The sequence below is a fragment of the Populus trichocarpa genome, chromosome 9 (assembly GCF_000002775.5).
Source record: "Populus trichocarpa isolate Nisqually-1 chromosome 9, P.trichocarpa_v4.1, whole genome shotgun sequence".
In the NCBI taxonomy this organism is placed as follows: Eukaryota; Viridiplantae; Streptophyta; class Magnoliopsida; order Malpighiales; family Salicaceae; genus Populus; species Populus trichocarpa.
Window position 1 is genome coordinate 1,566,450 of NC_037293.2, and position 72,089 is coordinate 1,638,538.

Consider the following 72,089-nt stretch of genomic DNA (forward strand, 5'->3'; position numbering starts at 1 on the left):
TGCGAGATCAAATATCTTGATCCACATCCACCTCTCGATTTTTCCAGATATATATTTAGTTATTATTAATGACTTTTTTTTCATTTATTGACTTAAATAATTATCAATTTATTTAATTAAATACATATATTTATACCTTTCAATTTACACTTGATTTTTTTTTTTTGTAAAAAAAGTGTCAAAGAAGCCTCCATGTTCATTTTTTTTTGTTGGAAAAAAATACCCCCGTGGTGGAGTGAGGATAAATAGGATGATACTGTAGAGTGTAGAAAGAGAAGTATATGTCCAAGTTTTTAAATGTATATCAAGACCCTCGACAATAAATCTCATTAAAAAAAAAAAAAAAAACAGAGAGAGAGATAGAGGTCACAGACTCACAGTCATAGCATGTTGTGACAATCCATAGGTGGAAGAAACAACTGAAGCCGAAAGCATGAGCCTCAATCAGTGGGCATGCATGCAGAGGAACACCTTATGAATAGCATGGAAAGGTGCCAATACGCCGCAGTGAATCTATCAAATCCAATTGACATCTAGAACCATTTAGAAATCATTTCAGCTAAAATTCAGAGAAGAAGAATTGAGATAAGCATTTGACTAGATCTGTTTTATGAAGTAATGTGACATAACCTACACAGTGCATGTCATGGCTCTCATAGGATGTTAATTACGTGTTCAAAATGCTAAGAAGTAAGAAGCATGTGAGAAGAATGACTTCTTCATGGAATTTTTCTTGACAAGCAGCCAGGCAAGTTAGCCATGGAAAAAAACAGTACACGACAGAAGGAGCAGGGGAGAGTGCTCCCAGCTGATAACAGCAATTTCCAGTGTTGCTTAAGCTAGAATACAGTCAGATAAAGATTGAGACCCCTGAACTTAAAGCAATGCTGCTGTTCTTGAGCAAGTTGCAGAACCGCTAGATCACAACAGAGTCAAGAAAAACTGGCCAGCATATCCAGAGGATCAGGGGCAAAAACAAGATAGAAAGAACCAACCCCCAATCCCAAAGGACCTAGAGCATTAGACGGTATATACCTGTTATGGGCTTATTTGGATTCAATGTACCCTAAGGTTGCATCAGTACAAGGGATATAAATGTTAATGGTGAAAACTTTTGCGAGAACGAACACAGAGGGTTTTTAGTGATATTTATAAATAACGGGAAAACTCTTAACCTATTAATAACTACCTGTGTTTAACTGCCGGGGGGGGGGGGGACAGGAACAAAATATTTTTTATTATGGATGCATAATCAAGTCTATTAAAAATATATAAATTTATAAGTTTGTTATAAAAAGATGATAGGTTGCAGATCTCGTACCAGAAATAAAAATTACTAGAATATTATTGGTTAAATTTTATTATGTTTAGAAAATTCTCAAAAATTTTCTAAACATAAAAATAGTATTATAAAAACATCAATGGATATAAGTGTCTATCTATTAAAAAATAAAGGTAAAAAAAATAGATCAATTAAACTATTCTCAAATAATTGAGAGCTTGATGATAATATGAACTATACAATATCTTATATGGCATACTTGATTAGAAAATTGAGTAAGTTTACTAGAGTATTCTCCACGATAAAAACTATCCGAGCCAATCCACGTCCCTTCTCATTCCTAGTAATTCAAATATGCATAATTAAAAAGCAATTAAAAATATACTCAAATATTTAAAGTACACCTTAAACTATTAGTTATATAATACCAGATACCTGGAAGTGTTAAAAAAGTATGGTTATGTCAATTGGATATCCAACACTAAGCATTAAAAATCTTCTAGTGGATTTGTCTTCACACTCGGTAGAGCAGCAATATCATGAAAATCCTCAAAACAAATGTATCCTAGGATCCACAATTGAATAAGAGTTTATTGCTTTTGATAAAGTTAGACAAAAAGCTTAATGACTTTGAAATTTTTTAGAGTATATTTTATGTTAGCAAAATTAGTGCTAGAAATTTGTGTTCATTGCGAAAGTCAACCTGCAATTAGAAGAGCACAAAGTAATATGTATAGTGGTAAGTCAAGATATATACATTGTATATATAATATCGTTAAACACTTTCTCTCAAATGATATTATTTTTATTAACTATGTAAAGTTAAAGGAAAATATTACGAATTCGCTAACCGAAAGTTTATCGAGAGAGCTTGTATATAGTTCATCGAGAAGAATATGATTAAAGCCTTTAAAAATAAAAGAGTATAATGATGATAATCATATCTAGTTAACTAGAGATCTCAAGATCTACGTTCAAAGAAAAAATTAGGTTATATAACAATCTTAATAGCCCTTGAAAATTTTTATTTCATGTTTATTCCTATAATATAAAAAAAGGTGCTAGTTGTAGCATTATAAAGGATTAGTAGTTCTTTTAATGATTTTCATATCTTAGTATACCAAGTAAAATATAATAGAATATTCTTAATTTAATATTACTTATATGAGTGAGAAATATGGTTGTTTGCTTGAGAAATTTAAAAAGGTTGAATTTTCTAAAGCATCCATGACTATAGAAGTTGTTTAGGTTTAAAATGAACATAACTGTGAAAATCAAAGGAATTTTTAAGTAGAGAACTATGTGAGTGCTTTGTCTTAGTTTACATAAAATAAAGAATAATTCAAGACATCATGTTTACTAATTAATTGAGTAAATTTGATAATATTTCTCTAAGGAAAGCTCAAAGTTAAAAACTACATATCATGTAGTGATCTATTAAATCAATATCTCTCTATAAATCTTCAAGTTTTTTATGCTAGTTAAACAATTTCTATTTATTTGGAGGATGATTGAAATTTTATTTTAAAATATGATTAATAGACATATTTGAAATCAAATTAAAAATGCGATCCATTCATTTTTAGGGTTAATTTTTTTATAAAAAATTATTTTTTAATATAAACTTTTTAATATAAAATATTAAAATGATTAAAACAAATTATGAATGAATGAGAAATTAATATCGATAAGCCTTGGTTAGCATGGTAATTTTTCAGTTATAATGATACAAAAGAGTCCCTGATGATGTTAAAAGGACATTTCGTGGCGATAGCTGTGGACAGTGAGGAACAAAGAAGATTTGTTGTCCCAGATGGACTGATGTATTTATGCGAAGAAATTATTTTCTTGCAACCTCTCTTAAGATTTGATGCTAAATAAACAGTATCGATGCTATTTGCTTTAACTTCCAATAAAGAATTTTGTAAGTGTACCCATCCTTGTCAAGGTTAGTGAATGCTCAACAAAAATAATAATCTATCTACAATTGCTTTCTTAAAAAGAAAGAAAGAAAATCAAGAGAAAAAAAAAACAATTCTATAGTTATTATAAAACTAAAAACTTGTGAAAGGGGGAGAAATTTGCAATTTGTGTTTTCTATGAAAGGGGGAAGTTACTCAATTAACCTTTCATCCCCTTTCTTCTTCCCTTTGTGTGTGTGTGTTGTCGTCTATGCATAGATTTGTACCCAGAGATAATCAGGTAATTTAACTAATTCTTTTATGTACTAATTTATATTAATTTTTCTTGATTTGATATTTTATCCAGGCTGTGTATCAAATAGATTATTAAGTACAAAACTTGAGATGTGTAAGAATAGACACGAGTATCGTGATGGAGTTGGTGTCCATGCCTTGTCTTTAAAATGTATTATAAAAATTGATTTAGTAACCTAGGTGACCTATCGAATCCTTATCTGGACTAGGTTTAATAACTTTGGCCAAAAAATCTTATTTTCTTTATCTAGTTCAAATCCAACCGGTCAAGTTTGAATGATATGACATTATTCTAGTGATGAAGATGATCCTCCTTCCTCTGTGAATACCAACCTCGCACACACACGCACTGGCTTGCTTACCATTGAACACAGGGAAAAAAACCTTGTGCACCACAGCATGCCCGTACGAGTTGAGGCCTCCTCCAAGAACATTAGACATGAGGCTCCCATAGAATGATTTGATTAGCTAGATCTCTGTCATGTTCTATGCCGCCATCCCCGCTGAAAGTTCTGTCAAATGGGGTGAGTTACAATGATCATTACGAAAAGAATACTAGTGAAATACCATATAACACGCATTGGTTCCATACTAACACTGGAAAGGAACAAGACCCACATACCACTTAACCAAAATAAAACCTTGTATTAAGCTTTTACATTAATACAACACAATACAATAAATAGAACATGTACCGAAAATTATCTGCTCTGATCATGTATTTGTGGTACAATGAATAACCAAAGTACCAGTATTTACAGCATTGAACATGGACTCTCGTAATCCTAGGCCTAATCCAGATACAATCTAAACTATAAATGAATATGATATACAACAAGATGTTTGTATTCTCTAAGAATTGGGTAAGGTGTGCCTACAAAATGGTGTTAGCGGATAGGAAACAATCAGATATAATGTAACTTCCAGGTGAATTTCTTATTGGCTATTGGTTTATTTATTTATTTATTTTGAGGTAAGAGCTGCATTTACAAACATAGAAGGCTGTAGAAAACAAGTGGTATGAATGCGTTATCAAGTTGTGCCGTGTAGGCCTCCAACAAGCCACTCACTGTTACAGCTAGGAGAAGAGAGATCCAATGCTGCACAAAGTAGTAAAGGAAACATTAACAAGTTGTGTGCGCAAGCGCGAGCGCGCGTGTGTGTGTGAGAGAGAGAGAGAGAGAAACCTCAGTAAGAAAATATCCAGTGGATGCTAAATGCGGAAGCAATACTGAGCAAGCAGCAAGGACTGATGTTATACCAGCTGCAGTGCCTTCAATGGTTTTCTCTAGCAAGTAAAAGAGTTCCACACATAATATCAGAAATATATTAAAAACACTAATAGACCAAGAATTAATCATTCTAAAGAGAACTTACTCCCAGTTTTGCTCCACCTGAGGACACCATATTTGTGGCCAACCATTGAAGCCTGAATATTAAAGCAAAGCCATCTTACTAGTTTTCAATGAAGCAGGGCTATTGGTGAACAATAAACATGAATAATCTAATGGCAGACATAAACAAGGGCCTACATATGTTATTACCAAAAATTCTAATACTCCATATCCATCCACCAGATATACATTTATATTAGAATTTCACTGGTAAAAGCTTCTACAAATATCGTGCAAGTTCATTGAATCAGATATTTATATGATATACAGCCCTATCTCAGTGGCCAAAGGGCCACTCGTATCCTGCCATGTGAATCATCTTTTATTGTCCAGCTAATATATATGAATAATATGTTCTGAATAATATGTTCTGAATAATATGTTATTGTCCAGCTATTATATATGAATAATATCACTCACAACCAGAACCTAAAAACGAACCATAAATCTGAAACTCGGCACAACATATGACTTGCTAAGTGTACATTAGAATGTTGCATGAATGTAAATCTGAAACATACATCACAAACCTCTCCAGCTTGCAACCATGAGGAATAACTATTGCATTCCATTACTTCATAACCCCTCATAAAGCTTATTTAAAAGTTGCAATTGATGTCCTGTTTATTAACCAACTCGGTTTTAAAGAAGGCAAATGCATGCTTATAACTTATCGGTTGGATGTGTTGAATGATCACTTATAGAGATGCAAATTGACTAGAAACATGAAGCAAAAAAAAAAAAATTGTAAACCAAATTGTTACCAATAAGAAACATGGAAATAAGCTCACTCACCATTGTATCCCCAATTCCAAGGCTCAAAATTCCAGCAAAAGGAGCAAGGGGTCGATCATTGTATCCAGAAGACATCCAGATAGGAAGTGCACATCCCAGTAAAAGTGAAAAGTGGCTAAAGAATAAAGAATAAAAAATAATAATAATAATAATAAAAGAGGAAAAATTACTCATCTGCATTAAACATTTGCATTATAAAGACAAAGTGTGAGGGAAATAACTAGTCATGCCTGACAATGAGGAGGTCAGAGTCACGATGGTCTGTGAAAGCATTCATAAATTCATGCACAAGCTGTCCCAAAGGCCAAATTCTCCAAACCTGACCACAAAAATGTATGGCAAAGATAAATAATTTACGGGAACATAATGAAACTCGGGAGTTATTCAGAACTCCTGGAGCTGTAATTTTCACTCATGTACACATAGGACCCACCATAAAAATTATTCCAAGGGTCCCACCTCCATGTAAGAGAGAGTAGAACTCCTGGTGTAACTAATAATTTTCTTGAAACTCAGAACTATATCACTGATTATAGTCACCACCAAAAATATAAATTCTAATGTCTTGAAACCAGGATCAGATTAACCAACCGGTTTCAGGTAACATATCTCATGCATGATGCTGGAATTGCAATTAGAGGTGTCGACATGACTGGAAAGCATAGCCAAGTCAAAATAAAAATGAAAGTTAGCATATGGTAGAATTCATGGGACAATATAGAGGTGGATTAGTACAGATTATTATGATAATTTGAAAAAAGGAAACTACAAAATTTAATGCTAAACATAAATATGACAAGACATTATTAACCTAAAAAGTTCTACAGTGAAGTAAATGCCACTGCAATTTTTAAGAAATTCTCAGCTCCTCTTTTCTATCAACAAATAACATATCTTTTAAAATTGCTCCTACCTACAATATTGACCCTTGGAGCATCACTTTCAACAAACTGATCAAATTTGTAATCATCCAAGCCGTGTATAAGAATGAAAATGTCAATACAATACAATCTACACATTCAATCAACTTACTCGAATAATTTCCAAAGTCAAGAAAACTGCCAAGGCTGCACCAAATGCCAGATCAAGAAACTTAGGCTGAAAACAAACTTACATCAGCAGTGTATCCAAGAAATCAACAATAAAAACAACAACCACCAAAACAACCAAAATGATGATCAATCTTTTATCCCCAAATTACCTGTAAGATAACAGCAGGCAGAAACATTAAAACAGCCATTAGATGGTAGTACTTTCGAAGAAGAATCCTCTCAATCTTACTATTCTTGGATATGTTATAGAATCGCAGAACAGAAAGATATATCACACACACCCAATAGAGACAGAGTGATAGTCTTTTAACTGGTTCCATAAAAACAAATCTAACCACCCTGTTAAAAAACATATGATGAGAATATATTCGGAAGAATTATATGGATATAATGGATTGCAAATATAAGAACCAAGACTGTGATTCCTATTTCCTAGCCACAATTGTTTCAAGCATCACTACAGTGCAAAATAACCCCACAGTTCACCCTAACAGGGTGAGAGACACCAATTGCACTACAGAGATGTCCAAGTTCCAAACCCCAGCAACACAGCCTAACCTATCAGAAAGGGGGAAAGACCCAAACATTTTGATCAAAGTAACATTCAACACATGCAACCCAAAAATCATGAACTATATATATCACTGAGATAATATGCCAATCATCTACCAGTTCATTATTAAGCCAATTTAATCAAGATAAAATATTTTATCTTCAAATGAAATCAGAATGAGAAGAAAATTCAAGCAGTTACAAAATTTTATACGAAAGTAAATGTTGAGGCAAGTAATAATACCACAACAGTGGATGCATGTCAAAATCCTGTACAAACTGCATCCATGAAGGGATGATCACAACAATCAAAAAACCAAGGGAAGCGAAGAATATAAGAGATTTCCCTTTCTCACTACATATCCTTGCTCCAGAGTAGGTTGATCTTGAAAAGCCATCCCATCCACAGAGCAAATATTTCAAGACAACTAGGTAGAGGAGAAGGCCGAGAAGTAGACCCTGGAAAGAAGATAAAAAAAAACCCACAAAATTCATAATCAATTCCTCAATTAAGGATGATTATCTTTATGGAAAACTCCACCAGTAACAAATCAAACCTGAATGATAATGCCAATCTCACTTCTCCTAAATCCATATTGCATAAAGACTAATTCTGACGAAGTCATGTATCCATAAAGCTGTTCAAACAACACCCATTACCATTATAAAGTAAAAACTCTGGGCTTAATCCAGAGGGAAGAGTAGACTGTTTTGTACAGAAGAGCACTAGCCTTTTCAATGGTATAGGCCAACATGTCACCAAAGTAGAGTACAAGACCCACAGTCACCAGAAGTGCTTCCCCTAGAAAGACCAAGGAAAGGGATGATTGCCAACAAAAGAACCAGACATTCTTAATGCGAGTACAACACCAAATATAAATATAACAAGGAAATGTGAGTTCCTTAGACAACAATGCAGTTTCATCTAGTTAGGGATAAGTGAAGGACATTTGTCCAATGGAATTCCAGCAACATCTGGAGATTTAAAGTGGCTTAGAAATGTGTATTTTTGGATTCTGACAATGATAGCCACTATGATAAATAGGCATGGTATCCATGGACACATTGAAGACACCACACAGTACATAAATCTCAAATCAAACTAAGCAACAATAAAAATCTCATGGAATGTACAAATATGCTATAAAAGTTCCATTGTGCAAGCAAATCGCTAAGCTTATAGAAACAATTGCAGAAACATGAAACTAAACCCACATGGAGAAGTCTGATATCATGCTTCTCACTAAATTTTTGCCAGTAAGCCATAGGTTTATCATGCAGAGGTTTAATACGCCTCCTACCAAATTCTGAAAGAAACATAAAGCAACACAATTGTAAATTATACAAGACCTTTGTGGTTACCAAAACTGATAAAGCAACACAAAATTATACTAGCATTCCACACTCGTTATCAACAAGATAGGCCAACAGCAAGCAGTAAACATACCAAAGGAAACGCATGAAGGAAAAGTATTAAGGAGATGCTGCACCAACTTAACTGCTGCGAATCCATGAAAAAACACCCACAAAAGTTTCCATATTGCATGCAAACCTGCAAATAAAATAAACAAAAACAGTAGAGGTGAATAAAAGTTCCAGGCATGCAAATATTTATTAGTCAAATGACAAACTAATTACATACTTACCAGTAGTACTATACAAAAATAATAGGGCTGCACCAATCACAAAACATACTAAGCCAAACTTAACATTCCATGCCTGACATGAACGGCTTCGTGTATTGTCCAATGTAAGTAAGCAGAGCACCATAAGCACAGTGAAGCAGCTACCAAATGCAGCCCAGTATTGCAACGCCAGGTAATTAAGTTCTGCATAATGAGTCGAATACAACACATGACCAAACATTTATATCATAGATCGATATCATAAAATATACTCCATATATATGCGTGTGTGAGTGAGAAAGAGATAACTCCTAATTTCTCCTCTGCATTTGTAGCAAAAGTAAATTCCCCCATAATTGAAAAAATGTGAGCCAAACAAGGCCAATCAATAATCGTCTTTGATTTCCATCCATTTTACGCATCACATGAGTGAGAAATTGACCGTTTTTCTACAAAAACAAGGGAAAAGTGACTTCATGTGATGCATATAAAACTGGTGGAGACTGGCAATCATTATCAGTTGGCCTGATTTAGCCCACATATGAAACACGGAGGGGAAATTGACTTTTCACTACAAATACAGGGGAGAAATAGCAATTGCTTCTCTCTATAATTTCATTAGCAATTGTTAGTACCTCCAGGATGAACTTGATTCAATGAGAAGGCTCTTGATTGCTGTATCAATTTTGAAAGCATAAAAGTTGGTAATGTAACTGCACCTAATAGTAGCCCTGACGAAGCACCTGCCCTGAATTCAAATGTAAATATCATTAAACCCTAGCCTAATCGATAAGGTCAATTACAAAACACAAGGTTTCAGAAATCACAAATTAAAATTCAATTTCACGATCGCAGATTAAATGAAGCAGGAAACCCTAAAGGTAAGAAGTACCTGGTTTTGAATTGAGACAAGGAAGTGGAAGTCTCGACACGGACCTCGACGGAGAGAGCAAAGAGAGCGAGGAGAGAGAGAGCGACGCCGTGTAAGAGAAGAGAAAGAGGGAGAGAGAAGAGGACGATGACAATAAAAAGCGTAACCACCGCTCTCTCGCCGTTAAGTAACTGCGAAAACGAGACAGCGGCCATGGCGACTCCGCTGTCAAGCTGGAATCAAAAACAAAGGATTCGTTTTGATTGAGAAAGGAAACGGAGGAAGGAAACGGTGTATTTTTTTTTCTCGAAAAGGATGGGGTTGAGGCTCAGAGCCGTCGGGAGGAGTCGTTCGGTTAGGTGGCCGGCTCGGTGACTTAATTGGTGGGCCCCACCAAAACGTGTTTCAGTCAATGATAGGATTCCACATCAGCTGCCACTGTGTTCTCCCAGGCTGGTTTTTTATAAAGTCGTTTTCGCTAGTAAATTATAATTTAGTGCCTATACTTTATCAGAAGAACTTAACTAGTCCCTGTAGTTTAATATAGTAATTAACCAATCCCTGTGTTCAACTTAGTAAGCTGGTCCCTCTCTTTTTCCTGTGTTGAACTAGTTTATAAGCCCGCCATACACTGCTAGTCAGATCAAACTTTTTTAAGGTAATAAAAAATATAAAAGTTATAGATAATAGTTTAATATTTTTATTACATTCAACATAATATGTTAATTTTGAAATCTTTTAATCCAACATCTTATTTAACCCGAATTTAAAATCAAACAATATATGAGTTATCATGACTTGAGAAAATTAACTTGGTTGGTCTAAAAACAATCTGGCCAACAATAAAAAAAATAAAGATAAAATTAAGAGAGAAAAAATGAAATTGACATAAAATAATCTCTTGATCTGACTTCTTGTTTAACCATGATTTAAAATTAAATTATGTAAGAATTGTTTTGATATAATCTAATCAACTTGACTAATATAAAAGCAAAGTGAATAATTGTTAAAAAAATATTTAATAATAAAACTGAAAAAAAAGGGGAGGAATGGAAAAAAAAAATGGGGTCAATTGAAAAACAAAGCTCATAGAGTAGGGGGACAATTAAAAGGATAAAAAAAAGGTGAAGCTTCACTGTATATTAAGTAACCAAACAATATTTATAGATATTCCTACTATGGAAACAAAGACATTTTATGAAAACAAAACAGTAATCACATAGAGAGTACAACAATTATTTTTTAAGTGTTTTATTTTTGAAAAATTTATTAAAATAATATTATTTTTATTTTTTAAAAGAATTGTTTTTGACATCAGTATATCAAAATAATCATATATATATATATATATATATATATAATTTAAATAAAAAAATTAAAATTTTAAGAAACAATATTCCAAACACGACCTCGTAGAAGGAAAGATAATTGGCTTTTAATTTGTGAATGGGTGATCTTGGGATAAGAGGTATAAATGTATAATTATAAATCTAAAAGGAAATTTTAAGTATTACATGTAAAGTTGACATATATGCAGTGACTTGACATGCAGGGACTAAACAATTTGTTTCTAAAAATGGACTAATTAATTATTTTTTAAAAAAAAAAACACATGAGCTATATTTGCCCGTGCTCCATAATGTGTCAATAACAATTTTAATTTTAAATAAAAAAAATATGAAACATAATTTTAAGTGTCTTGAGTCTGGTTGCGGAGCTCTATTGGGTCTCGAGGCAAAGCCAGACCTCATTGTTTTAGGTCTGGCTGCGAAGTCAGACCCAATATTCTTGGGTCTGTTTTCTTGGGTTTGTCATCACATCAAAATAATATAAAAATATCAAAAAAATATTAATTTGAAGTAAAGAAAAAAATTAAAAAAATCATTTTTTTAAAGCATTTTCAAAACGCAAAAACAAACATGTTTTAATATGAAAATTCAACCCAACCTAAAATAAAAAAAAATCATCATCCAATTTTTGTAAAATATAAAAAAATCACTTCAATTTATTTTCCTTTTATAGTATGAAAACAAATTCAATAAGAGAAAAGAAAAAAAATTAAAGAGGAAAAAAAATAAAATTAGAAATATCTTAAAAGGAAAAAAATTAAAGGGAAAGAAATTAGTTACCGGTGTATTGGGCGCTACTCTGCTATGTGCTATTCATAGTACTACTATAAAAAATACTTTATTTGAAAATGGTGATGATGCAAATGCATTTCGTGCTTTTAACCTAACTCAAACATTTTTACATTTGAAAAACAAAATTGTTATTGACCCACTATGGAGCGCGGACCAATATACTAGCTATTGTATTATTATTTAATAGTCATTTTTTTAAAATATTTTTTTAAAAATATATTGAGATATTATTTTATTATTTTTTTTAAATTGAAGTTTTATATCATCACATCAAAATAATACAAATACATCAAAAAATATTAATTTGAATTAAAGAAAAAAAGAAAAAAAATTAATTTTTAAAATATTTTTGAAACGCAAAAACAAACATACTTAAATAAGAAAATTCAACCCAACTTCAAATGAAAATGTTTTTATCATCGCCCAACTTTTATACAATATAAAAAAAGTCTCATCATTTTTTTTTTTTACAGTATGAAAACAAAAATTCAATAAGAGAAGAAAAAAATTTAAAGAGGAAAAAATTAAAATTAAAAATATCTTAAAATAAAAAAATTTAAAGGGAAAGAAATTAGTTGTCGATGCATTGAACATTGCTCTGTTATGCTCTATTTATGGTGTCACTGTAGAAAATAGTTTATTTGAAGATGGTTATGGTGCAAATATATCATGTGCTTTTAACCCAACTCAAGCTTTTTTTTCATTTAAAAAAAAAATTGTTATTGACCTGCTGAGCAGCGCGAGTCACTATCCTAGTTATTATATTATTACATAATGATTATTTTTAAAAATTATTTTTTTATATAATCACATCAAAATAATATAAAAATATCAAAAAATATTAATTTGAAGTAAAGAAAAAAATAAGAAGTTTTTAATTTTTTTAAAGCATTTTTGAAAGATAAAAACAAACATGCTTTAATAAGAAAATTCAACTCAACCTCAAATGAAAAAAATTATCATCACCCAACTTTTGTGCAATATAAAAAAGGTCACATCAATTTATTTTCTCTTTATAGTATAAAAAAATTCAATAAGAGAAAAGGAAAAAAAATTTAAAGACGAAAAAAATTTGAAAATATCTTTAAAGGAAAAAAAATAAAGGGAAAGAAATTAGTTGTCGGTGTATTTGGTGTTGTTCTGCTATGCGCTATTGATGGTGCTACATAGAAAATATTTTATTTGAAGATAGTGATGGTGCAAATACATTCTGTGCTTTTAACCCAACTCAAATATTTTTACATTTGAAGAAAAAATTGTTATTGACCCGCTGCGAAGCGCGGACCAATAAGCTAATTATTATATTATTACGTAATGGTTATTTTTTTATTTTTTTTAAAATATATTGAGATAATATATTTTTTTAACATTGATTTTTTATATCCTCACATCAAAATAATACACAAACATCAAAAAATATTAATTTGAATTAAAGAAAAATATAAAAACAAATTTCAATTTTTTTAAAGCATTTTTAAAACGAAAAAACGAACATGCTTTAATAAGAAAATCCAACCCAGCTTGAAATGAAAAAAAACTTATCATCACCCAACTTTTGTACAATATAAAAAAAATCTCATCAATTTATTTACTCTTTACAGTATAAAAAACAATTAAATATGAGAAAAGAAAAACAAATCTAAAGAGGCAAAAAAAATAAAATTAGAAATATCTGGCGGCCTAGCCAAACCTAATAGCGTTGGGTTTGGATTCCTAGCCGAATCCAAAAGCATTTGGTTTGGCTGCTCAGCCAAATCCAAGATCGATGGATCTAACTAAAAGTCGGAGCCAATAGCGTTGGGTCTGGCGGCCAAGTGAGACCCAACACCACTTTTTAACTAATAAACAAAAACGACAACACCCCCTCGGTGCTATAATATTGTCCATATTATAAATACTCTATGTCTACAATGTGATCTATAGTATAATAAATTCATGTCCACATCTACATAGTGTTTTTCCTCTATAATATAATTTACTATTATTTTCACCAACCCCCTCGTTTTTGCTGAAACTCATGCAAAATATCAAATAATAATAATAATAATACAACTTAAAAGGCTAATTCATTCATTAATTTTTTAATTAGTTTTTATTTATTTATTTTTTAACGTGGATGTATAGCTGACACAAGTGTGCATGAATCAAATCTATAAACAGAATCTCAAAAGACAACTTAGCTTGGAAGCACAAATGCTTCCTTTTCCTTTTATCTAAGAGGGTGTTTAAAAGTATGGTAGTGATTTTCTTTTTAAAATATTTTTTATTTAAAAATACATTAAAATAATATATATTTTTTATTTTTTTAAAATCAATTTTGACATCAGTACATCAAAATAATATGAAAATATCAAAAACATATTAATTTAAAAAAAATAAAAAATTTTCAAAAATTTTCAAAATCAATTACATTGGGTTCATATGTCAAAGATACGTGCATCTGTGTGTGTGTGTGTAATATTTGAAAGTTTTTTTAAAAAATCATAAAGAAAAAACCCAAATTCTAATATTAGAGTAATTAAACTAAAATTATAGATAAAAAGCTTGGTTTTTTTTTAAAAAAATAAATTATAAAATTATTATATAAATTAAATAAAATTAAATTATTGAGTAAATTTCCTATAGTTTTAAAAAATTATAGATTAAATTTTTTTTATTTAAAATATATTCCTTCCTCTAATTTAAAAAAGAATTCTCTAAAATTATAAATTAAATTAAAACTATTAGGTGAAATTCACATCGCTTATTCCAATATAATTCAATTTATATTATTACTTGAATGTGGAATTTTTCTTTCTTTTTTAATTTTTTTTTCATTTTCCCAATTTTTCATATGAAATTTTATTATGTATTGATGCATATATATTTTCGATACAAGGAACCCAATATTATATAATTTGGTGAAAGTGCAAAAACAATAGCGAACCTATAATAAAAAAAGAAAAAAACCATAATAATAATAAAAAAAAGAATATGGGAACAAACATGCTTGACAAGTTCTTATTTAAAACATCGATCCCTTTCATGAATGAGAAGCAAAAAAGCTATCCCATTTCCAAATTCCCCTGTTTACTACAATCAACCCAATCACTAGTTGTCGTCCCTGATCCCTTTTATTTATGAATGAGTATATTTTCTACTTCACAGCGAATTAATATTATTATTTTAAAAAAAATATAAAAAATTATTTAGATTATAAAAAAATATTTTAATAGTATTATTAAACCTAACCAAGTAAGTTAATTTTTAAACCTTTATTTATCTGTTTGCCAAACTCAAACGTCTTAAGTCTGATAGACATGTTACACCCAAGCACCTTGGGTCTTGTTGTCATGCCAGGCCTAAGATACCTGAGTCTGGAAACGTCTTAGATCTGGCTGTCATGCCAAATCCAAACGTCTTGGGTTTGATAACCATGATAGACCCAAGTTTGAAAATAAAGGAATACTTGGATGGAAACATAAAATTAATATTTTCATCCACAATGCATATAAAAAAAAAGTTTATTTTGAAGGCTTGAAATAAATCACTTAGAACTCAACATTTTCATTCTTTCCTCTTCAAATATAACAAATGTATAAAATAAGTTGAAGAAACAAAAAAGAGTTTGCTGTTAAGTTCTACTGCATATGAATGAAAAATCCTACTTGAATGAGATAGTGTTTGTTTTCGCATTCCAATCATGCTTTTGAAAAATTTTAAAATTTTTAACCTAGACACTTGGGTCCGGCATGGTTGCTAGGCCCAACGCTTGGGTCTAGCAACCATGCCTAATTTGACAAAAAACAAACAAAGAGAACAATTGTGCACTTTAGTTGTTATGAGATAGAAAAGAAAGAAAAACAAAAAACAATCCATCATTGGCGGCAATCCAACCATTATCTGTCTGCACATGCCATACCATGTGGAAGAGAACACGACTGTGCATCCAATGAGATGACGAATGACTAGATTTGGCCTCCGGGAAGGGTCATGCGCGCCTTCTTAATGGCGTGAGTGCCACCCATTTGCTGAGAAAGAAAAAGAAAGCCAAAGAAATATCTCGTGAAAAGATGAGAAATTGAAAGTGAAACTAATATTACAATCCACAGTAAAAAATCTCTTGATCTATAATAATTTCCCTATATCATTTAGCTTTTATTATAATGATGTAAGATTAATATGATATATGATATTTTTATTAAAAAAATATCAATTTCATTAATAATATTTATTTATTATATGCATGAGATGCCATTTAATTTATAATATTTTTGTGGGAAATATGCTGTGTGAAAATAATATACCATTACTCTTCTAAGTGTTCGTGGACACTAATTAATGAGAAATTTTAGATTACTTAATGATTAATTATCAATATTCACTCTATTACAAAGATAAATACAAGAAGAGGAAAATAAAAAAAAATATATTTTTTAATTTTAAGTGAAAATATTGTTATTATTTTTTATATATTCAGATATAATTCCCTTTTCCATTTTTGTGCTTATTTTCTCATTTCAAAGTATTTCCATATAGTAAAATATCAGTAATTATCAAAAAATCATCTCAATTCAAAACTTAAGCTACTAGATAAGGTCTCAAGAATAATTTTATATTACTTTCTAACAGACAACTCAAGTGAAAGCTATCTGAGCTTAGAACTTGCATAAACTTACCCTACTACTTTGTGTTTAATTTTTATTAAGTAGAATGAGGATGAAAAGATTTGAACTCATGATTGATTATCAAGACTATGATACCATATTAAAAATATTAAAGTTATGTTTTACGAATCACTATTAATGTGGGATTCAATTTTTTTCAATGAACTTTAATTTGGTCTAATAAATTAACTCTCGTATTAATATTTCCTAAATTAATGGCATCAAAGTTATATCGATAGGATTTTAATGAGACTCTTGCTATATAAATACAAGTTTTTGATCCCTAGGCTTACATACTGAAGTACAAACTTTTACCTATAAAAATACACAATTAAATTTCGAAAGTATTTTTCATCAATGACAAAGAGATATATTTTGATATATTTATTTTTCTACATCAATCTAAATGCAAATTATTTTAAAAATATGTTTAGATTATCAAGTATAACAAAAAAATCATCTCAATCCAAAACTTAAGCAATTAGGTGAGGTCTTAATAATAATTTTATATTGCTTTCTAACACACATCCCTTAAGTAAAAGTTTTTTGAGCTTGAAACTTGCATATACCTCACACTACCTTATGCTTAATTTTATTAATTAGAATGAAGATGATAAGATTTGAACAAATTTAAACTCGTGATTGTTTAGTTATAAAGGCTATGATTACGATGTCAAAATTTAATCCCAGCAGCCACACCACAAAATTTAATCCCAGTAGCCACACCATAAAATTTGTTGCGATGTCGCGGTCGCACAAATTAATTACCCTAGCTTAAAACACAACACACAAGATAGTATAGAGTAAGCAAGGGGTCGATCCCACAATGAAGATTTAGTTCAGATTTTTATGCTATACGTTATGTAATTAGGGGGTTTTGATTTGTGATGATCTAAACTATGGAAGAAATTAAACTAGCAAACAAAATCAATTGAAACTGAAATTTATCAAGAAAACAAACCGATGCGTCACATGATATTTGCGTAACAATGCTTCCATTGAATGATTGTAAAAATGAGTGCCACGATCACTAATGATAGCTTTAGGGATTCCAAACCTGTCAAATATGTGAGTCCTGACAAAATCTAAAACAACCTTAGCATCGTTAGTTCGTGTGGCTTTCGCCTCAATCCACTTGGACACATAATCAACAGCAAGAAGGATATAAAGATTGCTAAAAGAAGAAGGAAATGGACCCATAAAATCAATACCCCATACATAAAAAATTTCACTTACAAGAATATTCGTTAAAGGCATTTAATTCTTATGATTGATATTACCTGTTCTTTGGCATTTCTCACATGATTTGCAGAAGTGATATGCATCTTTAAAAATAGAAGGCCAATAGAAACCACTTTCAAGTATCTTATGGGTCGTTTTTTTTGCTCCAAAATGCCCACCACAAGAATGAGAATGACAAAAAGTGAGAATGGAATGAAATTCATCCTGTGGTACACATCTCCTTACTACTTGATCCACACAAAATTTCCACAAGGAGTATCCCAAAAATAATATTTAGCATCAGCTCGTAACTTGTCCTTTTGGGATGTAGATAAACCTGGAGGGAATTCTTTGGTGACTAAATAGTTCACCAAATCAGCATACCATGGTCTTATAGAGGAATGTAGCACATACAATTGTTCATTGAGGAATGTTTCTCTTATTGTTTCGGTTTGTATATCCTCGGTCCTCAGTCGGCTCAAGTGATCAGCCACATGGTTTTCGACACCATTTTTGTTTTTGATCTCAAGATCAAATTCTTGCAAAAGCAAGATCCACCTAATCAATCTTGGTTTGGACTTCTTTTTCTTCAAAAGATACCTTAAATCTGCATGGTCAGTAAAAACAATGACTTTTGTACCAAGTAGATATGACCTGAATTTTTCAAGAGCAAACACCACTGCAAAAAGTTCCTTTTCAGTTGTATGGTAATTGCATTGCACTCCGTCCAACATGCGGGAAGCATAGGCAATAACATGCAAATTCTTCCCTATTCTTTGCCCAAGCACATCGCCTACTGCATAGTCACTCGCATCACACATTATCTCAAAAGGCTCATCCCAGTTTGGTGGTTGGATTATAGGGGCAGATGTGACACGTCTCTTAAGCTCATCATGGGCATCTTTACATGCTTGATCAAACACAAAATCCACTTCTTTGGCTAATAGTTTGCATAAGGGTGCTGTAATCTTCGAGAAATCTTTGATAAAACATCGATAGAAACCTGCATGACCTAGAAAAGAACGAACTTCCCTCACGCATGAAGGGTAAGGCAATGATGAAATAACGTCTATTTTAGCTTTATCAACCTCTAATCCACGTGAAGACACAACATACCCAAGAACTATTCCTTGTTCTACCATAAAATAACATTTTTCATAGTTCAAGACAAGGTTAGTTTCAATGCACCTTTTCAAGATCAAAGATAAATTTTCTAGACACTTATCAAAAGAATCACCATATACCGTGAAATCATCCATGAAAACCTCAATTATTCTTTCAATATAGTCAGAAAAAATACTCATCATGCATCTTTGAAAAGTTGCGGGTGCATTACAGAGACCAAAGGGCATTCTCCTATATGCATATGTACCAAATGGACATGTAAATGTAGTCTTTTCTTAATCTTCAGGATTAATAAAAATCTGATTGTATCCACTATATCCATCAAGAAAGCAATAAAAAGACTTACCTGCTAAGCGTTCAAGCATTTGGTCCATGAATGGTAATGAGAAATGATCTTTGCGTGTAGCAAGATTTAGCTTTCTGTAATCAACACACATTCTCCATCCACTCGAGATGCGAGTAGGAATGAGTTCATCATTTTTGTTTTTCACCAACGTGATTCCGGTCTTCTTGGGCACTACATGGATTGGAGTCACCCATTTACTGTCCATGATGGGGTAAATGACACCTGCATCTAACAATTTCAAAATTTCAGCTTTCACTACTTTTATCATAGGCGGGTTCAACCTCCTTTGCATTTCCCTTGTTGGTTTCACATTGTCCTCCAATAGTATGTGATGCATACACATTGAGGGACTAATGCCCTTGATGTCGGCTAAAGTCCATCCAATAGCCGTCTTGTGATCACACAACAACTTCACAAGTTTTTCCTCTTGCGTACTTGTCAAACCTTTTGCGATGATAACAGGAAGTGTATTGTTGTCGCCAATGAATACATACTTTAAATTATCGGGCAAAGGTTTCAATTCTAGCTCGGGGGCCTGTAAAATAGATGTCAAAAGCTTTTTATGTGAAAGTACTAAATCAACAAAGACATTACCATGAGGAACGGTTTGCAAAGCTTGCAAAGTCAATGCTGATTCGTGCACGTTTTGGGGAACACCTATGTCCCTCTCCATCTCTTCTATCTTGGTAAAATCATAGTCATAGCTCAAAGCTACACTTAATCCATCCTCACAATCAAAATCAAAAACTTGTTGCACACACTTATCAACTTGGTCATAGCATGTAATAGAATAAACATTGCTATAAGGATATTTCATTGTATCATGAAAATTAAATTCAATCTTTTCATCTCCTACCTCTATAGACAAAGTATCCTTACCACAATCAATCTTTGTATTGGCAGTTTTCAAGAATGGTCTCCTAAACAATATAGGAATGTTGTTTGATGAATCACAATAATCATGTTCCATATCAAGAATATAAAAATCACATGGAATAACCAAACTATCAATCTTGACTAGGACATCTTTTATCACACCAAGTGGATAAACAAAACTACGATCCGCAAGTTGTATTACAATACTAGTTTTATTCAAAGGCTCAAGACTAAGAGAATCATAAACATGTTTAGGCATAACACTAATGGATGCACCTAAATCACATAATGCCCTTTTAAAACTAGCATTACCAATAACACATGAGATAGTAAACGCACCTAGGTCTTTTTGCTTCAAAGGCATATTCTTTTAAACAACAGCAGATACAACTTCAACCATACTTTCAGTTTGAAAGCTCTCTTGGTAGTACACATCTCCTTCAAGAATTTAGCATACTTGGGAATTTGCTTGACAACATCAAGTAAGGGAATGTTGAGTTCCACTTTCTTGAAAACCTCTAAAATCTTTTTTTCTTTGTCATCTTTCTTTGAACTAGAAGAACTCACAGGAAATGGTGGAATTGTTTTAAAACTGGAATTCATTGAGTGAGGAGTTACCTTTGGAGTGTTGGTCAATGTTTCAGTTTGGGAAAGAGAAGAATGTTTTTTCTTTGTACTCAATTCGGTTTCTATCTTTTCTTCTTCCTCCATCTCAATCTGTTTCGACCTTTGTCTTTCAAGTTCTTTCCCACTTCGCAGCATTATTGCACTAACATTCTCTTTTGGATTCAAAGCTTGGGAGGGCAATTTTCCATTCATTTGTGCCTCCAATTTCCCTACACTTGAAGCTACTTGCCCCATTTGCTTTTCCAAGTTGTGAATACTTAACCTTGTTTCCTGTTGAAAAGACATGATATTTTGTTGCAAGGTCACAGTGTTAGAAGCCAAAGTTTTCATCATCTCATGAAGATCATCATTGGATGATGACCCTATAACATTGGAGTTTGTAAATGGAGGGAGTTGTCTTGCTTGATAATTCTGTTGGGATTGAAATCCATGGGGATGGAACTATCGGCCTTGATTACCTTGTTGAGATGGGTTCTCATAGCGTAAGTTGGGATGATCTCTCCATCCAGGATTGTACGTGTTGGAAAAGGGATCATATTTATGCTAGGGTTGTCCGTTGAATGCTCCATCAGCTGCATTAACATGTTCAATGTAATCTTCTTGCATTGTTGGGCACATATCTGAGGCATGTCCTTGTAAGGAACATATGCTACAAACTTTCACCTGCTGTACATTTCCACAAACCAAAGAACGCACAAGAGAAGTAAGATCGTTAACTTTATTTTCAAGGTTAGAAATACTTACCTCATTTACTCATTTGTTTGAGAAGTCTCCACGGGTGCCAAACTGTTTCGAGTTGGCTGCCATGTTTGAGATCAATTAGTGTGCAGCTTCGGGTGTCTTATCTACCAATGCCCCTCCACTTGCAGCATCAATGATACTACGGTCAGTAGGCATCAATCCTTCATATAAATATTGAATGAGTAGCTGATCGGGTATTTGATGATGAGGTCATTGAATGCACAATTGCTCAAATCTTTCCCAATACTCGGAGAGTGTCTCTCCATGAGATTGCCGAATCCCACATATTTCTTTCCTTATGTTGGCAACTCGAGATGCTGAAAAATACTTTTCAAGGAAGATCTTCTTCATGCCATTCCAAGTTCCAATTGAACCTGAGAGAATAGAGAAAAGCCATGCCTTTGCTGCCCCTTTTAAAGAGAAAGGGAAAGCTTTCAACTTAACATGTTCTTCATCAACTCCGTTCGGTTTCATGCTAACACACACCATATGGAACTCCTTGAGATGAGTATGAGGATCTTCTCCTGCAGCAGAATTTAGCCTCGATAGGGTGGGGCTAGTGGTTTACCACTAGTCTTGTTCAGAACGTCGTTTCCCTTCAGGAAACAAAAGGCCGATACCTAATTCCACCAAAAAATCTATTTTGAACAATACCGCTGCCGTAAGTGAACAATACTATCGCAAGCAAAAATTCTGTTTCTCTTTTTTTTTTCAAAATAAATAAATAAATAATAATCACAGCAAATAAAAATAACAGTACAAGCACAAGAATCAACTAAAATTACCTCCCCGGCAACGGCGTCAAAATTTGTTATGATGTCGCGGTCGTACAAATTAATTACCCTAGCTTAAAACACAACACACAAGATAGTATAAAGCAAGCAAGGGGTCGATCCCACAAGGAAGATTTAATTCAGATTTTTATGCTATACGTTATGCAATTGGGGGGTTTTGATTTGTGATGATCTAAACTATGAAAGAAATTAAACTAGCAAATAAAATCAATTGAAACCGAAATTTATCAAGAAAACAAACCTTGATCGCAAGTACACATCCACCAACGGAAATTAGAACCGATCCTTGAAACAAAACTTTAATTTATATTCTGAATTTTTATCTTTTCTTAACATTGGTTAATTAACGGATCCACCATATAATTAACCCTAACCAACAAACAATCACAATGTCCGTATTAATGATTTAGTTCAATGGCAGCCCTAAGAACTAGATAAATTGATTGATCTCTTGACAACCAAGCTGTCTGCAGCTTGTGTTCCTTTGTTTGAGTGTTCTTCCTAAGTTTAATAACGTAGTTCCGCCACAATTATCAAGCTTAGTTGCTTCACAAGTTCATATATCACAACTCTGGTTTTGATATCAAACTTAGCAATAGATTGTTCACAACAATAACTTAGAGTCCGCTCTAGCAATTATCAACAACAATCATAGAAAATATGCTTAGGAAAACAATCATACTCATTCATAATATAAAATGAAGAATAAATCTCATGATTCTTAAAATCCAAAGGTTTGTTGTGTCTTTGCAACCAAGAAAACAAGCTTAGCCTTGCATATCTATGGACTAACTACTCTTAAAGATAGAAGAAAGCATTATTTCTGGTTTGTAGAGATGAGAGTTTGTGTTTCTTCACTTCTGGCTGCTGCCCCCTTTCTGCCCTCTTTCCCTTATTCTTGAAATCTGAAGGTTTGTTGTGTCCTTGCAACCAAGAAAACGAGCTTAGCCTTGCATATTTATGGAACAACTACTCTTAAAGATAGAAGAAAGCATTATTTCTGGTTTGTAAAGAGGAGAGTTTGTGTTTCTTCACTTCTGGCTGCTACCCCCTTTCTGCCCTCTTTCCCTTCTCTCTTTCTTTTTATATGCTAAGAAACCCTAGTTCCTATTTTACAAAATAGTCATCTCTTAAGTTGACAGTTTACATTTAAGTACTTCAATAACTATTTTTTAAAAAAAGGAGAAATAGCCTTGCATTAAATCTTCAAGCTTTGACTTAGAGGAGCTAAATTGCTGAAATAAAAACTTGGACACCGGTTTAGATGCTTCGAAATATAATTTGGACATGTTCCTTCACGAAACCTGTTTGCTGGCAGAATTCAGCTGTCATATTTGAAAATTAATATCTCCCTCATATGACATCTTTTTTTGCTGAAATTTGGAGCGTTGATAGGTATTTAAGTCAGAAATCCAAAAAAATTGAGTTTGTATAAATTGAACTTCTATAGCTCCAGATATTGAATTTTGAATGGACAAAGGTCAACATTGGCAGAATGCGAGATTTGACTTTGAAGGATGTGATTTCCATGATATTTCTCTTTTTATTTTTCTTGCATTAAATTTCTAGAAAGGTATGGATGTTTTTTTTTAGTGCCACTGGAATCACTTCATTTTGACCTCTAGAACTCACACTATGCACAAAACATCGACTGAACGTCAAATTTGCCAATTACCTCCAATTTACTCATTTTTGCATCTTTCATCCAAAAGTACCTTCAAAACATAAAATAAGGAATATCAAGGCATTATATATATATATATATATATATATATATATATATATAATAGGCTAAACACTAGTTAAATATGGGTGAAACTATCGAGTAATATGGTTGCATCAAAGATGATAAGATTTGAATAAATTTAAACTCGTGATTGTTTAGTTATAAAGGCTATGATTCATGTCAAAAAACATCTTAACTCCAAGTTTAAACTATTAGGTGAGGTCCCAATAATAATTTTATATTTTACTCTATAACACATACATTTTAAGTAAAAGTCCTTTGGACTTAGAACTGACACAGACTCACACTATCTTATGCTTAATTTTATTAATTAAAATGAAAAATGGTCATCAAATCTTTGATACTAGCTATATCAAAAAACCTATCTTAACCAAGAGTTTAAATTATTATATAAGATCACAAGAATAATTATTTATTTATAGTTTATAGATCACTCTAAAAACATTTCCTCATTAGGCAAAACCTTGTGATACCTCTTTCTTTTTTGATAAAAAAAAACAATTATTAATGCAATCCTTCAATAATTTCCATTAATAACTATGATTAATCCAAAATATGCACATAAATTTTCTCATCCCTTGTATTAATGGCGTCATCAACCTATATGTCACTTAGACAAGACGACACCCAAATATCAAAAGTCTTGGTCGCGGTCACCAATGCATAATGCATTACCTAGTTACATGATCGTGTAAGGTTTGGATAATCTATATATCTTCAAGATGCTTGTTTTTTATCTGTAAAACTTCAAAATTGTTCAAAATATTTCAATCTAAAAAAGAAGAAAAGTTGAGGAAGATGAATCAAAATCATACGTAAGCAAAAGTCTGTTTTAATACGGTGCTAGACTATATATGCCATAGATCATATATGTATATGGTCGGAGATTAAAAAAGATAATTTAATCTTTAATTGATAGGTTGGACGCATTTGAGTTCATTTTATTGGATTTTTATTTAACTATTATATTTTAAACTTTTATCTTATTTTTAGTGATTCGTTACCCTAATATTTATTAGTAATGTTTTAATTAGGATTTGCTTGATATTATTAAAGTATATTTTTTTAATGAGATTGACACTTTTTAATGATTGATTAAAGAATTTGTAGACATACATTTGTCCTCTTTTTTCTTTGGTTACCTCTTCTCCTTTTCTTCTCTTCTTCTTTTATTCTCTTCTCGTCTTTGATTCATTGTTATTCTTTATCATATGTATTCAGTTCTCTTATTCGTGTGTGGGTGTGCGTGCATGCATGTTACGGAGTATTACTTGCAAAATTGCAGATTTCTGCCAAAAAAAAAAGATTTTAATTGGAAGGAAAGAATCTGTGCTGTAAATTAATGCATGTCGACTCCATAAAGAAGCGTATATATACACTTCAATTCACTAAATACGGCAAAACTATGCTTACCTTTTAAATGCATCTAGTTAATTAGTGAACATGCTTGAAGCCGAAGATGATTTTGACATTGCCCCCTCCACTCCAAAATTCCGCTTTCTACTTTTAGAAGAGCATGTCGATCAACCATTTTTAGCAACGTCCGTAAATGAGGCGAAGTCAGTGCTTCTAGACTCTAATATAACCTCAAAGCAACAAACTAAAGACACGCCATTATAATCTCTAGCTCTCCTTCTTGTAACAAACCTCTCTCTTTCCCTTCTCGTTGCAACAAAACCCTCATAGGAATATGGTAGATCAGACATCCAAGAAACCCCATGCCATCCTCGTACCCTACCCTCTTCAAGGCCATGTCATCCCATCAGTTCACCTTGCCATCAAGCTTGCATCTCAAGGTTTCACCATCACCTTCATCAACACCCACGCCTTCCATCACCAAATCTCCAAGGCTCAGCCCAATAGTGAACCCGACATCTTCACCAAGGTCCGAGAATCAGGGCTTGATATTCGGTACGCAACTATATCCGACGGGCTTCCTGTTGGGTTCGACCGGTCGTTGAACCATGACCAGTATATGGCAGCCCTATTGCATGTGTTCTCGGCCCATGTGGATGAGGTGGTCGGCCAGATTGTAAAGTCTGATGACAGTGTTCGATGTTTGATTGCTGACACATTTTTTGTATGGCCATCGAAGATTGCAAAGAAGTTTGGTTTGCTCTACGTTTCCTTTTGGACAGAACCAGCTTTGGTGTTTTCCTTGTATTACCATATGGATCTTCTAAGGATAAATGGTCATTTTGGTTGTCAAGGTAACTTGTTTATGTCCATGTTTATTCATGTCAATCAAACAATATTATTATTTCAAGTACTAGCTAGTTTCTTACTAGATAGAAATATATGATCATCAGGTTTTGGTAAATTTTGTGACTAGATTGCCGGGAGGACATCATAGATTACATACCAGGAGTTAAGGCAATAGAACCGAAGGACATGACATCATATCTTCAAGAGGCAGAGACAACTTCAGTTTGCCATCAAATCATTTTCAATGCCTTCAACGACACTAGAAGTGCAGATTTTGTTGTATGCAATTCGGTGCAGGAACTTGAGGTCGAGACTTTGTCAGCTCTACAAGCCGAAATGCCCTACTATGCAATTGGACCCCTTTTCCCTAATGGCTTCACCAAGAGCTTTGTGGCCACTAGCCTGTGGTCCGAGTCCGATTGCACCCAGTGGCTTGACGAAAAGCCTCGTGGCTCAGTCTTGTATGTTTCATTTGGTAGCTACGCACATGTTACAAAAAAGGACCTTGCACAGATTGCAAATGGGCTTTCCCTTAGCAAAGTGAGTTTTGTTTGGGTGCTTCGAGCTGATATTGTGAGCTCTGATGATGCTCATCCCCTGCCTGATGGATTTGAGGAAGAGGTTGCTGACCGCGCGATGATCATACCTTGGTGCTGTCAAAGAGAAGTGTTGCCCCACCATGCGATCGGAGGGTTCTTAACACATTGTGGATGGAATTCCATTCTAGAAAGTATATGGTGTCAAGTTCCATTACTGTGTCTCCCTTTGCTGACCGACCAATTCACTAATAGGAAATTAGTGGTTGATGACTGGAAGGTAGGGATCAATTTGAGTGATAGAAAGTTTGTCACTAAAGAGGAAGTTTCAAGCAATATCAACAGTTTGTTCAGTGGAAAATTAGGGGACGAATTAAGAACCAAAATCAAGGAGGTGAAGAAAACATTAGAAAATGCGTTGTCACCCGGAGGATCCTCAGAGAAAAATATGGCTCAGTTCATCAAGGACCTAAAGAATAAGATTAGTGACAAGATGGACCAACCAAACAAATCCATTTGCAACGACAGCTAAAACTACTATTCCTTTTTCGTTTTATAAGATCACAAGAACAAGCAACTTTGGAAGCATTTTGATTGTCCCTTTATAGTAGCCACTTGGTAGAGGAATCAAAAGAACAATAAATTGTCTTAACTACGTATGAAAGCTCATCCATACTATCTTGACAAAAGGGTCTGAGAAACTCAGATGAAGACACTGACCAATGCTCTTTTTTATTGTATTCATATTTTCCTGTCTAATGCTAAACCGAAACAGCCACATGAAATTTAAGGTTAGTTACACAAGACTTGACAGTACAATTACCATTCATCTTGGATTGTCTGTATCTCGATTACACCGGCAAAACTTTAGTATGGATTCGTTTTTCCCTACACGAAAATGCAGTACAATAAACACTAGAATGCGATACCCAATCGCCATGAGAAACAACACCAGCAAATTCTCCCATTTGGAATTACTGTCAGGAGAGATGTCGTATGCACTACGGAGGGCCTGCAATCCCGAAATACTCCTTACTTCCCCAACATCAAACGAAGTTTCCAGGTACTCGTTCTCCAAAAGCCCCTGCAACATCGAAAACAATGACATCTAAGATACTTCCAGAAACATGATCTCACTCCAACAGCTGCAACTGCTTCCAATAAATGAAAATTTACAGGGAAAAGGAAAATTTTAATATGTTTCTAATAGTCAGGATTTTTGTATTGAATTGATTGAGCAATAAAAAATCGATCCAATTATAACATTAATTTAGAAACACGGCTAGTCAGATGGACACAATTGAACTCATTTACATGCAAACTTGCCTGAATAGAGTAAGTGTGGAAAGCAATATAGGATACTGGATATGTCCACATTGGTCCTGGCAAGACACTTCGAATTCTAAAATACCCAGCAGAAAGCATCATTACGACCTGAATGCCATCCAGACCATCAATCAGATTAAGGAATGTCATCTCATTAATCAATATAAAATATGCATGTACATCATTGAAACATTGATCACCTCAACTTAATTATCACTTTGCAATGTTCATGTCCAATTGAGTAGTAACTTGCAGATATGCATTAGAAAGGTCATCAAACACCATACAAGACAATCTGACTAAACATTTGAGATGAATTGAAATTTTGATTTTTGCAACCAGCATTAGTCCTCTAAAACAATTGTACTATCTTCTCCAGGATATCCCAGCTAAATGAGAGAGGTAGATAGATACAAGTTGACACCAGCACCAAAAGGAGTGTAATTGCATGTGTGCGCCATGAAAATATTTATCTGCTGTTGTATTAAACTCGGCAAAAAGCTAAGCAATTAAAAGTTATTAGGATAAAGCACCGATAATGGAACTCACATGTATGGATACCAGAGTTGATACACTCCAGAAAACATGTTGCCAAAGGGAAGTGATAACCAGCATTAGTCCTTCATTTACCAGGAGGCACGCAAAGAAATTCAAAACAAAGTACATCAACAAGCTAAATTCGTCTTGCAAGCCTATGAGGAAATACAAGACAAGACTTGATGAAATGGAGATGAGAAAGAGGAATGGTATGCTGGAGAGAAGTTGCCCAAGTAAAAAGACAAGTGCTCCTGAATGCCTATTTGATTCTTCACATGCATATATCTGCAAAACAGGCAACCAGGTTGACCAAATCACATACGAGAAAGATGAACCTCAGACAGGCAAATGATGACTAAAAGAAGAAAAACCTCTATCGATTACATTTTACACTTTTGTCATAATCAACTTTTTATGCTCACATTGAAGAACTTTTAACTTAGTTATTTATTTCGTATCTAGTTCACATGATGTATAATCAACGAACTTAATAAATAATGATTTATTTCATTTGGTGCCTCTACATAAAGCACCTAACGTTTTATTTGATTATGATTTATTACATTTGGTGCCTCTACATAAAGCACCTAACGTTTTATTTGAGACAACTTTGGATGATATCAAGAAGTTATTTTTTCAGCCTCTTTCTACTGCTTTTCTCCCTTATCTATACCTCCATCTTTCTCCATCTCCTTCTTGTCCGGCATCACTTAAGCTCCCAATGCAAACATATAAAAGCTTTATTGCAACCTAGAAGAGCCAGAAGACTTGTACATATGCCAAGAAATAGAGGTGAGCAAAAAAACCGAAAAACCGAATAAACCGAGAAAATCGAAAAAAAAAATAACTGAAAAAACCAAACCGTGAAAAAAAACCGATTAAACCGATTAGAATTTTGAAAAAACCGACCGGTTCGGTTCAGTTTCGGTTTTATAAGCCTGAAACCGAAAAAACCGAACCGAACCCAAACCACAAAAAAAAACCAAGCCAAACCAAAAAAAAAACCGAGCCAAACCGGAAAAACCGAGCCAAACCGGTTTGAACCGGTTTTTGTTCTAAAATAACCGAACCAAAACCGGTCGGTTTGAACCGGTTCCGATTCGGTTTTTTTTTTAAAAAAAAAACAGTTTGGTTACTTTTTTATGATAAAAACCGAACCGAACCGAAAATAATCACCCCTACCAGAAAAAATTAAATAAAACAAAGGAAGCTCCGTTCGTCTTTTCTAATTTGGAATGCCACCCAATTATAATAATAAAGAAACTAGCATAGTATATCATCTTGACACGCTTATCATTATTCAGGGACCAGTTACAAGTCTATGAAAGCTACCAAAACAGTTCTAAGATTTTCATGAGAAATTACAAAGGTTTCATTTGGGATGTCAAAGGCAACTCTATAATCCACAGAACTCTATATGAGATCAACTTTAGATATTAACAGCCAACAGAAGCAGCAACAGAATACCTTGATTTCATTCAAAAGTGCAGGTACACCTGCAATGCTTAGAAGTGAAGTAAATGATACAAATACAAATATTGCAGCCACCCTTGCCTGCAAAATGGGAGAGGAGATAAGAAATTGATCCGTGCACGTCACCAGAGCAAGAGAGAAAGTGCATGTGCATGAATGAAGACAATAACCATGAAAAACAAGGTCAAGAAGCAGCGATGTAACAGAAATTGTTCTTAAGCTATGAGATGAACAGTTAGCACAGAAAATGAAAGATAGATAACAGCATGGATCCATGCCAATCAGGAAGTTCAAAGAATCAGATATTCATGGAAAATCTGTACAAGTCAGACATCAGAACTATTTCCTATGAGGCCTAAGTAGTAGTAGGAGTGGTGAGAGCCACCTGCTGAATATCAAGCGGATTTTTTTTCCCCAGAAGAAGAAAGCTTCATCATGCTGGTGTTAGTTACAGGAATAGTTACAGTAATAGCTGCTGCTACAATGACTCAGACAATTTGATGTGCATGTCTAACGAGACCTGTTTCTACTCAAATCACATATCTAATTACAAAAAATTTGATATCATGTCTAATACAATCATGACCAGGTTCTAAAAGACTCGTGGTTATCCTGTTCTTAGTTGGGTACTCATGGATGCAGATTCAGATGCAGTAATGATGTTTGTTTTAAGAAACTCACCACAACTGAAGACAAAGAATGCCCCAAGCCTGAAAATACTGTACCAATACAGAGAGCAAGGAGCATGTACAGAATAAGGCGAAGCCAGTAGTATTTCCATTCCCTTGACATAGTTAGCAAAGATCTCCAAGTCAAAACTGCAATCCTTGTTGCATTGCTAGCTTTTCCCTTGCTTTTAAGAAGTGGACCTTCCTGCAGAGTTAAATCACATATGATGAGATGTATTGTCTAGTCTATAAAAGCAACCATCTGTGGAGCCGTGCAAACAGGAGTGATTTCATTATAGCTAATGCTAATGCTTCAATGCAAAAATGGGGAGTTTGTGCTTCAATGAAAAAAATGGAACTCAATGAAAGTCAAGTGTGAGTATTACAGATGTTGAAGGAATTTCTCAGACTAAAAGTTTTCTTCATAATAAAGGAATAATTTATGGAATGGAAAAAGGAATTATTAAAAGTTTTTTTTATAATAAAAAATTATGAGATGAAAACCCACTACTAGACTGACATCTTTATCAAACTGGAGAGCAGAAAAGAAAAGGCTGAGTGAGGGAGAGCGGATTATTCATGACATGAACCATCATGATTAGCCTTTAGGACTTGGAATATCTCCTTTAAACCATCATTGTATACCCGTCTTTTCCAAAACTAGTTTACATTCTCATCAGAATATGGATGCAACATGACATTATTTTAACTACGAAATACACGCTTTCAAAGAGACATTCGTATGTACCATGCAAAGATACATGATCCAATTCAGTTAAGTTGCCTGCAAAGTGATATAGCAAACTAATCAAGCACAACCAACAGAAACGATTTCTACTTCAATCTAAAATGGCCATACCTTCAAAATCACACTTTGAGGTATCATAGGCCCATATCAGAAAAACCATCTAATAAAGATTTCTACAGCTGGTTAGCTTAAGTTTCCTTGTACATGCAGGATCAAATTTCCTAGGAAAGTCAAGTTTCTGACTACTGTCAGATTTATCCTAACAACATGACAGTAGAGGTAAAACTGCACCAAAATCTCCTTGTTTAAAGCATGCAGTGCAATGATCTTGATATTATAAAAATATTTAGCACACAAAAGCTAATTTCAAAGCATAATGTTTTCGAAGTGAAACTTGTATTTGCATCTGGATACGACCACGCACACATGCATGTACTCACACACATGCCCAAAGGCATTAACACATAAACGAGCACATCTACATGGCTGCACTTATAAGGCTAAATTTACAGCAAGCTACCTTCTTCTTCACATAATGATATCAGAGGAGTTAGTTGTCTATCTAAAGATAGATTTGCCAAGTACAATCTATATTTGTAAATATCTTATTCTTTCCCTTGTTAGGATATACTAGCTATAGGCTAATTGTTAGGAAAGTATGCATGTTGTAGGTTATTTATTTTATAAGAGGTAAAGTTTAGCTTGCATTTGTAATCAAGATAAATAGCGATTCTCTAAAGAAGGAGCACAACTTTTCCTGCTCAAAGTTTTCTAAGTTTGTCATGGTATCAGAGCCTTTCTTAACAAAAATCTAGTTCTGTCTTTGTTTGTCTTCTGTGTCTTTTGTCCTCAAGTCCATCGTAGTCCTAGCACAGTCCTTTATTCTCAATTATTCTAGATCAAACAATCTCGGCATTATGTCTTCAGAAAAGTCTGGAACTTGGTTTATTTTAATGGCAAGAATTACTCATCAAGGGCATTCCACTTCATGATATTTGCCAAAGGGAAGAATCTATAAAGGCTATGATGATGGCAGCAGCCCTGCCCCTGACAAAAACATTGATAGGGAACATGCCAAATGGGAGGTTACGGATGCACAAGCACGACATGGATTTTAGGATCTGTCAAATCCAACATCATCTTAAATCTTCGATCCTCCACACCTGTGGCTGAGATAGTGGAATTATCTCAAGAAGCTTTACAGTCAACACAAAACTACTTGTCGGGTCCAGCTTGAACATGACTTGGCTAGTCTTCAACAGGATAGTCTTTTTATCTCTGAATTTTGCTCTAGTTTCATGAATCTTTGGGCTGAATATAATAATATAGTTTATGCTACTTTACCATCTGACGATCTTTGTTCTGTTCAATTTGTTCATGAAACTACTAAAAGGGACCAATTTCTTATGAAATTACAATCTGAATTTGAAGGCACCAGATCTAATCTTATGAATTGAGAACCAGTTCCTTCCTTAGATGCATGCCTCAATGATTTGTTTCGTAGGAGCAATGTCTTCTCACTCAGACTGTCATAGAACAACAGTTATCAACCCTAGTTCTCGTGGCTTATTTTTTCCCTACTGGTTCTTCACTCCATCTCCACGTCTACAATGATGTTGATTGGACCAGTTGTCTAAATACTAGGAAATCTACTACCAGCTGGTGCATGTTTCTAGGTGATACGTTTATCTCTTGGAAATGCAAGAAACAAGACTCTGTCTCCAAGTCATCTACTAAGGTTAGGTATCATGCCATGTTTGCTGTCTACTCTGAGATCATTTTACTTCGTGGTCTTCTCACAAAGCTTGGCTTTTCCCAGGTTCAAGCTACACCTCTGCATGCTGACAACACTAATGTCATCCAAATTGCTTGCAAACCTATCTACCATGAATGCACAAAGCATCTAGAGGTTGACTCTCACTCCATACAAGAGGCCTTTGATCGTCAGGTTATTACACTCCCATGTATCACTACTACTCTCCATGACTCGTCAACGCCATCATTTTCTTGTTAGCAAATTGATGCTCGTAGACTTACCAACATCAATTTAAAGGGATGTCAAAGGAATTAGTTGTCTATTTAAAGACAAATTTGACAATTACCTTCTACATTTGTAAATATTTTATGATTTCCTTTGTTAGGATATATTAGTTGTAGGCTACTTGTTAGGAAAGTATGTATAAGGTAGGTTAGCTATTTTAAAGGAGCTAAAATTTAGCTTGTAACCATATTCAAGATAAATAGCGATTATCCAAAGAGGGAACACAACTTTTCCTGCTCCAAGTTTTCTAAGTTTGTCAAATGAGACATGGATAAGCTTGATTGTTTTTGTGTCAAGTTAAACACTCAACATGTGGTATACCCCATATGGTCATATGTTACAAAATCATAAAAAAATAAGCCTTTCATAACATTAATCGATAAAATTTTGACCTTAAATCTATCCAACACCAATCCTCTTCAGCATTTGATCAATATCCAGGAGTCAAGAACCAAAGCATCACCGGAATAATCCAAAAAAATTAATTATAGACACTAGGGCACCATTCAGCCTTCCATGGCATTGACATAGCTATCCAGGTGCAAAAACAAAAAGATGGATTCATTCATTACCCACAACCCATAAAAGAATGAGCTAACGACATCCATTCAAGTTTCTGTCAATATTACACGACAATCAATAATTATGTGCACAGTGGAAGATGAGTATATAGACAAACATTAAACATAGTGTAATAAGAGAAGATAAATGACAATACCCTTTCAGTGAGTCTCAATATCATGGTTTCAACTGCAGCAGCATTAGCTGATGATTTATAGGTTGCTTCTAGGGTACGTATGGCAACAGCAGTGTCCATGTTCACTGATGAAAAATCTCCATGGTCATCCTATGACAATGATTTCATGTCCAGTAAATGTCAAAATGAGTACTAAACATAAGTGTCAAAATGAGTACATGTTATAACTTCAAAAATCAGTCTCACTGTTTCCAATGCGTCTTTGATGGTGCCATCAATAATAATAATAATAATAATAATAATTACTCAAGTACCTGCCAGTTTTTGCACATTGCAATGATCCTGTCAAAATCCGTGTTTATTGCACGTAAGAAGTGATCAGAAGGACTTTGCATAATTGGGCAAGGAAATCCAGCATTTGAGAAGTGCTTCGTCAAAATAAATATGTCAATTAGTATCCATATAAATATAATGCTCTCTTTAATTCCAAGAAAAAGAAAAAAAATATATCTTGGGATCTTTAATTCCAAGAAAAAGAAAAAAATATATCTTGGGAGTTTTGTGCATAACTAATGCTAATTTGATACCGCATTTTATCGCAACCAAATGAAGCACGAAATAAAGAACACAGTACCTCAGTTGCATACATATGACACTAAACTATAAAATGGTCATATGATATGGGCTTCACTCATTTTGAAATTATTTTCTTTAATAGAAACTGAAACAAAAGGTAAGATCAAATTCCAAGCATCCCTTGAAATTAACTAATGTTAATTTGATACCACATTTTATTGCAACCAAATGAAGCACGAAATAAAGACCACATAGTACCTCGGTTGCATACATATGACACTAAACTATAAAATGGTCATATGATATGGGCTTCACTCATTTTGAAATTATGTTCTTTAATAGAAACTGAAACAAAAGGTAAGATCAAATTCCAAGCATCCCTTACTTGCAAGCAGGACAACGTTTCTCCAAAAAATAAGGTGTTTCCATTTGAAAGTAGGCAGATCCGATCAAAGAGACCAAATACTTCAGTGCTACTCTGGTAAATGGTAAAGATAAGAGTGCACCCCATGCTAGCAAGTTTCTTTAATGTAACCATCATCAGAAGGGCAGAGACACTGATTGAGGTAAAGTCATGAAATTAGATAGTCAATACTTACAGGAAGAAAGACATAAATTATTATGAGCACGCAGAGCTATGACCCCATAGAGATATGAAAACAGTAAGGCCATTAACAATGTTGAATAAAAAAATGACAAATAATAATTTGTTGGTACCAAAGTTCACATAAAGTTAGTTAAACTTTCTTTGCTGACAACAGTCATATTTCCTCAGTCATGCCAAGTACTTTGGTCCACAAGTTCTGATTTTTCTGGAGTTTCCATCACATTTTAAGATGCAAAGTAGGAAAAGATCCACAATTCATGCCCATTCCTCATACACATGTAATCAAAGTGGTTTAGCAGCATCGAATCTATGCTCTTCTAAAGAAATAAACCTAAGCCGCTTGTTCCTACCCTTGATAGAGTGCTTCAAATCAACAGTGCAATAAGCCATGCCATCATGCACAATACTCATGTAGGATGGATGTAAGAAAATGATACGAGTAAACTTAATTGAGGTTGGACGGAGAAGAAAGCAATAAACCTGTCAAGATGATAAAGAGGTTCATCTATAAATAAGATATGTGGTCTCATTACAAGCTCCCGGGCAATGCTAACACGCCTTCGCTCACCACTCGGAAGGCCCTTAAAATAACAATGTCCTCCGATCAGTTTGTTTGCATAATCACTCAAAGACATGGCACGAATGGCATCCTCTACCACACTCTTTTTCTGGCAGAAGAAGCCAGGAAGTTGAAGCAGTGCAGAGTAGTATAAGTATTCTTGGACAGTGAGAGATCCTATCAGAGCAGTTTCCCTCTCAACGAAACCCTACAAATTGGAAGATAATTCAAGGTCAAAGGCCCTGACTTTGCTACAAATAACAACATTTAGTTCCATCATGGAAGTGCAACTTTAACTGTCTGTCTCAAGACAATTTCCTCGTTAACAGTAACAGAACTTAATTGGCAAAATAAAACAGCTATAATTTATCATTCGATACTTCCAAGATGGAGAAGCATCTTTTCCAGTTATGAAAGAATGTGAAAGTTTTAAGCATCCAACCTTGGTTCGAGACGTGCACGCGTGCGCGCACTATTCCAAATCATGATGTAAGCTAAAGTCAACACCAAGAAGGTCCAGTGGAAGTGTGATTGATCTTATTGATAATGCAATTGTTTAAGATAAGAGATCAAAAGGCAATACACTAAACACTGTGAAAATGACCACCGGTAGGGTGGCATACCAGGTTCTCATTCAAACTTAAAACATCAGATGTCTTTTTAGGACTATCCTAGCGCCATTGAGTTTACAAGCACACTCCCTTACGCACATGCATGTTAATATATCAATGCAAAATAGTGGCCACCTATTACAAAGAAAACAATGGTTGGAATTAGGGTCCTGGTCACTAGTATAGAGTATAGAGTAATCATTTTTTTTCCTTTTTTATCTTTGGACAACTCACCAACATGGATGAATGTCATTAACATAGAAATCTATAAGAGGGCCATAAAGATGCATTTGAGTTTTCTCAACCTGCATAGCCTTGTATGATGCTAGATTTTCAGCATGTAAGTTCAGAAAGTATGTGCCTTAGCTATCAAATGACACGTAATCAATCAGATTGCGTAATATTATATGCAACATCCAGACTTGACAATGCATTCCTCATAATAACTTGCTCCTATTTAGCATACCAACCATAAATCATGATCTAAAAACTGTACAGAAATGGAGATAGAAGAGGGGGGCAGATAATTCATAAAGAAAAGAAGAAAACGTGACAATCCACAACCCGCATTGGTCGTATACCATATTGATTCTTAGTACATCATGAGGCTCAGTGATGCCAAGAGGATATTGGCCAAAACTTCTGGGGATGATTTCCCTGAAGGTTACAGAATCAATAACAAAAAACTAATCACATAAATAACAAGACAGCCTTACCAATTTGTACAACCTTTTGAGGTTAACAGGACCATTGATTAGAAATAGGATAACACCGCAAAGCCAAAACATGTATATAACTTTATTCCTCTCAGCTCCTTGAGACAAAGTAATGTACTAAGACTAAAGGAAGAGTGACCAAGAATGTTTTGATCTCACATATTAAAAAAAACAAGAAGAAATGAATCATATAAGGAAGAATATCAAAATTGCAGCAGAGGATATTTCTATCTTACATATTTAAAGACCAAGAAAAAATAAATCATAGAAATATCAAATCATAGAAGGAAGAATATCAAGACAGCAGAGTTGGAGGAAACCCAATGAAAAAAATCAAATTGATAGAGAGAAAAAATGATCCAATAGCAAGAGAATATACATAGAACTTACATATGAGCCGTAACACATGCGTGATTTTGCACCATTCACAAAAACTTCACCATACATTCTGGCCGAATGATGCAACCTCCCTGCGGTGTTGAAATTCACTTCTTTAGTTTCAAGCATCCATAGAGAGAATTTAAAGCAAATATTCCAACTTGGTGATAAATGAATAGCATGCTAACTAACCTGCAATAGCCCGTAGCAATGTGGATTTCCCTGATTTTGCAGGACCCATGATGACTGTCATTGTGCCCGGCAATGCATAACCACTTGAGCTCTTGACAACCTTGTCTGAGTACTTCCTTTTCCCTTTGATTGTAACAGTCAAGTCTTTCCAAACAACAGAAGCCCCTAAATTTTTTCTTGCAACAACCGCACCCTCTGGTAATGGTGGGGATGGCAACGACCCACTATTAAGCTTCGACAAAGATGGGGATGCTGGTGCTGTGGCAACATTGATAGAGTCACCTCCTTCCTCCAACCTGACATCAATATCCGTATCCCACTCTGGTGAATCCTCAAATGAGATAGGTTGTCTATGCAAACCAGGCTTCCGCAAGTAGAAGAAGTTACTTGATGGCACCCTACTTGCAGGACTACTCGCTGAAGACGAAGAAGATCTGTAATTATCCGATTGAGATTGTATCTCTTCCATCTCCTACTCCCACTTTTTCTCAAACTCAAAATTGTAGAAAACGTCTACACTTTCACACAAACATCATAGCATCTGTGCTGCTAATCACAGTTTCCAGTTAGTCGACAACTCCCCATCTTCAAGAAATACAAAGTTTCAAACATCAATTAGTAAAAGTGTGCATTCATATCCCTGCATGTTATGGTTATGCACTGAACATTGACAGGCAAGTATAGGAGACACAGTAGAAAAGAAAAGTAAATAAGATTTAAACATTTTGGAATTGTTAAATCAAAGGCCCACAATCAAGTGAGAAAAGAATAGAGTTCTAAGGTACTTTTGAAGGGAAACAAAAACCAAAAAAAAATAGAAACCCCATTCCCATATTGCTTGTAAGTTTCTCTTTTTTTTTCTTAAATAAAATGTAGTATAATGATAAACAGCAAGGCAGCACTTCTCAACAGTATAAAGATCCCATTATCACATTACATTCGTAACTAGCCTTATAAAAAAATTTAAAAAATGAATGAAACAAGAAAAGAAAAAAAATCAAGAAAACAACATCTTCAATTTTCTTTTTCATTTCCTCATTTTTCTTTCTTCCTTTCTTTCTCAGCAACTAAACAGATGGTCAAAAAGAATCAGCTCTTTTATAGAGCTTACATCATAGAAAAGAAAATGACAGCAAAATGAAAAAAAATATATAATGAAGAGAAACCAAAACCCCAAATGCTAAACTAAACAAAAGAAATCATTTTGATACAATAAAAAATCATACAAAAAGAGAAAAAATAAAGCAAGCCCATTTATACAAACTCTTTTTTCAGTAACTTATCAAATAGAATTCACTGAAACTTAGAAAACTGCTCTGCCTAGTACTAGTACTCTGTTTTGTTGCCAAGAAAATGCAAAAGACCAAAACTTTGCAGCTCAACGTAACCTAACAACTGCCTGGAGTGCCCCCACGAAAAGAAAAGTAGCTAGCAACTTGAGATTTTCTTGTACTTTCCCTCCTCAGTAAGCAAGTAGAGCCCATGTTAAGCATAAAAACTTCAATGGATAGATAAGAAAGTAACATAAAATGAAGTTGAGGAGAGTAATGTAAAAAGAGACATACCTGGATCTGAATGTGAATAGGATTGTAGGAGTTTAGAGAGAGAGAGAGAGAGAGAGAGGAAGGAGTGAACAGGGAGAAGCTGTCAGTGTGTTCAATAAACACTGAATTTTCCATATTATAATAATTACAGTTCATTTATTATTTTGCTTTTTGGGCAAACCAGCAAGGGAGTATTTGAAAACGCGAAGTAAATCGTGTTTTTATAAAATTTAAATTTTTTTTATTTAAAATAAAAAAATTATTTTATTATTTTAATATATTAATATTAAAAATAATTTTTAAAAAATAAAAAAAATTATTTTAATATATTTTTATTCAAAAAAATATTTTAAACCATAATCATTACTATAATTTCAAATAAACATCCCCAATTAATAGGTAATAAGATAGTGTCAGTTTTGCATTTTCAAACTTTTTTGTATCAATTATGTTGTTAAGTAATTTGGATTATTTTTAATTGTATCATTTATTATAATTTATAACTAGAAAACAGTAAGCAAAATGATATTATTTTCTAAAAAAAACATACAATGAAATGACTTAATTGAGGAATTTTAGAAATTCAAAAATAAAATTAACATAAAAAATATCTTTGAGAAAAAAAAATTATCTAATATAGTTGGAGACCTTTTCAGGTTTATTTTATTATTATTTTAATTACAAGTAGTTTTTGCATATTAATTTTCTTGCTTGGAAGTGTGAATGTGGTTGTTTTTCAAAGTGTTTTTTATTTAGAATGCATTAAAATAATATTTTTGTATTTTTTGAAATTATTTTTAATATTAGCGAATCAAAACGATCTAAAAGATACAAAACAAATTAACTTTTAACAAAAAAATTGAATTTTTTTTGAAAATATAGGTTGACTTATATTTCCAAACACTATCTAAATCTTAAATAGATCATTATCTATGTAATACATTTATTAAAAAAAAATACTTTTGAATTGCCTTATCAATGCGAGAAGTGCACAATTTAAAAAAAAAATATTTGATAGTGAAAGAGGTTTGCTCCCTTTCTTAATTTTTATATTTAAATTTCAAAGTTAGTATTTAAAAAAAAATATTAAATTTACTTAAATGTACCAAACTAATATAGAAAATATATTTTTAAAATTACCCGATATAATATTTAATTTTAATTATATATAAACTAAACTAAAAATATTTTATCATAGAATAAAAAAATATAGGAAGTTTATTGTTCATGCCATATACTAGTGTGTATTTAAAATTGTGGTAATTTTTCCTATTATGTTTAAAAATATATATAAATTATAGTTTTTTTAACAAATTTTAAAGAAATAATTTTTAGTGAAATATTATATATTTATTAATTAAGTATTTTTAAATTTATAATTAGAATAAAATATACTACATCATAAAATCAAACGTAATTAATTATTGTGAAGAAATTGATGGACCTTGGACTTCAGTAGCATGACTGCATTGGCATCTTCGCTTTATCTTTATCGTCTTTCTTTTTGGGTTTCTGTTTTGTCCTTTTCTAAGATTTGATGGTAATGATGTTTGATATTGCCAATGCAATTCAACACTCGTAAAGGCAATACTTTTGCTTGAAATAAAGGGTGCCCCACTCATCCATCGTTCACGCCTTGAATGATTGTTAGATTATTACTGTGACAAAAGATATTTTTAAAAAGTTTTTTTTAAAAAAAATATATATATTAAAATATTTTTTATTTATGATATTAGTGTATTAAAATTGTTAAAAAAATATTAAAAAATAACAATTTTTTTTTCAAACTAAATGTATTTTTAAAATGGCATCCAAACACAATTTTAATCACAAAAAACAAATAATACTTTAATAATAGCAAAAAAATAATTAATTAAAACAAGAAATTAATAAATAAATAGGTTAAGACCAGTCACATCCTATTAATTATTTTATTTGATTCACTTTAAAAAAATTGACAAATATAATTAAGAGAAATAAATCTCACATGAAAATATCCTTAATATTTTTGATGAGTTATAAATTTTATTTTCTGTCTCTTCTTTATATAAGTTTTTTCTTCAAATTAGATCAATTTTCTTTCTCTATTCTATTTTTGGATTTAATATTTAAAAACTTTTATTAGATTTTTATGAATATATTATCCTGATGTGTGAAAAAAATGTGTAAAATAATATGAAAAAATAATTGATTCCAAAAATATTTTATTGTGAAATAAAGAAAAAAAGACAAATTATTTATTTATTTGGTTGATTATGTGATGGCACGATAAGGTCGTAACCTTATTTTTCCTAGTAAGGTTAAGGCAATGTTTGATATTGTGGTAGCGATTGCTCTTCAAAGTGTTTTTTTGCTTGAAAATGCATTAAAATAATACTTTTTTCAAATTTATTTTTGATATAAGTATATCAAAACAATCCAAAAATATTAAAAAATTAATTTAAAGCAAAAAATCAAATTTCTTTTAAAATATAGTGTCACCACAAAAATAAATACACCCTAAGTACATGCTAGATTCAGAAATATATGCCCATTGACAAAAACAACATTTCTTGTTAATTTAATTTTGATTTTTTTTGTCAAAGCACTTGATCATGTTTTTGCTTCTTTGTTACAATTGTTTCTTTCAATAATTCTGAAATCTTGTATCCTTTGAAATGATTACTTAAAATATTTCATTTTAACCCAAAAGCTAAAAACTATGTGGGTCACATATGAAATTCATATCGAGTTAGTGTGCAACTGCAAATCCCATTACATGCCAAATTTTATTGACTAGACTAGACTAGATTTGATTAGGAAAAGAAAACCCATCTTATTTTTTGCTAAAGAAATGCCCTTTCGGTCAAAATTACATATGGTATGGTCTAGTAGATCAACTTAATGATATATTGATCTAAACCTAGATTTGGGATGGGTTTTTTCTAGAACTGTTTTGAAAACTAACCCGATCAAAATGGATAACCTAATAGGTCATGATGCTATGAACTAGTTGACCTAGCCAAACTTAAACGAGACCTAGCCGAGTCAACTCGAAGAAATTGTTTTTTAATTTTTATCTGAAACAATGTTATTTTGATTTTTTTCAAAACATCATCATTTGAATTTTTTAAACAATTGAAATGATATCATTTTAAAATAAACTTTGGTTGATGTGTTAACTTCCATATTAACCTAACAATTGCACAGCCCGACTCTTGAACCAAGTCATGTCTATAGTCGAGTCTAAAAACTATGGATGTTACTACCATATTGTCATTTGATAAATTAAAATGTTTTGATTGAGTTTTCATTTTTACATTAGATAACACTAGATAACAAAGAGAGTGGTTTTTTTTCCTTATGAAACTGTCATAACTCAATTTATGTCGGGTGCGACAGAAACAATACTGACATGAATCATAAAGAAAATATGTTTATTATTCTATAATTATAAGAAACTCTAAATGTTATGGAAAAAAACATCATAGATAAAACTCATTGTGCATACTTTTACATTTTATTGTGGACTTAATGTGTCATTTTGTTTTGGTCATCAAACTTCTTTTTTGTTGGCTGCATCCTTTTAAAGCCAAATTGAATCCCAATCACTTTGAGTTTATTAAGCAAGGGCAAGATTAAAAGAAATGGGTGACAGTTTCAAAAAAATAGTGCAAAAGATTCACTTTAGTCCTCATATTTTTCAAGTTATAAATTATTCAGTCTCTTAAATTTTAAAAAATAAAATTTTAGTCTGAAACTTTATTTTTTAATTTTTAGATCCATGGTTTGAGTGAGTTGAGAGAGAAAGAGTGGCCAAATTTTGGTGAGGGAGAGAAAACGTTTGGTGACACCAATTTCGATAATAAAAAGGTTGATTTTAGTGTCAACAGGTTTCTTTCGATGAGGGGAGCTTCATCTAGTTGTTATTTGTCCTTCCCTTTGCTTGAAATAGTAAATCTGAGCTTGTGAAGTTTTTTTAGTTTCGGGTTAATTTTGGGTTGTTTTGATGGATTTTTGGGTTATTTAAGATTATATACATATTCATCAAGGTGTTATAGTGTTTTTGGTCAAACATTGGTTGGAAAATGGGTTTCTAGGTCAAAGCAACCCCTTTATAAAATCCATAGTTATGTTTCTCTATGTTCCTTGTGATATTGTCGTAGTTCATATTAGGCTACACTTTTCATGTTGGCCCTTTCATATTATGTTGTCACCACTTTAATAATAGTTTCCAAACTTCTAATATCCTTCTCAATTGCTTCCTTTTTAGTTGTTGAACTATCTCTATCTGTAATTATTCTAGATAGATCATCAACTATTATATTCTCCTTGCATTTTGTGTATTGAGTTTGACATCTTAGTTCTATAAGTTTAGTTAGAACCTTATTTTGTAAATGAGCATAAATCTTCTACTATAAAATATGTTCTAAATTCTTATGATCAATTTTAATAATGAATTGATCATGTTTCAGATATTGTCTCCATCTTTTATTGCCATCAATATAACCATGTATTTTTTTCTCATAAATTGATGGTTCAAGATGTTTTGGACTTAATGTCTTGCTAAAAAAGGTTAATGACCTCCCTTCAAGACTGAAAATTGTACCCAATCTATTTGCATATGTATTAGTCTCTAGTATAAAGGTGTTGTTAAAATTTAGCAAGGCTGGAACTTGAGCTTTACATAAAGCTTCCTCTTCAGTCTATCAAAAATTTCTTAAACCTTCCCATTCCAACTAATTGTTTTTTTAGCAATTCAATCAAGGGTTTCTTCATGACTCCAAATCCTAAAAAACTTCCTATAATATCCTACCAATCTTAAGAAACCTTTTAATTCTTTAACTAAATATATGGTTGGCCATCTTTTCAAAGCTTCTGTCTTTCTTGGATTAATTACCACGACATCTATTTAGATTATATGCCTAAAGGTACTCAACTTGTTAGGCATAAAATAAACATTTTGATTGCTTTATAAACAATTAATTTTTCTTTAGTATTTCTAGTATTACCTTTAGATGATTGATATATAATTCTAAAATAGAACTATATATCAGAATATCATTAAAAAAAAATACCTATACAAATCTTTTCATAAATGGTTCCATTATATTATTCATAAATTCTTAAAATATTATGGACACCAATCTTAAGAAACCTTTTAATTCTTTAACTAAATATATGGTTGGCCATCTTTTCAAAGCTTCTGTCTTTCTTGGATTAATTACCAAGACATCTATTTAGATTATATGCCTAAAGGTACTCAACTTGTTAGGCATAAAATAAACATTTTGATTGCTTTATAAACAATTAATTTTCCTTTAGTATTTCTAGTATTACCTTTAGATGATTGATATATAATTCTAAAATAGAACTATATATCAGAATATCATTAAAAAAAAATACCAATACAAACCTTTTCATAAATGGTTCCATTATATTATTCATAAAGGCTTAAAATATTATGGACACATTAGTTAAGTAAACTGACATATTTTTGAATTCATAATATTTATAATGAGTTTTAAGAGTTATTTTCTCCACATTTTTGTTATGCATTCTCACCCGATGATATCCAGACTTGAGGTCTAGGTTTAAAAAGAGCTAAGAACGATGTATTTCATCCATCGAGTCATCAATTAGTGGAATGAGAAATTTATTTTTGATAGTCAGATTATTTTCTTACCTATAATTAATACAAACCTATATGTTTTATCCTCTTTTTTTACCAACACTAAAGAGGTAAATGGAATGCAATTGTGTTGTATAATCTCATTCTATAACATTTCCATCAACAACCTTTTGATCATTTCCTTGTATATAAATGAACTCTTATAAGGTTTGACATTGACTTTTTTGGATTCAGGTATTAGAAGAATCATATAATTAAACCTAGTAGTATGTGAAAGATATTTAGGCTTTGCAAATACTGAATCATACTCTTCTAGTAATACCTTTACTTCTGAGTTTTGCACTACTTGTTTAGGGGGTACTTCAGATATTTCTATGGAAAATAATTATCCTACGAAACCATAAATTACTTATTTCAAGCTTTTTATGGACTTTTATTGTTGTGATAATCTTTAATCTAGCTTCTGTAATTCCTTTTAACTCACTCATTCCTTTAACTTTTTTGAAAGATAATTTAATTTTAATGAAGTCAAACAAAATTGGTAAATAGACCCTCAACTAATCTACCTCAAGCACCATGTCATATCTTCATAGATTCAACACTTTTAAATCTGTTTGAAACTAATATCTTTGTATTAACCATATGAATTTGAGGCCACGAGCATTACATTTCTATTGGCTACTGTTATTGTAAGAATAATAGTTTTCTCAATAAATGCCTTGATTTCTTTAATAACCTCCTGCATCAATGAAATTATGTATACTGCCACTATCAATCAAAATGACAATGTCTCTTCCTTTACAACTACCCTTGATTCAAATAGTGTTATATATATATATATATAGATCAATGTATTAAAAGATAGATCATACTCCTTAAAAGATATATTGATCAAAATTGCCATGTGTCATTTTTATTTCATTTGTACATGAAATGACAAAGTAAAATTGAAATAAATGACATGAAAAATAAATAGGCCTTCTTCATACTTGGCCAATGAAAGGTTCACATATAAGATTAGATATTTAAGATATCTTATCACAAATATAAAATCCTATAAATAAAAATCAACCAATAAAACAATATCATGTGTCACACGATCAAATAATTGATGTCTTCTTTCAAGTGCAAAAGTTTTAAAGTAGTAAATAATCTAATAATCTGGCAAGACCGGGATCGATCCACAAGGAGGTTAACTACAAAACCATAAATAATAAAAGAAACAGAGTTGAAAAGAACTTTGAGATATGATATTAATGTAAAAATTAAACAAAGATAAAACAATTGTCAAGATTAGAGGATCCACTAATGGTATTTCATATAAGTAGTCCAAACTGTTTTTATTACTCAACTGAAAACCACATACAAAGAAGGTTTCAATTAGATGATTTATCATCAATGGCTCATTTTAATTATTAACATGGTAATATTAACTATCTTATTTGAATAACGACAATACTTATAAATGTTGTCAGGTATTTATGGTGCTAACTTATGTCAACAGCAAATCACATTCCTTTTATAGCATATGTGTCGGTTATCCATGCAGTATCCACTAATGGTATTTCATATAAGTAGTCCAAACTGTTTTTATTACTCAATTGAAAACCATATTCAAAAAAGGTTCCAATTAGATGATTTATCATTAATGGCTCATTTTAATTATTAACATGGTAATATTAACTATCTTATTTGAATAACGACAATACTTATAAATGTTGTCAGGTATTTATGGTGCTAACTTATGTCAACAGCAAATCAAGTTCCTTTCATAGCATATGTGTCAGTTATCCATACAGCAGGCTATGAAAGAATTAAGTATTTGTTGTACTAAGGGTTGTACACCACAAATCTAGATTCACCACTTAACAAGCAGGGTATTAAGAATGAGTAAGATAACAATTATAAAACATGTTAACAACAAAATTTTTTAAATATAAACATTAAAGTCCATGTTGAGTTTGTATTATACTTATTCTTACACTATTAATGTAACCTTTTCACATTGAAAAAAAGAGATTAATGAAGAAGAAAAACATAAATAAATAAGATAAGAACATAGATATGATATAAATTAACTAAGTATAGTAAAGGAAATGATAAACATAAACAAGAGATTAATGAGAATATATTATGAAATAAAACTTGAGTATTATAAAAATACAAAGAAAAAAAGCAAGAGTAAAGTCTTGATCTCAAAACCAAGATACCTAAATATATGAAAAATACCTCCTTTTATCATAGTTATTAAACCTGGATTGGCCCGACGAGTCGATCCGGGACCCAGTCAACCTAGTGGCTGGACCGGTTCGGGTTTGTCAAAAGACCGGCCGGTGCAACGACCCGGCTAAACCCGGTCGACCCGGCGGGTTAACCCGTGACCCGGGCGAGACCTAGTGTTTTTTCTTTCTTTCTTTTAAATGTGGAATTTGAAACTTATTAGTATATATACTCTATGTTCCCAAGAAAAAAGTTATGCTTTTTCAATGTGGGATAAAAAATCTTTTAGTTTAAATACTTCAACTTAAAAGGATAACATAATATCTTTTTAATGTGGGATTTAAAACCCATTAGTATATATACTTTATGTTCACAAGAAAAAAACTATGTTTTTTCAACGTGGGATTTGAAACCCATTAGTATATATACTCTATATTCACAAGAAAAAAACTATGTTTTTTCAATGTGGGATAAATTTTTTTTAAAAATATTCTTTTGAACTTCATTATTTACAATATGTATAACTTATATTTACATGGATTTTTTCTTAATTTTTTCATATAAAATATTAAAACTTTAATTTTTTTTAATTTTTCCGAGTTGATTCGGGTTGACCCATGAAACTCGGGACCCAGCCCCTTGGTCGAGTCAACCCCCGGGCCGGGTTTAATAACTATGCTTTTTATAGCTAAATTTTAGAACTATTAATTTGGTGGCTTGACTATTGATTTGGTGACTGAACAAAACATTATTGATAACATCCAAATTTGAACAAATGGTCTTCATAAAAGTTATGGGTATTTGTCTTAGCTTTCCAACAAAAGAAAATGAGCTCATTTTGACGTTTAGAAATCGAGATACGGGTTGAATATCGAATAGTGTCTAAGTAGCAGGACAAATTCAGACTTCTTTTTGTTGCTAAGATTTGAATTTGAAAATGATAGTTTTGAATCTTGAACTCTTCATGAATGTTTTAAGCTTATGTCTTAGCTTTCTATCAAGATAAACTAAATCTAAATGCAAGGTTTACAACTCTAGTTATGACCCAATAATCGAATGGTGTTCATGTTTGAACTGAAACAACTCAACTAGAATTTTCTCCCTAAGCTTAGCCCTCTTAGTCTTCTCAATTTCAATAATTAAACATATCAATTAATTATCTGAATTGTGAAATATACCTATTTTTCAAACTTGCATTTAAAACGAGCATTTACCATAAATTAAAGTTATCTTATATTATGAGACTTGTTATTATAAAACATGCTTAAGTTAGAGAATTTAATGATACTTTAAGTGCAATATTATTATATAAAACCTTAATAAAAAGACACTTTCAAGTACTTATTAATGTAGCAATGAAAAAGAACCTGAGATCCTCTAAAAACCTCTATAAACAAAAGGTCCCACTTTAGAAAAAAAGAGGATGATTCTTGGAGATACAAATTTTTTGTTTAAGACAAGCTTTTCAAGTAAGGAAACTCTCTTAAAAGCTTTCTTCATCTACGCTTGAAGTCTACAAAGAACAAAGTTTTAAATATGGTGGTTCCACCAATAACTAGTGATGGAGAAGAGAAAGAACAATTAGGCATTACTTTTATTTAGAAAATTAAGAAAAAAAATGAGTGTAAACTGTTTATTGACTATTTGAAACATATTAAGCTACCTAAAGATCCATGCAATAAGTCAGAAGTGAGGCGAAGATCTTCTCACTTCATACATTTCCAAGGCACTCTTTATTGATGTTTTTTAGGGAGTTTTTTTGCGTTGTATGGGAGAAGAGAAAGTTATAAAGGCATGATAAAATTGGAAAAACACCATAGGTTTTTCATACTACATTCTGAACACTAACTCAAGCAACTCTATATTACTTGGTATACTGTGTTGAAGTTGTTCTTCCACTAGAATGTCAAATTCCATCTTTAAGGACTGTAAAACTAGGAAGGACTCTTCAATAAAAACAATATCTATTTTCACCTTAAAGAATTTGAAGTTTTAGATGAGAAGAGCCTTGAAACACAACAACATATAAAATGTTATCAAGCTCAACTTTATAGAACTTTTAACAAGAAGTTGTGACTATACTCATTCCAATTAAGAGATGTTTTCTTAGCAGTACAATGCCCGATAATCATGTTAAAACACATAGATAATAAGTTTCTATTCAAATGGGATGGACCTTATATGGTTTTAAGAGGTCTACACCAATGAAACTTATAAAATCATCGATAAGAACAGATTGAATGTTGGCCCCATCAATTACAAATTCTTAGAGAGATATTATGCTTGAAATTTAATGTAGTTCCTAGCCCACATGAGCTAAAACTGTGAATGACACAAAAAAATATGAAATACGTTATAACTTGATCCTTATTCCAGAAAAGGTATGTAAGCAATTTGGAACTTGTTTTGAGTATAGTCACGTAAAAACATTGATTGAAAAAAATATTTTGAACTATGTTGTGACTTGAGCTTTTATCTATAAAGGTATGCAGACAATTTAAAAATTATTCTAAATACAATATTCACGTCACCCTTTGAAACTATCTTGACCTGTTTTATGGTTTGCACAAAAAAGGTAACCTGGTATCACAATCATGACATAAAAGTATAGGTAATAAGATTACAAGTCCAATGATGTTTATATATATAAAAAAAAAAACAAAGAAGAACAAGAAAAGATACGAGAACATACCTAGATCAAAGGTGCAAAAGAAGAAAACTCATCTCATATTTGATAGGAGGTTGCGAATCACCAAACATAACAGTTCTTTAAGCTCCATAACCATTGAGAAATGACTCTTCGAGATTTACAATCATTGAGAAATGGCTTTTCGAGCTCCATATATAACCATTGAGAAATGACTCTTTGAGCTCATAACCATTGAGAAACGACTATTCGAGCTCCTCAACTGTTAAGAAACGACTCTTTAAGAGCCATAACCATTGAGAAACGGCTCTTAAGAAACGACTGTTCGAGGTCTATAACATTGAGAATTGGCTTGTCAAGTTCCACAACCATTGAGAAATAACTTTTTAAGCTCCACTACTGTTGATAAATGATCTTTCAAGCTCCATGACAATTGAGAAATGGTCTTTCAAGCACCACTACCATTAAGTAATGATTCACCAAAAGCCCCACGATCATTGAGAAACAATCTTTCAAGCACAACCGTCATTAAGTAATGATTCGCCAAAAGCCACAACCGTTGAAAAAATGGTTCACATGCTAAAACCCATGAAAAAACAACAACCGTTGAGAAATAGTTAACACCAAACATTGCAGAAAAAATCAAATCACCAAAGCAGCTTATGTGGAACCTTAAGTCAAGATGATCAACCTGCATTCAAGTTTTAAAGAATGTTCATAAAAAGCAAATAAAAGAAAATTCAAGATTGGCGCAACAAAAAGAAATTAAAAGGAAGAAGAAGAAGAAGAAATCTAGCGAGCGAGAGTGTTGTGATGGTTGATAAGGCAAATGAAAGAACTTGGGCAACTAACACACTGTTTAGATTGGTAAATTGCTTAAAAGAAAACTTTATGCTGAGAAACTTAGTGATTACTTTGATTTTTCCTCCAACTTAGGCAATGTTTGGGAATACAGTTTAAACCGTATTTCCTAAAAATTTGAATTTTTTTCTTCTTAAAATTAATTTTTTTATATTTTTATATCGTTTTGATGTGCTGATATAAAAAATAATTTTTATAAAAATATCAAAAATATTATTTTAATACATTTCCAAGTGAAAAACACTTTAAACCACAATTGTTACCACACTCCTAAACACCCTCTAGTAGAAAATGAGCTTGTCTTCTTGCACCACAAAACACGGTGTATCCTATGGTAGTGGGGTTTCTAAAACTGCAGAAACTAATGCAACTGCTTCTCCATCATCAACAAATAGTGAAGTTCTAGTAGGATCAATCAAGGAAGCAATGTTAACAATTTCTAATTGGAATCCTTATGTTTCCGAGATGAAGGTTAACAATGCTAGAGATGGTTTCAACACTTCTCAGCTCAAGTTCTTGTTGCAAAATTTATTGCTAATGTGCGCGTAATAGATCAAGCTTGCAATCCTATGTGCTAGAATAATTATCCCCGAGAGTTAACAATCAAGTGGGCAAAGAAGTTGTTAATGCCACATCTAAGACTAATAGTCGTGGCCCAAACTTTGATAATCTTCAAGATGCCACAATAGCGTATGATCCACAATGGATAATTCAAAGCGTGATTGTCCAAAAAAAAAAAGCAGAAGATCAATTTATCGGGGATACAAAGATAATTTTTGAAAATAAAAAAGAGAAAACATGTTTCGTTGCAAGCTATGGCAATTGTGCAAGTTCAGCATGTTAAAGAATAATATAAATTATATCTTGAGACCTTACTTAACAGTTTAAGCTATTGGGTCGAGATGGTTCTTTGACGTGGTATTAGAGCCTTGATGACCAAATGGTCACGAGTTCGAATCTCACCACCCCATTTATTTGATAAAAATTAAGTACAAGGTAATGTGTGCATTTGAGGGGGTGTGTTAGAGAATAATATAAATCATATCTTGTGATCTTACTTAACAACTTAAGCTTTTGGGTTGAATTGGTTCTTTGACATGGTATCAGAGCCTGGATGACAAGCGGTCACGAGTTGAAATCTCACCTTCCCTATTTATTTGATAAAAAAATTAAGCACAAGGTAATGTCAAATGGTTTTTACTTGAGGAGATATATTAAAGAATAATATAAATCATATTTTGAAACATCACTTAACAGTTTAAGTGGATCATTCTAACCGCATAAAAGGAATATGTGAAGCAATTAGTGCCATAATAATTCAGTAAACAAAAGAGTTGCCGACAAGAAAAGTCCAAAGCCTTTTTCTATTTGCTGTCGGGCTTGAAAAAAAAATCCATCATGAACTTAAAATTTTATCTTACCATTTGAACATCAACCAAAGAACTTGATATGATATACGATAAATCTTCTTCTTCAAAAACTGAATTAGCCTTGGTGTTGTCAGATATCTCCTCATCATTCCACAGTGCAAAAGGTTCCTCTCCATGAATTGCACAATCACCAATTTGCAATTCATCTTCAGACAACTTCAGTGGAACAATTAGCCCGACCAAACATCATGCATAAAAGGCAGACATAATTTAGGCACCGTGAAAAAGCCTGCGAAGCCTCCTAGGCGTACGTTCGCAATGGTGTGCTAGTGAAGTATGCCCATGGGTTTGTCAACTGAGGGTTTTTCAAAGAGACTAGTGTCCAGAAGAAGCCATGTAAGCAAATTAGTGGCTGTGTACACGTGGGTGCCAAGGACTCTTAGGGATGAAAAAGTACGGACAGGAAAACAAGGGCTAACGTGGCTTTTTAAAGTTATACTTTACCTTAATGCCAATGAATTCTTGCCAATTAAAAGAAAAAATAATAATTCCTATTTCAATTAATTACCCGCATTGGTTTATTTTCCCTTTTCAATGTTGTATTACAACAAGGAAGGTCAGGAAATTAACAAAGGATGGAGGCACGCAAAATGAGACAAGCCAAGAGAAAAAGAAACCAATATCTTCTTTAAAACAAACTTTTAAGCAATGAAACTCTTTAAACAATTATTAAGCTCTTTTTATCTACCTTTTAGGTCTATAAACAAAATAAAGATTTATTTTATTAAACTTAAATGCTCTATAAAAGTTTTTTTAATAATACTTTAAAAATAAATTAAAAGTAATATCAAATCATCAAATCTCGCTCCACAAACAAGTATAAATTCATGTTCTTGTAAGCACAAATCTTAACTGGATTTTATAAATAAATCAAGTTATCACATATTAAATTTAAGAGAAGGGTTTGGAGATTGTTTTATTTTTTTGTAAGAATATTTTAAAAGATGATTATATCCAATTATATAATTTAATAAAATTTAATATTTTTACTCATGTACTTGTTTAATTTTTAAGATACTTAAAATTATGTCTACAATCCTTTTAAAAATCGAGTAACCCCTTCCTGACCGGTCATGAACGACTTTAAGGTAGCCATAATAACTTTCATTTGCAAATTGATCTGCTTAGCCCATTTTGTTTTTTCATGCCATTGCTTCTAGTTTTCAGCCACTGCTTTCTAAATTTTTCTTGTTAACTACTTTTATTAATCCTGTTGTCTTTGCTTCTGATACTCTTATTAATGTTAATCCTGCTAATTATTTTTTACGTGAACTTGTCACATTAATGCGGCCTTAAAAATTGTTGTTTAAAATATATATTAAGGGCTACTAAATTGTTTAAATTCAAAGAGAAATAGGGAAAATCACCAAAGAAAAGTGGGTAATTAAGAGATTATAATCATGAGTACTTGTTGTGCAAACTAAACATGTTTGTGTTTCATCCAATTGAAATACCTTTTCTTTGGGCGGAGCTAGAATTATTTATTAGGAGAGGTCAAAATTAATATAATAAGATATAATATTTATTTTAATTTATTGTATATGAGTTGTAAAAAAACCTGTATAATTTAGTTTTATTCAAATAACTTACTACAAGCATATAATGACCTTTGTATAAGGTAAAAGATTCGAAACAATACCAAATTAAGTCAAAGCAATGAAGTTAATTTCATCTTCATAATATATTCATCACTTTAATGTTGTTGGTCTTTATACCTATCAAATATAAACATACAAAATATATAAGAAATATTAGTTAAAGCGAAGCATTATTTATGTTCGATAAACTTTGAAATAAAACAAAAAATAATAAAGAATGATTCTCACTAATCAACACGGGTTCTTTATAAACTAAAGCGCATTGGAGTTGCTCAACCATAACTTGAACATTACACATTAGAGTTGGTTCACTAGGCTGCGAGTTATTAATATTTTTTCTTTTTTTTCAAAAAAAAATCAAATTCTTTTGATTTTGTTCATGGTTCAACCTAAAATCAAAACATATATCATGAGAAAAAATCGATAATTTTGATGGCTCTGCTAAAAACAAAACATTAAAAAAAATCCAAGTATAATCAAAACAAACCAATAAAATATATCTAATTAATTAGAAAAAAAACACTATAACAAGAATTCAAAAAACAATTTGTAAAACTAGCAGATCTGAGAAAAAAATAAAGCAAAAATGGTAGAATTATATAAAAAAAACCTCATCAAATTATTAACAAATATCTCAAAACAAAGCAAAAATAGATTTTAAATTTAAGTTATCTTATTTTGTTTGATGAAAAATCAATTAATTGGTCGCTCTGTTTTAATTTTTCTTTTGAAAAATTTTACTTGTGATTTATATTTATATTTTAATTTTTGACCGGCTGCATAATTTTTTGTGCAAAGTAATGATTTTATATTTACAGGATTTATATTAGTGCTGTGCAAAATAATTCAAAGAATATCAAATTGAAAAATCGCGCGTAATTACTGTAAGAAAACTCACTTTTTAGAATAAAAAACCTCCTCCACATATATATATATATATATATATATGTATATGTGTGTGTATATATATATATATATATATATATATATATATATATATATACTTATTCGCATGCTCGGGAGAAGGAACTTGCACTGGAAAAGAAAGAAAGAATAGAGCAAGATAGACTGGATGTAAGTACAAGTGAAACCCCAGCAAACTCCCATTTCTCCTGGGGAGTCTTACCTTTTTTCTCCAATCATTGAAACCCTTAGGAATGCAGTAACTTCCACTCGCTCGAAAGCATTAGAAATGGAAGGCGAAGATTAAAAGACTGTCACTGTATTCCTAGAAGGAGGCACTGCAACTCAAATGACTGTATGGGCTTACCCTGGGCCTGCAACAACCGGTATTCTAACATGAATTGCCCTTATATATATATATATATATATATATATATATATATATATATATAAGGGGCCCGGCTCCTACTTGCCCCCCTTCCTTCCGCTCCTGTTTCTATCAGCAATCACTCTAAAACACCATTTACTAGCATTATATATTTCAAAAATATTGCAGATCTTAGAATATTGTACTCTGGGGTAGAAATTAGGGTTTAAAAAAGAAATGTATTTTCAATTTTCATGTGATGAAGTCATGAAGATATTTCAAATAAAAATAGAGCTTTACATATATAGTTGCTTTCTCGAATATTGGTGTGACTGACATTTAGTTGATGAGCTTTACTTGATGGCTAGATATTTTTCAGAAAAAACAAATCCTTTGAAGACAAAAAAAAAAATACTCTAATTAAAGTTAGTGAAATATAGAAACCATAAGAAAGAAGTAATTTAGAAAAAGAAAAGTGTAATGACGCTGAAAGGAACTCACTTCTGTGTAGTATAAGAGTGACTGCGTATAGAATACAACTTGTGTGGTTGCCAAGTGTTTTGAGCGTGTAAGAAATTATACTTGTTGTTATTTTTTAAAATATTTTTTATTTTTTAAAATTATTTTTTACATAGTAAATCAAACCAATTTGAAAATATAAAAAACATGCTAATTTAAAATAAAAAAAATAATTTTTTTTTAAAATACTCTTAAAACACAATGTAAAATAATAACTCGTTGGATGTTCCCAAGTTTTCAAAGTGGATTTAGCTTTTAATGATCTATCAGGCCAGAAAGTGTCCTAGATCTCTATGGCCTAGAACTTTTATCTTGCTAGGCTAGGCAGGGATTGTATGAAGAATTTACTCTGGCTAAAAACCATTACTTTTTTTTTTTTTCATCTTGAAATTATAATTATAAAACTTGAATATAGTCAGATTATTAATTAGGTTTTACTAGATAAATAATTTTGGGTTCAATTTGAAATCATAGTTCCCTGAGAAATAAAAAACTTTCCAATATTTAAATCAGTAAAATATATACAATATAGGAGGAAAATAAAATTTTGCCAAATCATTATACAGCTGGATTCTATCCACGATATGAGTTTTGTAAAAAGCATTTTTCTTTTTTCATTTTAAAAAACCAAAATCAATAAAAGGTTGGATACAGTCAACACCTCTCCTGGCAGTGGGCGCCAAAAAGATGACTTGCCGTGGTCTCCGAAAAACTATGATGAGCAGTTTCCTGAGTTCGGAAAATGTTTGAGTTGATAAAATTGAGTCCCTACAGTTTAATAAAAATAACACGTCAGTCATTATGGTTTCAAAATTTATATACTTAATCCCTGTATCTGTGAATCTATTTATAATTGAATCCCTCCATCAATTACATGTTTTTTCTAATTTAAATTTATTTTATTTTAATAAACAAAACAAAAGAGATATGAGTGATTAAGATGGAAAAATCTGACAAAAAATTAAGCTGTTATTTTCGAGGAAAAAAACCCATCAAATTGAGAACTGCCAATGGTAATCAACGGACTAATTATAGACTAATAAATTATATTGGATAAAACACAAGAACAAAGCTATAATTAACACAAGAACAAAGCTATAATTAACTCAAGAACATTTTATTACAGGCCTCAAATGTGATTATTCTATCATATTTGGCAGCATACACTACTAGCACAAACTCGTGTGCATCCGAAATTTAGCTAGGTGTAGCTAGGAGATGTGCAATAAAGCATTGGATCATCTCATTCTTCCAATAAATTCATCATTGGAACATACACATAAGTAACAAACGTACATCATATCTCTCCAAGATTCATCATGGACATATATTTATGCCTGTCCTTCCTGATCCATAGCTTATCAATAATAAGCATACAAACAATGTTTAAACTTGCTTAGATGCATATATATAGCTGCAATTAACTATATCTTAAAACATCTTCTTCACCAGTTGCACCGCGTACGCAATCAACGCTTCCCGTGCAACTTAGAGCATGAGATAAGAGGCAGATTGTTGACATATCTGCTTGGAGCCGATGAATGCCTATAACCTTTCGGCAAGCAACCTTTGACATCAGGCTCAGTACCGAAAAAGGGTCGCCTATGATTGAAAAGAGGCCTCCTTTCCACATAATCTTCACCCTGCGAATCCAAAGGAGGCATCATGGTGCTTGGAACACTAGAGGGGATGGCACGGCCAGCCATAGTGATGCCTAGAGAATTAGATGACAACAGGAAATAGGTGAACAAAAGGTAAAACATGGTAGTGCTAGTAGTCCTCATGATTTTTAAGGTTTTATTTGTGGACTTGGTGGAGAGGTTTACAAGGGGTTTTATGGGAGACAGAAGTGAAGAGTGGGAAGGGCCCTAAATAGGCTCGTGAGTTGCTGAAGAAAGCAGATACGGCACAGCTCATTGCTAGCATTACTTTGAGGGTGTGGTGGAGGTGGATTACCGAGGTTGGCGCAGGTCCTTTCTTTCACCGTGGAAGAGGTGGGGATGCCCGTGAGTCTTTATTTTATTTTATTGCATGGGTCTACTTCTTAATCTCCTATATCTAACTTCCAAATATTTTTGCTGATCTTATTCATCTGGGAAATTAATTGTTGATCATGCGAGCAATAAATTTTGCAACTTAAATAGGTTAGTTTTCTATAAATACAAGAAACATTCATAAAGAAAACTATACTTTTGTTTCTAAGCCAATTCTCGTGTAAATCTATTTTTTCCCACTAACTCAATTTTTTTTAACAATAATATTGTGGGTGTATTGGATTAAATAGAGATTCAATAAACACTATTTTTGCCAACACGTGTTGAGAAAATTCTTACTTCATTGTCAAAAAAGGGAAAAAAAATTCATAAAATTCAAACCAGAATATTGGTGAAACTCCCTTATGGCAATCATTTATCTCTGGTGGGTTCTTCTCAACGGTGAAATCTCAGGGGCCAGTAGTCATTAAGAAGAATAGTTAATGACCGTCCTCGGGTCTTAAATATGGCTTAATTAATGTATGCACGTGTGGGTACATCTTAAGAACACAATGTTGGATTTTAGGGCTTCCAAAATGGATTATTGCCCACCTATGCGCAAAGCTTTCCTTAGATGGAAGCCATCAACTTTTTTGGTGTGATATTTACAAGACTTGAATTCAAACCACGTGATTCTCATAATTGCTTCTCCAAACTCATCTAATTTCATGAATTTGTAAAATCACCATTTTATCAAGCATGCCCTAATTAGAGCAGTGATTAATAAATCCCAATTAATTAAGTTCCTGATTTGGGGTAATTAATAACATGATTATAGACATAAAGATAGCCTCCATTGAATAGATGGCTCTTTTTTGTTGACTATACAATCCTGAATGATGACAAGTACTTTATTAGGAAAAATTGCAATTAAATTTAATTTTGAAACATTAATTTCAAGGAAAACTGATGATAATATGGATATCCCATTAAAAATGCCAAGACAAGAGATAGATTTCATTTTACCTTTCAGATATATTCTTAATAATTGAAAGAAAAAAAGCTCAATTTCTTGACACCCAGATTTCGGACAAAATATACGCTGCTGGAGTATATACTGTAGAGTGTAGAGTAATGAATCATCACAAGTCAACCTTACATCCCATTTTGCCTTGTGCTCCGCGTGGGGTCTTCTGATTGGCCACATGGCCTAATACCAGTAATAAATGGGTTTCTGCCACGTTGGGCCTTTGATCTGTTTAAAGCCGGCCTGGTGAGGGGTTTCAACGACCAATTCTTGTTGAGTTGTGTAATATTGAACTAACATTGAAGATATGAACAAGTTGAAGGAGTCTTGATTTGATGTGCTATTTGCTCTTCTTAATTAAGATATCTTAACTACTAACATTAATTATCAACTTAATTAGACACATTCAAAAAGAAAAAGAAAATTAAGAACCTTAACTAATAAGTACTGTTTTTTGTGTGGTAAAAGTAGTAGCCTGTTTTAAGTTTAACGTGGGTGTTCGGACCAGCTTGCGTGCACCTCGACTAATTCCACGGGCCCTGAAGTTAACGACCATGTAAGCCTCTAGTGGCCATTATATGAGCAATCACAGGGTTTGAACCTGAGACCACTGAGAGAGCAAACCTCTTAATCTCAAGCTCTTATTACTGGGCCACCACCTAGATGGTTCTGTTTTAAGTCTTCTTATTCATTATAGGACTTGTAAGATCATTTATTACTCAATGCTTGTATTAATAGTTAGAATGATATGCTTTACCAAACATTAAATAAGAGTTTATTCCAGCTTAAATAAATAGTACTGTTTGTTTTTATATTTTAAAAGTATTTCTGAAAAAAATTAGATCATTGCTATATATATATATATATATATATATATATATATATATATATAAAATCAATTGTCTTTGAAAAAAGAAAAAAATTAAGATAGTTTTGGTTAAAAAAAATAAATATGGCAATAGTGAAATTAGTTAGAACACCAAGGGCCGATATGAAAAATTGGATTGACATATAGCTAAGATAAGAGAACTTTCAGTTGTTTCTGTTACTTGAGGAACCCTTTCCTTAATTTGGAGATGGAGTTAGCAGTGCACGCTTTGTCATTCACCTCCTTCTCCAAGAGTAAGTACTTCAGCTAAGCTCTGTCCTGATATTAATATACAACTCTAATTGCTCTACCTGTAGCTGTTTTTGTAGTTACAAGTTGCTGTAACTTTTGAAGGTAGTTGACAAGTAGTGTCTTACAATTATGAGAAGCTCATTAATGAAATAAACCCATTAAAGATATGGCCATGGAGGCTTTTATGAGGTGGCTGTTTCTTCTCTTACTTGTATTTTCAGCATCATTTTGATGAGGGTTACGTTATTTACGTTAAACTTTATGAAGGAAGGTCCTTGTTGTAATGGCTTCTATTACTTGTCTTTGGTTTTTAAAGCTAATTAGAGTTGTTGTGGCTGTTATAGAAAACCCCAGAAAGGGGGGCACTGGATTTAATGTTGAGTGCTTGAAGAGGTTTCTATAATTTGATGGGTAGAATGAATGACATCTTTTTTCTTGGTTCTGTTTGAAATACACAACATGAATTCTTGGTTAAGTATTAGGTGTGCTAAAATGCAGAACAAGAAATGCTTGCTTTGATTGCTGAAAGTTGTTGTGGGTTTGCATTTATGTTGCTTCGAGATAAGAGCTTCAATGGGGGTTTTTAGTCCCACTTTCTGGAGTCTAATGGCTACATGAATAATTTGTTGATTCTTTTAGGATTGTGCATTTGGGTTGTTGCTAGTGGAGGTTTGGACTTTGATGAGGGTTGTGGTTTAATATCACTGTCATCTAGGGGTTGGAAGGGAAAGTGCCTTTAATTGGCTGGCCACTGGCCAGAATTTATACTTCAATAATTCAATCAAATAAATACAGACAAGTTGGAATAAAGATTTTTCTCATTTGGGTTAATTCTAGCTGTGGTTTTAATACCTGTTGTTGTTCAGACACCAACATTGTAATTTTATACCTTTTGTAGTTCAGTATGTCTTGTAATAAACCCTTTTATCCTTTTGAGCTAATAAACTGTCTTTAAGGCTTTACCCTTTTGAGCCTCTTATAGAATGAACTCCCCGAATCTAATTGATTCCATGTATTAACAGTACCCTATCAGCATTAGTTCTATAAAGTAAATAGGATTGAATATGGTTTCCCTGGATTTTTGTTGTAGCGAAAACTTTGTGAAGCGATTTGCTGTTTCTTTATCCTGAACGACACAGATCTCTTAGATATTAATGATGATGGAAATCAGTTGCAAGTACTGTTCTTGGATATCAATGTTGATATTGAGTCTGTAGTGGTAAAGGCTCTCCTGGTGATAGTGATAGCATTAAAACACCAAGTACAATAAAACTAATTTGTAAGAAACCTCCATTAAAAGAGAAGAAGCTATGTCCAGTCATTTGAAATTATCATTCTGAATTTCCATTTGTATTTTTAGATTAAATAGTAAATAATATTTGGGGATTGGGGTGCTTGTTGATTATCTTTTATCTTGTGAAACAGACAGGGAGTCCAAGCTTCAAGGTCGTACTATACCAGATCCCGCTACTTGTTCTTCAATTGATGTGAAATTACAAGAACAAGGGAGAAAAACATCCACAGTATGCTATTCTCTACCAGAGACAGCTGCCTCTGTGGCAATTGCTGCTACAGCTGTGGGTGCTGCAATTACCCTTCTAGTGAGAAGAAACAAACCATCCGAGGCAGATGAGGTACATGTTTAATATAGAATGGAAAATGGTTGTATTTGGGAAAGAACATCAAAAATAGGATGTCACCATAGATTACTGAGGAAAATAGTCAAGTTTTTGTAAACATGAATTATCAGCGAAACTATCTGAGTAAAAACACACCATACTGTGCATGATTACTTGCTAAAAGCATGATATTTAACCATGCTTTATTTTCACGTTCAGTGAGTCACTTTCATGCCTATGAGAATTGTATTCAAATGGATCTCTTCAGTCAAAATAAGATAGAGATGTTACTTTAGTTGGGCAGCTGGGGAAAGAATCTTATACAATGCATTATTTAACCATCAGGGTAATATTTGATTGCTTTATCACTCATTAAATTTGTTTAGACGCTTCTTCAGTTTCCCTAGTACCTTTCTTTCAATACTTGTTTCATCAGATTCGCAAACTAACCACAGTATGCTATGCTTGTTCAGCAGTTTTAAATTTTTAACAAGCAATGCACATTTAATTGCTGCCGCACCCACTGTTTCAGTGCCCCTACCAGCTACTGCCTTCTTCTTTTTTATCTATATATGCCTGAGTTATCTCATGCACCTTTTTATAATGCAGATTCCACTCAAAACATGTGAAGATTGTGGTGGTTCTGGTATATGTTCTGAATGCAGTGGTGAAGGGTTTGTTCTTAAGAAACTGTCAGAAGAGAGTGCTGAGAGAGCAAGATTGAGTGCAAAGAACATGGCCACTCGATATACAGCAGGGTACATTTTAAGTCTCTCTCTCAATCTCTATCTTTGGCATACACAGGCACTTGCGCGCCCACACATGCACACACACAGAAACAGCACAATCTTCATCGTAGGATTGATACAACGAGGTACACCTTTTCAGGCTTCCAAAGAAGTGGAGCTACTGTACGAAGTGCTCCTCTGCCCGATCTTGTAGTGCTTGTGGTGGCAGTGGAAAGTTGAACTATTAATTTCATGCTACATCTCTTTGCTTCTAATTAATATTGGTAATCTAAGCTGCTTCAATGCCTAATTCTGAAAGAATACAAGGAACTCACGGTCAATGAAATTGGAAGTGAGTTCATTTTTTTCCCCTGTACAATCCACCTTGCGAGTAATGTGTGTATCTTAGTGTCAATTCCACCTTTCTCATTGGGATTTTGCACAAGTATGATCTGTTATGTATTGAACCAATTGGTGATCAATATTTTTTATGTAGTAGTATTTTTCCTTGCTAATATCACACAAGTTTGCTTCTGAACTATCACATTATGAATTTTGAGGTAATGAATTTTTCCTTTTGTTGTATGCTTGGGTTTTAAACTGATCACAGTACGCACCAAGTTAAGCAATCAATGCATACTCTTTATGGTTACTATACAATGTGAGCTTTGCTAATTAGGATTAAAGGTTATGAGAGTCTCCAAGGGGCGTAGCGTGATGGCAAAGAGCTTGAGATCTGCACAGCAGGTCTCGAGTTCGAGTTAGGGCATGCACCTCTTGTAAGAGCCTGGGACAGCCGGGGTTTTACTCGCTCACCTGGGCCCACAAAGTGCGCTTTCCGGAGGGTGGGGTTTCCTCGAATAAAAAAAAAAAAAAGTTATGAGAGCGAAGAGAATGAAGCTTGTTGCATTAGTTCTATGAGAAAGTTCCAAAGTCCTTGTTTCAGAACCACTTTGTATTTGGTGAACCTTTAGGAGAAGTAAAAGGAGTTTAGGAGAAATAGATGCAACCTTCAGTTGAGTTGCAACCATTGGAAAATGTTGTTGCTACACTGCCACCCTCAATAGCTATGGATGTAGCTTTTCTAACAAGAGCAAAGCAAGAGGAGTTTTTATGGAATTTTGGAGGTTAAAACACTTTGATTGTGGATTTGTATGCAGATCTCTTTCATTGATAAACGTATTTCCGACAAAAAGATGATCAGAGAGTAGCATCATTAGTCTTTGGAGGTTTTTGCACGTAATTTCTCACCAAAGAAATGTTCTAGAAATCAAGAGATTCATTTCTGTCAAAGCATGTTGGTCCTGCCTCTATGTTTAAATTTTATTTCCAACAGTGCCTCTATCCTTCTATACTAAAAGGTTCAAATTCAATATCGGATTAACTTGAATTTATCTGTAAGCTATTACTTGTTTTTTCTCCTAATAGAATTTTCTTGATCCATTCATGTATACAGCTCTTAAGGCTCTATACTTAGAAGAGAAATTCAATAGCAATTTCCATTGAGCTAACAATTTTACAACAGCCCTAATCTGTTATTTTGGATGTGAATAGAATTTGATCACTAATATTTTGAGACAATGCCAAGTGATATTTTATCAAATGAAGTAGCTAGCATGTACTATGAGCATTTTTATGCTTTTTTGCTTGTTTCGGAATTGATGGTTGGACACTGCAACGAAGAGTGTGTTTCTTCTGTGGTGCACAATTCCTGTCCATGTCTGGGAATGGAATAACCTAGATATATAGCTCCACTTCGAATCTTTTCTTTTTGATTTTGTCCTGAATGGCAATCGAATATTCAAGATTCTGCTTGATACCCTAAATCTCGCATCATGCAATGCACTTCTTCGAGATACTAAAATGTATTTGAATTGCCTTTTGCTATATATTTATTTATCAAATCCAAGAAAATCCATTTGAAGTTCATTTGGCTTATGATTTTGTCATATGTTCAGTGATCATTTATCATCTGCATGGTGGTTCTACTTTATTATATATTTTCTTCTATCATTTTAAAAACATCAATGACATCATGATGGTTTAGCCTTTTTTTTATTTGCCGTGCAACTTCAGTAACTAGAGCCAAGTCAACTCCTCCACAAATACAGGAAATGATTGAACATCTCCACAATATGATATTAGCTTAAATTCCTCACTTTATAATGCCATTTCCCATCATTCTTGGTTAAGCCTCGGGGTTGTGAGTTCGTTTAATTCCATAGCTTCAGAAGTCAAACAAATAATTTTGTAGATACGAAATGAAGGTGCTTGAAGATACCAGGCTTAAACCTACATATCAGGATCCATGGCATGGCGTGGATACCTTTAACTTAGATTCCAGCTGATAATTGAAATCTAGTCTACAAAGGGTCGAAAAAACAAGAAGAATACCGTAACAAACATAATGATGGATTTATTTCAAAGCCTTTTTCACTCCAAAAACAGCATCGTTCTTGATATTGCCGTTTGCACTATAGAAGCATGGCCAACGCTTTGATCTACACACGGTTTGGTGTGGTACTTGGTGGTGTTGGTGCAGAGGCAATGCGCTTGCCACGTTCAGATCGGCTGTTCTCCGCAAACTTGAGGCTTTTCTGGTGCATGCCCCTTTGCTTCTCGTCCTCATCCCACTCTGATGCATAATAGGATTCTTCTGTTGACTTCACTACGTCTTTAGAAGGCGGAAAGAACATGCCGCCCCATTGTGGGAAGTAAACCAATGTCACAGGGAGAGTGCAGCCGCAAATCATGACACCCATCCAGGATAGACCTGCAGCTGTGGACAAACTTGAGCTCGAAAAGAATACTAGTTGTGTCAATCCGGACCCAAAATTTCCACCTGCACCAGTTAGGCCGGATATGATTCCCAATGATCTTCGAGAAATAAAGGGAATGATACCAAAAGTTGCTCCACAAGCAGCTTGAGCTCCAATAGAGAAGAGAATCATAGCGGTGACAGCAAGGGGAAGTGAATTAGCTCGACCGAGCCAAATACAGAAAACTCCTCCAAGTGTTTGTAAAATCCAGAGCACCCATAACCTGCCTCTCATCCCGAAGTACCTTGCTGCTACATCAGAAGAATATCCACCAAAGGGACGAGCTACAAGGTTAGCCATACCAAAGGTAGCAGCAATGACACCTGCTGTGTGAAGCTTTAGATCGAACCTATTAAATATGTCAACATAACTTTTGATCAGTCAACATATCATATGAGACGACAGGGTGAAGATGCATACCATGATTAGTTCGAGAATCACCTGTCATAGAAGTACTCGGCGATAACATTGTCGGTGGATAACTCAACTCCCATGGAGTAGCCATAGAGAAGGACAAAGATCCAGGTCCTATAGTTTGTAACAGCATACCAGAGTACCTGAACAAGAGATAAAACACATTGAATAATTAAGATTTAATGTTTGTTTTTTACTTTGAGGTATGAGCTTTAATGGAGAGTGGGTAAGAACTTAAAGAAACTGACCTTGGAGAACTTATCTTTAGCAACATCACCCTTCTTCTTTAGGGCACCGAGATTCCCATCAGGCAAGTCTTGGCCTAGATTCAAGACCAAGATTCCCATGATAATATGAAGCCATCCTGGGAAAAAAAATGCTATCCTCCAAGCACTGAATGAAGTTGAACCAGCTCGCTTAATGAGCTCGTAGACCAAGGGCATTACGAGCTGAGTTGCCCCTCCACCCATATTGCCCCAACCGGCTGCGGTTCCATTGACAAGTCCTATAATCTTGCTGTTAAACATTGTGCTCATCCAGTACTGGCATGACACAAACGTTGCAAGAGAGAATCCAATCATGAAACGGACTGCTAGGTATCCTCCAGCTGAGTTCACAAACGACATGCAAAACACAGTTGGGGCTGAGAGCATGATCAGAAACGCACACCCATATCGCGGCCCTAAGAGGTCACAAACAGCACCCATTACAAGCCTAGAGAAGATGCTTCCAGAGACAGAAGCAACCCCAGCATTACCAATGTCACTTTTGGTTAAATTGAGGTTGTCCCGAATGATAGGAACAAGGGGTGCTGCAGCAAAAGTGGAGACAAAACAAGTGAAGAAGGATATCCAAGAAAGGTGAAATGTTCTCATATGAGGGTTAGCAAAAGAGAAAATCTTGAACACTTTGGCCTTGTGCTCAGAATCAACTGGCAAGGCAAAATTTGCTGTTGTATCTGTGGGGACTGTAGGAGAGGCAACCGAAAAGGCAAAGGTTTGTTCTTTGCCTGTCACTCCATGCATGGAACTACCCGGGGAACCCTCAACGTCAGCCATTCCCTTCCTCTATTCTCTGCAAAACCGGATTGTGATAGGAGTTTCAGACTAGGGAAGTTCAAAAGGCTAAGACTTAGAAGGTAGTACGTATATTTGCTTTTGTTGTGAGAAGTGAAGTCGGGTTCTGTAGTATTTATATTAAAGTTTCTGTTGACATTGTAAAACCCTGAATAAGCTAGTGGAGATTCCTTGACTGTTGTGATAGTCTTGGGCCATTCCTATTTGAATAAACAAAAAGAAAAAAAAGAAAAGAACTCTTCCTCGCATCTCAACTTGCTGTGACTTCAGACTTGGAGGGCCTCGTCGTGTAGCTCAAAGATCACCATGTCCTTTCAGAATTAGCCGTAATTTTCAGAACCATTAAGACGGCCTCCACGATTCTGATTATTTGTACAGCTATCTTGCTTAAGGTAAGATAGTTGTTGTAATCACGTTGACTAGCATTCCGCAGTTCATAGAGCCATCTCTTTGTTTCAGAGTGGTTAGTTTGAAAACGAAGGTGATTTAAGTTTTTGAATGAGTTGACAAAACGTAACATTAATCTTTGTGAAGTTAATCGGGATACTTGATGTAGATGTGCTTATGTTATCAAGTGTCATCATTTTCAAAGATTAGCCCTTGCAGAGTGATGAGGAATAGGGCCACCGCCTTAATTAAAATGACTTTGTGATTATCATTGCTGTGAACGCAACTAGTAAGCCAAGGCGTCTCATTTGGCAACGGCAACGGCAACGCCATGGAAGCTTGGAGATTTTGCGTTACTTCTTGAAAGTTGAAGAGAGATGATCATATATGCACACCATTTAGTGAGATATATATGCAGAAAAATATTACATTCGCCTATGTTGACGCAAGGTATACGAAAAAAATAAAAAACGTTTCATCAAGATCTAGGTTACTGCCATAAAAATTAGTAGAGAAAACTTTGTTCTAATATATTCTAAAATTTAATAATTTTAAAATTATTCTTAAAAACAATATACAAATTATTTAAATAGTAGCTAAATTGACATATTCTATAAAGAAAAACTAAACTAAAAATAACAAAGAAAAAAAAAATCCAACAAATAACAATAGAAATTTTGAAATAATAATTTTTAAACCTAATTTGGAGATATTCCCGACATTAGCTAATGCTAGTGAGCCCGGCATTAGCTAATGCTAACGAGCTAATCTCATAAGAAATAGAGCTTGTAGAATGTGCTGATTAAATTTCAGGCTAATCTAACAATTAAATTAAAAATTATATATTTTTTTTTAGAAAGCTCGTTTAACACGTGACTTCTTCTTTGATTTGGTCTTGTTCATCTACGTTATAAGTGTGTTTACAAAACATTCAACATCACATATATCCCTAGATATACTTTTTTGGTTTTGGATTGTGATTTTTATTTTATCATGACCTTTTGCTTGTTGTCTGATGTATCCATATATGCCTTATGGTTCTGTTCTTAGAAAAGATCCACCAATAAAACTTTTCATTGGATTATAAAATTTGAATTAGATAACCATAGAAAGTTTTATGATATCTATCTGATAATTAGATTAATTGAAAGAAACTTAGAAAATAAGAGTTACTAACACATATAAAAGAAGGAACATGCACACAAGATTAACTCTACAAGCAAGTATAACAAGCCACATATTATGGACTTGAGATCGTGAAAGTAACTTTGAAAGACGGAAGGTTATCAATAGTTAACAAGAAGTTAGTAGAGAACCCTGAAATGTGAGAGATAATTGGTAGTTGACATTACTGTATAAGGTGAATTACAGGGAAGATCATCATCAATATTTCAACAAAAAACTCAAATCACTACATCATAGTTTTATCAAGTTCCCAGGACCTTTTAAACCTGAAACCAGTAGATAATAGCTTGTAAGCGATAACTCTGTAGGTGATATAATAGTAGGCGATAACTTTGTACGCGATAACCAAATAGACTTGCAGTTTTCTTTGTAATCAGTAGGCTTATAATTTTAATTCAATAAACCAAAAATAATAAAAAGATATTTCATTATCTAGAAGTTTCAATTCGTGGATGTACTCAGAGTATGAATTACTTTATGAATTTAAGTATTTCTTACCTATCCTAAGTTATTGAGTTTACTTTATATTTAAGTTGTTTTAATTATTTGATTACTTTTTTAGTTAAACTATTATATGTGGAAGCGGATCTAATCATATTGATACTCATATAAATCTGTAATATAAATTTGGAATTACATGAGTAAATAATCTAGGGTTCAAATCGGTTAACTTAAAACTTTAATCTTAAGTTTCAAAGTCTTCTTAATTGAAGTAGACACAAAAAAACTTACATTATACAATGTCTTACACTTACAATTTGATTTCTGAAAAAGGGGATTATATGGGAGTGAAATACGCTCTAGCATACTCAAGTTTGAGTCATAAGTCTAAAACTAAGCAATAGATATAGATACCATTGAGTTGTTATTTTGCTTTCACAAACCAAAGAGTAAATTGGTTTTTCAAATATCTCTTAGTACAATATCGTCAAACTATAATATTCATCACTTGAAGACCATACAAAATAAAAAGAAAGAAGTCATGAGCCTCTTGTAACATTAAAAAGTTGAGGTATGAAACAAGAAAAAAAATGCATTATTATCCAATGTCATCTTCACTTAACATCTTAAGCTTTTGGGTTGAGATGATTCTTTGATATGGTATTAGAGCCTTGATGGCCAAGTAGTCACGAGTTCGAATCTCACAATCTCTATTTATTTGATAAAAATCAAGCACAAGGTGATGTGGGTCTATGCGAGTTTCAAACCCAAAGGGCTTTTACTTGAGGGGGTGCGTTAAAGAATAATATAAATAATATCTTGGAACTTCACCTAACAACTTAAGCTATTAGGCTGAGATAGTTTTTTGACATGGTATCAGAGCCTTGATGACCAAGCGGTCATGAGTTCGAATCTCACTATCCTCATTTATTTGATAAAAATTAAGCACAAGGTAGTGTAAGTCTGTGCAAGTTTCAAGCTCAAAGAGCTTTCACTTGAGGTGGTGTGTTATAGAATAATATAAATCATATCTTGGAACCTCACTTAACAGCTTAAGCTATTGGGTTGAGGTAATGTTTTGATATCCATAGCTCACCACTGAACTTCTTCTCTAGAGTTATAGTAAGTTGTGCTGTTCAAAACTCACAAATAAAATTAGAAAAGTGAGGAAAATATATTTAGTTTATAAACATACAATAATAAGGATATGAAAATTTTGAAGCATCACAAAACGACTAGCATGTACTAGTAAAAAATGAGGTGATTAGCAACCACTTAATCTGTTGTAGATAAAACTAAATCCATTGCTTATAAAAATTAGTAACAAAATCAATAATAAAAAAATATCAAATGCAGATTTGTGATTGCTGATTTAACAATAACAATTTTTTCATTATTGATAAATCAACAACGAAATCAAGAACTAAAAATCCATTGCTAATTAGCGACAAAAAAGTTATTGCTGATTTATGAGTAGTAAAAAATCCATTGCATATCAGCAATGAAAAATCCGTTTTTAGTATCAATTTTTTTTATTTAATTCGTATCAATTTTTGTATTAATTCATATAATTGTTTTTCATCATTTATTAAAATCCATTGCTATAGCTATTTTAAATCAATTAATAATAATTTTAACAATACAATCCTAAACAAGGTCTAACAAACACAATCTTAGCATGCATACCAGTGTATAAGATTAAACAAACTAAAAAAAAGGTACTTACTTGTTGAAATATTTTAAATTGATCAAGCTTTATTGTTGTCAATAATTAATTCTTTATTCTTGAGACTTTATTGCTCCTCACTTGGTGCTAAATGACTTTTTTAATGAGCCTTTCAGGATTTCAACAACACTATTTTGTTTAGGTGCACTCCTAAACAAAGGTCTAATGAAAAAAATAAAATAATACTTAATTATCCATCTACAAATACTGAACCTAAGCTCTAGATAGTGATAAAATTTAGAGAGGAAACAAAACTTTAAAACTAGAAGAGCAATGTTGGAAAACTAGGTGAAAAAAAGTGTCAAATTCTATCAAAACAATGCGAAATTCACAAACTCCAAACACTATTCTTCAAACCCCTTTTATAAATAATTTTAGGAACCAAAAGATGATGAAATTTCTCTATTAACAACTCTAGTCACCCTTCTTAAAAGAAGAATTAAACCTGAATATTTTTGGATTCAAATCAAATATTGTTTGAGCTAAAAAATCTGTTCAAATTATATAGAAATAGTTATAGGAAACTGATCAAATTCTTCAATTCATGGGTCAGACAAATCAATGGGCTTAGAGAAATAATTCTTCATGGACCAAGCCTAGGATGAAATTTCAGTTGACAAAAATAATCTTTTAGCCCAAGAAATTATTTTATAATAAACCAAAACCCAAGCACTGGATTGGCTTGAGGACGGGATGGGTCGATGTGTACACACCTATAAGTTTAACCGAAATCCATTTTTCTTAGGTCCTTTCCCTTTTAAAAACTTGGGTGCCTTTTGGATCCAATAATAACTTTTCACCTCCCACTAAATAAGCCAAAAAAACTTGTTTATTTTCAATGTGGTATAAAGGTTTTAGAGAGTTTTGAGTTCTATCAAAATATATCAATCAAGGGTTATTTGATATGAATTTCTCATTTACCTATAATTTATTTAAATCATGTTAATGTTTTATATTAAAGAGTTCGTATTAGATATTAAATTCCTACAAAGTTTTAACCCAAAAAGTGAGTGCACTTTTTATTTGGCCTTAAATGTGTCTATTAACCATTTTCTTAAACATTTTTTCCAACAAGTTGTCCTACCATATAGTTTAACATACTATAAGTTTATAGAGTTTGAACTATTAACAACAATGTTATGGTAAATTGGTGATTGATAGGCCAAAAGGTTGAAAGCCTAAAAAAAGAAAAAGAAGAAAAAGAAAAGGATGCTACAATAAGTAAGCTATAAGCAAAGGATCTCTTCGATCAGAATGAACAACAAATAAAGCGGTTCGGTCAATAAGGGTTTCACTAGAGGTATGGTGGGGCTTAACTTAAAACACAAAATGGAAAGCAAATTGTCTAGTAAGGTTAAATGGATCTTGGCTCAAAGGACATAGTCATATTTGGTGGTCTTCAACCGAAATAACAAATCAGGAAACAAAGTTTTCCTATCAAGTATGGTAGATCTCGACCCAAACTCTAATGTGTAGCGAAACACGCCTACTTATTCGTTGCAGAGCTATGCTTTGTTAGTGTAGTGCCATAACCTCCTAATACTTAGCAATGTGCACTTGCTTCTATATTGCAAAGCTATTAATATGGTGCTTATACATGAATTATTAATGTAGTGCCTACTTGTATTGTCAATGGCTATCATACGCTGACCTGTCTCGCTAATAACTATCACCAACAATAAGTACTAGGAGTGTTAAAAAAAATCGACCAATCAATTAAATCGAAAAAAATCAAGAAACAATTAACCTAAAAAACCAAAAAGATAGAAAAAACTGAATAAATCGATTAAAAAAATCACTCAGTCTGGTTCGATTTTGGTTTCAAAAAGCTTAAGCCAATTAAATCGGACCAAACCGGACTGGTTCAATTGAATCTAAATATGAATTAAAAAAACAAGGTATAAAAAAAATCATTCCTAACCCTAAATCATTTTATCCCTTTCCAGATGCCCT

General features: G+C 32.8%; 5 protein-coding genes across 7 annotated transcripts; 2 read left to right on the forward strand and 3 right to left on the reverse strand.

The window, feature by feature from the left end:
• Positions 1-4,123: 4,123 nt before the first annotated feature.
• Positions 4,124-10,138, reverse strand: LOC7491163 (dolichol kinase EVAN). Its single transcript, XM_024608955.2, has 14 exons — positions 9,809-10,138; positions 9,552-9,664; positions 8,938-9,120; positions 8,739-8,843; positions 8,023-8,093; positions 7,849-7,929; positions 7,536-7,750; positions 6,889-7,078; positions 6,720-6,785; positions 5,918-6,006; positions 5,688-5,802; positions 4,876-4,927; positions 4,686-4,786; positions 4,124-4,598 (listed from the first exon to the last, which is right to left on the reverse strand). Exons 1-14 carry the CDS (start codon positions 10,000-10,002, stop codon positions 4,485-4,487), a joined length of 1,689 nt encoding a protein of 562 aa, XP_024464723.2. The 5' UTR covers positions 10,003-10,138; the 3' UTR covers positions 4,124-4,484.
• A 15,502-nt stretch (positions 10,139-25,640) lies between these two features.
• LOC7463310 (UDP-glycosyltransferase 86A2) lies at positions 25,641-27,596 on the forward strand. The gene is made up of 2 exons (XM_002314260.3): positions 25,641-26,261; positions 26,384-27,596. The coding sequence occupies exons 1-2, from the start codon at positions 25,742-25,744 to the stop codon at positions 27,322-27,324; spliced, it is 1,461 nt and encodes a 486-aa protein (XP_002314296.1). The 5' UTR covers positions 25,641-25,741; the 3' UTR covers positions 27,325-27,596.
• On the reverse strand, positions 27,487-39,617 carry LOC7491162 (ABC transporter G family member 3). 2 transcript variants are annotated; one of them, XM_002313494.4, is made up of 12 exons: positions 39,487-39,617; positions 37,922-38,506; positions 37,742-37,821; positions 35,946-36,232; positions 35,244-35,415; positions 34,597-34,710; positions 34,304-34,432; positions 30,810-31,001; positions 30,123-30,209; positions 28,668-28,940; positions 28,119-28,226; positions 27,487-27,876 (listed from the first exon to the last, which is right to left on the reverse strand). In XM_002313494.4, exons 2-12 carry the CDS (start codon positions 38,388-38,390, stop codon positions 27,619-27,621), a joined length of 2,169 nt encoding a protein of 722 aa, XP_002313530.3. In that variant the 5' UTR covers positions 38,391-38,506; positions 39,487-39,617; the 3' UTR covers positions 27,487-27,618. The 2 variants fall into 2 exon arrangements, with proteins under 2 accessions (XP_002313530.3, XP_052311784.1); XM_052455824.1 differs by lacking the exon at positions 39,487-39,617 and adding an exon at positions 39,310-39,443.
• Positions 39,618-59,553: 19,936 nt separating this feature from the next.
• On the forward strand, positions 59,554-62,629 carry LOC7463309 (uncharacterized). Of its 2 annotated transcripts, XM_002314259.4 has the most exons (4): positions 59,554-59,743; positions 61,167-61,375; positions 61,970-62,118; positions 62,249-62,629. In XM_002314259.4, the coding sequence occupies exons 1-4, from the start codon at positions 59,698-59,700 to the stop codon at positions 62,334-62,336; spliced, it is 492 nt and encodes a 163-aa protein (XP_002314295.3). In that variant the 5' UTR covers positions 59,554-59,697; the 3' UTR covers positions 62,337-62,629. The 2 variants fall into 2 exon arrangements, with proteins under 2 accessions (XP_002314295.3, XP_006378951.3); XM_006378889.3 differs by having other exon boundaries at positions 59,587-59,743; positions 61,970-62,629.
• Positions 62,630-64,322: 1,693 nt separating this feature from the next.
• On the reverse strand, positions 64,323-66,486 carry LOC7463308 (high-affinity nitrate transporter 2.1). Its single transcript, XM_002313493.4, has 3 exons — positions 65,570-66,486; positions 65,349-65,464; positions 64,323-65,256 (listed from the first exon to the last, which is right to left on the reverse strand). Exons 1-3 carry the CDS (start codon positions 66,377-66,379, stop codon positions 64,590-64,592), a joined length of 1,593 nt encoding a protein of 530 aa, XP_002313529.4. The 5' UTR covers positions 66,380-66,486; the 3' UTR covers positions 64,323-64,589.
• Positions 66,487-72,089: the final 5,603 nt, after the last annotated feature.

Bases quoted from the DNA above. Each gene is read 5' to 3' on its own strand.
- LOC7463308 (XM_002313493.4), bottom strand. From the start codon at position 66,379: ATGGCTGACGTTGAGGGTTCCCCGGGTAGTTCCATGCATGGAGTGACA. The intron at 65,465-65,569 runs GTCAGTTTCTTT...TCTCTTGTTCAG, and splicing joins CTAAAGATAAGTTCTCCAAG to GTACTCTGGTATGCTGTTAC. The intron at 65,257-65,348 runs GTGATTCTCGAA...CATATTTAATAG, and splicing joins GCCGAGTACTTCTATGACAG to GTTCGATCTAAAGCTTCACA.
- LOC7463309 (XM_006378889.3), top strand. From the start codon at position 59,698: ATGGAGTTAGCAGTGCACGCTTTGTCATTCACCTCCTTCTCCAAGA. The intron at 59,744-61,166 runs GTAAGTACTTCA...CTTGTGAAACAG, and splicing joins ATTCACCTCCTTCTCCAAGA to ACAGGGAGTCCAAGCTTCAA. The intron at 61,376-61,969 runs GTACATGTTTAA...TTTATAATGCAG, and splicing joins AACCATCCGAGGCAGATGAG to ATTCCACTCAAAACATGTGA.
- LOC7491162 (XM_002313494.4), bottom strand. From the start codon at position 38,390: ATGGAAGAGATACAATCTCAATCGGATAATTACAGATCTTCTTCGTCT. The intron at 36,233-37,741 runs GTAAGTTCTATG...TCCAATTTGTAG, and splicing joins GCATGTGTTACGGCTCATAT to GGTTTCGTTGAGAGGGAAAC. The intron at 34,711-35,243 runs GTAAGGGATGCT...ATTTTGACGAAG, and splicing joins AAACGTTGTCCTGCTTGCAA to CACTTCTCAAATGCTGGATT.
- LOC7491163 (XM_024608955.2), bottom strand. From the start codon at position 10,002: ATGGCCGCTGTCTCGTTTTCGCAGTTACTTAACGGCGAGAGAGCGGTG. The intron at 9,121-9,551 runs GTACTAACAATT...CTCATTATGCAG, and splicing joins GAATCAAGTTCATCCTGGAG to AACTTAATTACCTGGCGTTG. The intron at 4,928-5,687 runs GTGAGTGAGCTT...TTTAATATTCAG, and splicing joins TTGGAATTGGGGATACAATG to GCTTCAATGGTTGGCCACAA.
- LOC7463310 (XM_002314260.3), top strand. From the start codon at position 25,742: ATGGTAGATCAGACATCCAAGAAACCCCATGCCATCCTCGTACCCTAC. The intron at 26,262-26,383 runs GTAACTTGTTTA...TTTTGTGACTAG, and splicing joins TGGTCATTTTGGTTGTCAAG to ATTGCCGGGAGGACATCATA.